The sequence below is a fragment of the Schistocerca cancellata genome, chromosome 7 (assembly GCF_023864275.1).
Source record: "Schistocerca cancellata isolate TAMUIC-IGC-003103 chromosome 7, iqSchCanc2.1, whole genome shotgun sequence".
NCBI classification, from domain to species: Eukaryota; Metazoa; Arthropoda; class Insecta; order Orthoptera; family Acrididae; genus Schistocerca; species Schistocerca cancellata.
In genome coordinates, this window is record NC_064632.1 from 553,571,724 (window position 1) to 553,641,247 (window position 69,524).

Here is a 69,524-nt window from a genome sequence, read left to right on the forward strand (position 1 = left end):
TCTGAGCACTATGGGACTTAACACATGAGGTCATCAGTCCCCTAGACTTAGAACTACGTCAACCTAACTAACCTTAGGACATCACACACATCCATGCCCGAGGCAGGATTCGAACCTGCGACCGTAGCAGCCGCGTGGTTCCGGACTGAAACGCCTAGAGCCGCTCGGTCGCAGCGGCCGGCACACTGCGTGAAATTCAGAAAACTTTGCAAAGAAAATTAGGGGTCGCTGTGATTTTGCGGCTGGTGCGTATTACATAATATACTAATAATTAAATCTTACCACAGTAACGTTAACGCGAACGTCTGTTTTAATAAAAGCAAAATGTGAAACTTCCCAGTGGATTCAAACCCTATGCCGGACTGGGACTCGAAGCCGGAACTTTGCCTTCACATACAGAGAAGTTAATGTCTGAGCACTGACGAAGGAGCTGTGAGGGATGGTCGTGATGTGCCTGCGTAGCTCTTTCGGCAGCATTGGCTAGTTTCCAGAATGAGATTCTCACACCTTTGCAGAGGCCCCGAGTTCGAGTCTCGGTCCGGCACACAGTTTTAACCCGCCAGGAAGTTTCATACCAGCGCGCACTCCGCTGCAGAGTTTAACATTGGCTAGGTTCTCTTTTTCGAGATTTAATCTACCAGGAAGTTTCACTTGTTGTGACAAAAGCTTATGCTTCTTTAATGAAGCATATGATTCCTGTCTGTGCGGTCATTTAAAGTAATCCCAAGAAAATGTCGACAGAGGCCGAAATCTGCTGACTGTCTGAGGCATATAGAGCTATGTTAAATAATTACAACCTCGTAAAGGAATCATTACGGCACTTAATCTAATACAAGTTGTGAACTGCGAATCTTCAGTCCCTGTCTTAGGACTCATTGATAGACATGGGATCTAATATAGCAGTCTTGTGACCTCCGAGCTCCGGCAATCTGTGACGGATGAAGTAACTCAGTCGGAACAGACCCTGTAAGAACGTGATTGGTGCTGCCGGCAGCCTAAGTTACACCGTGCAACAAATTTTCTTTGAAAACTTAAAAAATACTTAAATTTAGGGTTAATTTATTTTAACTTAATACGGTAAAAAGTAGGCATTAAGAGGAATACTTAGCTTCACGAACATGTGTCCTGTTCCAAACCATGACCATACATACTTATTCAAGTAGCGATATACTGTAGAAACATTTGGTATACGAAATCTGTTAATAATTATAAATCCTTAGGGTGAAAAATCACTCGAAAGATATGAACTCACTAACGCTGGTGAAATTCAATAATCAACAACTAACAAAATTATGAAATTAATTGAAAAGAAACTAAAAAAATATTCTGACAGTCTTTAACAGTTTCTTGTAATAATTATTCAGCTTACATAATTAACACATTAATTTATAATGAATAATGACAATTACAATATATACCGTAAATAATATTTCGTACTATAAACACTTTTACTATCGTCATTGTTTGGACCTGCCATTTTGAAGCATTCTTTACCAGTCTCGCGTTTCCGCTTGGCTTATCGCTTGTAAGTTACATATGGAGCAATCCTATCAACAGTCGATAAGTAACCAGCCAAAAATACCACGAATTCACTTCCCTACACACATCATTTCCATGACAGTAATGTCCTGATGAAATTGCTCGTTACGTTCGTCAGAAATAACTCCACAATTTTTAGGGAGGGAATCGAGTTGCGTATGAAGGAAGCGTATTTTCAGAACCAGGTGACAAGGAGGATTTTCACAACATGACAACAATTCACCCACAATAACTCTGTACTCTCTTGGCTTCTAAACAAAATCTTAACAAACGTTGTTAAAAATTTTACTGACAGCCTTTTCATCGCCATGAAATTACATCAAATTTCCTCTCTCTGAAAAGATTTCTCATCTGTGTGCCAACGAAGACACCATCTTGGATTCACTCAACCGTGGGAATTTTTCCCGTCGAAAGTACAACGACTTTAAGGTCATCACGACTCTGCCATTTGATTTCAGTATACTTCATGACTTCACATAAGCATTTGGTTTTTATACAAGACTCTTCCATGTGAACAGCATATCCTGTTGGAACTGAGAAAACTTCATTGCTAGTAAGCAAAAGTACAACTTCTTAACTGTGCAAAGAAGAGTCAATGAATAGTCTCCACTCCTTAGGATTATCCCAGTAATTGAAATAAAGATTTTTATATTAATACCTGCAAAAATGGTGTCATTTTTTCGCTATTCCGATAAACTGAACCATTCTCTTTTCATGGTAGGACATAATATTTCTACAGGCACGATGTTAGAGGTTTAGTTTCATTTTTTGGAAAATCCAAATATCTCTTACGAGATCACTTAGCTGATTGCCGATTACTCGGGATCACTTATCGTAAGATGCATAAGTTTTTAAATATTGACCGTCTGAAGCTCTAGGCCCAACAGCATGGGGGTACGTCGACGATGTTCTACGCCCTGTTTTCTTGCCCTTCAGGGCAATCCATCCTGAGTTTTCATTTCAGCATAATAACGCCTGCTCGCACACGGCAAAAGTTTCTACTGCTTGTCTTTGTGCTTGTCAAACTCTACGTTGGCCAGCAAGAACGTTTGGAGCATCATAGACAGGGCCCTCCAACCATCTCGGGATTTTGACCATCTAACCGCTAACGGGTGAATTTAATAGAACTTGGACAATATCATTCAGGAGCACAATTAACAACACTTATCAACAAATACGAAGCCGAATAACTGCTTTCGTAAGGACTAAATGTGGACCAACGCGTTATTGAATTGCTCAGTTTGTGAATCTCTTACTCTTTGTAATGGTCGCCTGGTCATAGATATTGCTAATTGCTATAATCGCACTATTTCACTCCCATTTACGGAGCTTGTTAGCACTTGATGTTAGGTTGGCGCCATTAAAATCATTGTGTTGTAGTAATCGCTGCTACTTGCTGGATCGCTGCTGTCTCTCGATGCTGATGCTGGCTCTACATCTGGTTGTCTAGGGTTAAAAACATGAGGTCCCGTGTTTTTTATGTGCTTTTGATGATAAAGAACGAGCGAAACCAACAAATATGTAAACTTCAAATATTTATTACTCTGGTGGCCATCTTAATTCCACTGTCCACCAAAGACCATGACTCAACACAAAGTAGTACTTCCTTTACATGTTCTTTGCATTGTTTATCCACCTCAAACAGTAAAACACAAACACACTGTACCAAAGTGACATTCCGACTGCTTCCCGACCGTTCTTGCTGCTTGTATTTATAACATTGTCAAAGAACTACTAAAAAGAGATATAGTTTACAAGTCACATGTACATCTGTTATCATAATTTGTGCAGAAAAGTTATTAATTTGCATCGAGTGACATAATTTAACATGTTATTAAAAAGACAGACAGATTTGTTGACTTGACAGAATAATTCTTTGTTACAAAAAGGCCGTTTTTTAGAACTTTGTCAATTGACTTCTCTAATTTGCGTAAATAAGTAAATAACATGAATTATTAAGAATTACATTGGTTTTCGTCTAAAATAGGATTGCTTACGTGAATACTGAGTGAAAACGCTCCTAGTGAACAAATAGGTTTCACTGGGTGATTTTTATTTAAGGAGATCCAAAATACCTAAGTTGGCCACTATTTTTCGTACTTCATATTAATTATTTAAGATGAACTTAGTGTTTTTACAGGATGACATTTGTTGTATCAGTGATCAAGTGATATAAACTTTTGTGTGGGTCAGTTTCTCAGTATAATTTAATGGGTTGACTGTTTATGCAGACATGTTATGCAATCATTGTTAACATACACAATAACTTTTCTATAATCATAAATACTCATTAAACTGGTTGAATTTGGAGGGTATCGCATACTTCGGTAAAGTAAAGCCTTTAATATGTTCCGTTACATCTTGAATCACTAATCCAATTTTTATGTGAAATTTCAGTCATTTGTTTGTCTGTACATGTACATCTACCGATTTCCGTCCCATTCGGATAATTCCTTCATGGTGCGTCACGTTTTTATTTTATTTTATTCCATTTGAGTGTATAAAGCACACAGGGATCACCTTTGGACATATGAATGTACCTACTGATGAAAATGCTCCCTCTTGAAATCTTTGCCTCGTCCGCATATAATATCAGAGTAGGAAAACGGTAGTTTCCTTCAAATTGCTGTGACAACTTTTATGAAAATTGCATTTTCACCACAATCAGCGATGACAATCGCAACAAATACAGTCGAAATTCACTAAACAACTCGCTACGATCACGTTTAATGCTCGCGCTAGCTACGGCATTCACAGCAAAGCGCACTGAACATACTGAACAGTCATTGGCTGTCCGAGCGTACGTGACGTAGGTGCGCAGAACAAGCCTAAACTCGACCGCCATCGTTCTCGATTCTGAAGTATAGTAGCCATTGAAGACGGACAAAACAACACGATATTTTTAGCCCTTGGAAACGGACAAAACAACACTTTCTTTTTTGTGTGGCAAGGACCCTTGGGATGGAACGGTCGTCTGTTAGCTGGCGCCACTTCGGCGACTTGCGGGTGGACGGGCATGAAGCAATGATGGGGACAACACGACATCCAGTCCCCGAGCAGAGAAAAACTACTACGCGGCCGAGAATCGAACCTGGGTATTCTGCCACGCTGACAACTCAGCTGTGGAGGCGAACACACGAAAAACAGACTTCTTTAACTTCAGTTTTCAGCCTTTAGCACTGCCAATTCCTAATGCGCAAATAGATGTATGATCCTCGATTGCAACACGATTTTTTGTGCAGAGGTTCTAAAAGTTAGAACCACCAAGAGAATATGGCTCGGAGCACTATGGGACTTAACTTCTGAGGTCATCAGTCCCCTAGAACTTATAACTACTTAAACCTAACTAACCTAAGGACATCACACACATCCATGCCGGAGGCAGGATTCGAACCTGCGACCGAAGCGGTAGCGCGGTTCCAGACTGTAGCGCCTAGAACCGCTCGGCCACTTCGTCCGGCCCACCAAGAGAGTACTGGTCACTTTCGGAGAAAAGCAGCCAACGGTGGAGGGACTAAGTTTTTCTTTTTACTTCGCTGTTTAATTTACTATTATGATGTTATGAATACTAAAACTGAAGAAGGCGATTTCTATGTTTATCACAGAAAAAACAGGAATAAAAAACCGAAAACTGTTTTTTTTTCAGAAACTCGTTATTTCAAGCGGTTTCAACATTTAAACTGGGGTTTAAAAAACGTGTGTAACCAAAAACAGGTTGTTTCAGCAATAATCGCCATCCCTGACGAGGGCCCAGGAAGTCACTTTTCGAACGGTATTGTCTTCAGGCACAAAGAGTGCTAGTGTCAGCCAATTAGTAGCCCCATACTTCCCTCCACACTACTCTAGATTTCAACGTTATTTTTGGAGTAACTGCAGCTTTGAAAACGTAACAACTTTTCCCAGATGATCTGGTGGGAGACAGATCACCTTCGCCTGTATGTTTCCAATATTTTATTTATTATTTACAGCAAAAAGAACAAACACAATTCAAATGCAGGGCTGTGATTCGTTGATTTTGTTTCCAGCTGGGTACCATCGTTTTAGGTGAACAAGGTGATGTGTTGGCAGATGTGCCAACACCTTGTAGTTAGAGGAGGCCGAAATGCACGCTATAATCTAACGCAGACTGGCGTGAGGTCTGGAACAGGATACGTAATGAATGCTATAAAGAAAAGTACGTAGCTGCTGTAATACTTAACTATAATCCATCATTTGTATACAGCATTCTTGATGATACAAGTGAGACTCTCTCTAGAAATGGTTAATGGCGCCTTGCTAGGTCGTAGCCATGGACTTAGCTGAAGGCTATTCTAACTGTCTCTCGGCAAATGAGAGAAAGGCTTCGTCAGTGTAGTCGCTAGCAAAGTCGTCGTACAACTGGGGTGAGTGCTAGTACGTCTCTCTAGACCTGCCGTGTGGTGGCGCTCGGTCTGCAATTACTGACAGTGGCGACACGCGGGTCCGACATGTACTAATGGACCGCGGCCGATTTAAAGCTACCACCTAGCAAGTGTGGTGTCTGGCGGTGACACCACATAAGGCAGCGCGGGCCATTGCACCACGGGAAGCCGCCGGCTTTTATTGGAGCCACGCTGCCAGTGGAATTTCGCCGCGTCCTCTTCTTTCCGCCTTTTTAAAGAAGGCTATTGAGCCCGTCCACCCACGCCAAGTCTCACCGGGCGCTTGCTATCGGTCTCCGTCTGCAAACTGATTTTCTTGTTATCATAGCTCCTCACATTAAACTAGCTGTTTCCTTTTTTTTACTTAATCCGTTCCATACAAGGCTCACAAACTGACGTACTTAGGGACCTCGTGAGATTAACATCCAAGTCACAGACACTAATGAACACGTCAGAGGATGACAATGAGCGGAGTGCAGGTATAACACCAGCTTTGTAAGGACGGCGCTGTTGGCTGGGGAACCTGTGGTGTTGTTCAACCTCCAGCACGATAAGCACTTTATACATAGGTTATGTCAGTCGTGTGTTACGTGTATCTGTTGAACTTAGATCTCTGCAGTGGGTCTGTGTACCGTGTGGTGTGATGTTTGTGTCATATCACGACGAAAGAAGGGAGAGGATGACACGTAGCGCGGTCACGTGGTCTGTTACTTTCGAATAGTACCAAGCAGCAGCCGGGCTTATTGTTCCCATCAACAGTGCCACTACATGAGACACTATGGAGAGATCTCCATCCATATTCCATATCATTGTTGTGTAGTGGAGAAGACAAGATGAAAGCAACGGTGTTCGCGGATGACTTGATGATCTGGGGAAACAGGGAGGAAGACATTCAGGAACAGCTAGATGCTTGGGAAGGAGCTACGAGGGGCGTTTGAAAAGTCCGTGCAAAAGTAAAAACTACTTACGTGTTTGGGGTAAACCTTTTTTATTTTTCGACATAGTCTCCTTTTAGACTTACACACTTCGTCCAACGTTGTTCTAATTTGTTGATCCCTTCCGAATAATAGGAATTGTCCAAGTCTGCAAATAGTTGCTCCAATCACCTCCTCGTCTGAATAAAATCTTTGTCCCGCCAGACATTTCTTCAAATTGGGGAACAAATAGTAGTCCGAGGGAGCCAAGTCTGGAATATAGGGGGAATGTGAAACGAGTTGGAATCCTATTTCCATTAATTTTGCGACTACAACTGCTGAGGTGTGTGCTGGTGCGTTGTCGTGATTGGAAAAAGGACCTTTTTGCGGTCCAATCGCCGGCGTTTTTCTTGCAGCTCGTTTTCCAAACCGTCCAATAATGATGAATAATATTCGCCTGTAACAGTTTTACTCTTTTCCAGATAGTCGATGAGGATTATCCCTTGCGAATCGCCATAACCTTTCTGGCCGAAGGAATCGTCTTCGCCTTTTTTGGTGCCGATTCTCCTTTGGTAACCCATTGTTTAGATTGTTGTTTGGTCTCAGGAGTATAGTAATGTATCCATGTTTCATACAAAGTGATGAAACGACGCTTAAAGTCCTGCGGATTCTTCCTGGACAGCTGCAAACCATCCTTGTAACACTTTACACGATTCCGTTTTTGGTCAAGCGTGAGCAATCGCGGGACCCATCTTGCGGATAGCTTTCTCATGTCCAAATATTTATGCAAAATCTTATGTACCCGTTCATTCGACATGCCCACAGCACTAGCAATCTCACGCATCTTAACTCTTCTCTTCTGTCATTCATCACATATCATTGATTTTATGAATGACTTCTGGAGTCGAAACCTTCACAGGGCGTCCAGAACGTTCAGCATCACTTGTGCCCATATGGCCACTCCGAAAATTTGGAAACCACTTATAAACTGTTCTAATCGAAGGTGCAGAGCCACCGTAATGTTTATCAAGCTTCTCTTTAGTCTCCTGAGGCGTTTTGCCTTTCATTAAATAATGTTTAATCACCACACGAAATTCTTTTTCGTCCATTTTTTGACAATCACTCGACTTCCTTGATTCACACGAATGCCAAACACAAAGAAATAGACCAATATGGCTGAAAACTTGGTGAGCGTTCTTTCCAAAGATGCTACTAACGAAACATGACCTCAATACGAGCCCGTGGTGTCATCTCTCGGACTTTGCACGGACTTTTCAAACGCTCCTCGCATGACACAATATGGAATGAAATCTGACGTGAACAAATGTGAGATTCTGGTTACAACTAGAAAGAAAGATAGAACAACAAGCGGAACAACGACTGGAGGTGAGCAACCGAAGAAGGCGGAAAGTGTCAAGTACTGCGAAAGTCTGACAGAGGAAAATGGAAGAAATGAGAAAGAGATCAGTGAACGTGCCAAATGTTGGGAGCCTGTTTTGGAACAAAGACTGCGCTCAGAAAAGCAAAGAAGTTGCTTCATCTCTGCAGTGACCTATTCACCTGAAACATGGGTAATGAAGAACAGAGATGTAAGCAGATTACCGGCATATGAAATGAAGTTGCTCAGAAGCAGGACGGGGGTAACAAGGAGAGACAGGAAAGGGTAAATGAAATAGTGAAAGACGATCCCTTGCAGAGCAGGATAGAAACATCAAGGCTAAGATGATATGGGTACTTAAAGAGAATGGAAAACAGGAGGACTCCCAAGAAGGTACATGAAATGAGGATGCTGGGGAAACGACCAAGAGGAAGACCAAGGGACAGATGGCTGAAAACTGTGGAGGAGTGAGTTGGGAAAAGAGAAGAGGACTGGGCCAAAGTGAACACAAAGTGAAACAGGACTAGATGGCGAGGCATGTGTTCAGAACAGATCCAACCTGGTGCTGGAAACTGTTCAAGATCATGATGATGATGACATTGGCGTGAAGTCTGCTGTTCCACCTCTTCTCCCGTTGCTGTTCAAATACCAGTGATGCTAGCTTATTGCACTACCGATATTCGGCCCGGCCACACCCCAAGTGCAGCGCAACGAAATAGTCGTGCGTTATCAACGTCAGCTACCGAGGCAGTTCAAATGGTTCAAATAGCTCTGAGCACTATGGGACTCAACTGCTGTGGTCATAAGTCCCCTAGAACTTAGAACTACTTAAACCTAACTAACCTAAGGACATCACACACATCCATGCCCGAGGCAGGATTCGAACCTGCGACCGTAGCGGTCGTGCGGTTCCAGACTGTAGCGCCTTTAACCGCTCGGCCACTTCGGCCGGCCGAGGCAGTTAATTTTACAAGTCTATAATGGACATGTGCTATAATAAAGAAGAAAGAAGCCGAAAACTAACTGTAACGAACAGACATAAAATCCGCCAAAACTACGGAAATCACTTGATCGAAGTTGAATAAACATCATACAAAATTATTAAGGCTTTCGTGGCCACTGACTGAAACCGACCACGTAATAAAATTCGCCGACGCGGAAGTTCTGGCCGTAGAGAAGCTCTATCACACGCGTTTGTTCAGAGAACCTGTAGAAATACAAAAACACGCGAACAGTTTCAACAAGAAAGAGGAAAGTCTTAAGGTAAACGGATCCTGGCTCCTCGTACTGCAGCGAACGACCGTCGCAGGTAGCAAGAGGAGAACCGCACCGGATATGACCGCGGAGAACCCCTCGGACGTTGGCGCGCCAGGTACATATTGTCTGCGGTCGCGAGCTCCGCTCCAGTTCACCGCCGGCAATGGAGGGTGAAGCTTTGACAATGCCAGCCACTCGTGCTGGCGAAACGTCAGTAAAATCATTAGATAAACGTCGGCCGAAGAACCCGAGACAGGAGCCGATAGGCAGTTTGTCATCATATAAAATTGCCAAACTTGGAGGATAGTTTCAGGGAGCACAGGGACATTCCCGGGCGGTATAGGATGAAAACCCAACGAAAATTCTCAAGGACACCCAGCATATGGGTGTTCGAACGTAAGAGTTCATGGTAACGGTAGTGAATTATCTAGTGAGACTACGTAGATTGGGATGTCGCGAGACAAATGGAAAGAGTAACGTGGGCATTTTGAAGACATAAATTATAGGGTCAATGTGAGAAAATACTGCAACAGAAAAGAAGGGTGTGCGAAGCTAATTAACAAGAGTCTATTCATAAAGAATTTTGCAATAATATCTGAAAGCGTTGGATGCAGTGCCGCACCAAATAAAAAATATTGAAATAAAAAGAAAACTTCGCTTAAAATGGAAAGCTTAAAACAATGATTTCGCAACGAAATTTAGAACGCTTAAAGAAGCACAAACGAGATATCGCTGCGTCTTTAAACAGTGAAACCGTGGATAACTACTCAAGCATAAGGCAAATACAACCACAATGGTATCCATAAATCAAGGGATAAAAAACAGTATCTCAAAAAGCTTTATCTAGAATGTAAATAAACATAGATAAAGTGAGGAACGCATGATACGACATGAATAAAATAAGTAAACATGGCTCTATGTCAGGGTTTCCAAAGCTGTGTTCCTCGGGACACTGGTGTTCCGTAGCATGTGAATAAGTGCTCCGCGAAACACTATTAATAACATGGCGTTGATTTTTTCAATATTTTGGAACATACTAATATATTTTAAATTTTGTTGTGATTACTTTGTTATTAGTTACGATTTCAAATTGAAGTAATCAATGGACAAAACAAGTTTACATCATTCTTAAAAATTTTATTAACCTTCAAAATAAAGAAGGTGTTATCAAAGTTCTAGGATTCTCAAAGTGTTCAGTCAGAGGAAAAGTTTGAGAACGTCTGCACTAGATAATGATTTGTGTTCAATCCCTGGTCTCGTTTGAAACGCAAGAAACGGTATATCAATGTGACTTAGCACAAGTGTCTACGATGTGCAAAATTCGCTGAAACTACAAAAATCGCTGGGTCACAGTGGAACAAAAATACGTGTAGGAAAATTTCCAGGTAGCGCTGCGACATTTGTGGGCGAAAATTCACAAGGAGACAGCGCAGCAGCACAACACCTTCAATGATGTGTCTTGATATTATTTGTGGTGTACGTGATCTGCATGGGACATGACGCCCACTAAGATTCCAACGCTGCTCTCAACGCCAGTAGGGAAGTCTCAACCTTACGGCATAAGGTTTACATAGCGGGGTCGATTGCGTCCGCCATCCACAACCAGCATTAACCGTCCTGCATTGACCGACCATTTGCAAGAACTACGGAATTCCATTCCAAAAAGTGAGATCCGGCACCCGTACAACGCAACCCGTGCACGTTTTCACGCTTACATTCAATATTCTTGTGGCTACACCGGTTATTAATGTACCAGTACTTCACACTTGCAATGGCTTATCTCACGCTTACATTAACATGTGATCTTGCAGAGTTAAACACTTAAATATGTTACCTAGACAAATGTATTCGCGAAGTTTCATTACTCTACATCTACATCTACATCCATACTCCGCAAGCCACGGTGTGTGGCGGAGGGTACCCTGAGTACCTCTATCGGTTCTCCCTTCTATTACAGTCTCGTATTGTTCGTGGAAAGAAGGATCGTCTGTATGCTTCTGTATGGGCTCTAATCTCTCTGATTTTACCCTCATGGTCTCTTCGCGAGATATACGTATGAGGGAGCAATATACTGCTGGGCTCTTCGGTGAAGGTATGTTCTCGAAACTTTAACAAAAGCCCGTACCGAGCTACTGAGCGTCTCTCCTGTAGAGTCTTCCACTGAAGTTTATCTATCATCTCCGTAACGCTTTCGCGATTACTAAATGATCCTGTAACGAAGCCCGCTGCTCTCCGTCTGCTCTTCTGTCAACCCTATCTGGTACGGATCCCACACCACTGAGCAGTATTCAAGCAGTGGGCGAACGAGTGTACTGTAACCTACTTCCTTTGTTTTCGAATTGCATATCCTTAGGATTCTTCCAATGAATCTCAGTCTGGCATCTGCTTTACCGACGGTCAACTTTATATGATCATTCCATTTTAAATCACTCCTAATGCGTACTCCCAGATAATTTATGGAATTAACTGCTTCCAGTTGCTGACCTGCTATTTTGTAGCTAAATGATAAGCGATCTATCTTTCTATGTATTCGCAGCACATTACACTTGTCTACATTGAGATTCAATTGCCATTCCCTGCACCATGCGTCAATTCGCTGCAGATCCTCCTGCATTTCAGTACAATTTTCCATTGTTACAACCTCTCGATACACCACAGCATCATCTGCAAAAAGCCTCAGTGAACTTCCGATGTCATCCACCAGGTCATTTATGTATATTGTGAACAGCAACGGTCCCATGACACTCCCCTGTGGCACACCTGAAATCACACTTACTTCAGAAGACTTCTCTCCATTGAGAATTATTCTACATTAATTGCTTTTTGGTGCTCCCATGTTTTTCTGTCGGTGTAAAAATCCTGTTGATATACAGGTAATTTTACTTTTGTCGAGAACAGTCGCCGTTCAGTGGTGTTGGCTACTTTCTTGTTGGTCTTAACTGCTCATTTACTGTTGGTTGAATGCTACAAATGGCTCTGAGCACTATGGGACGTAACATCTTAGGTCATCAGTCCCCTAGAACTTAGAACAACTTAAACCTAACTAACCTAAGGACATCACACACATCCATGCCCGAGGCAGGATTCGAACCTGCGACCGTAGCAGTCCCGCGGTTCCGGACTGAAGCGCCTAGAACGGCACGGCCACCGCGGCCGGCTACTGTTGGTTGAGTTCGTCGTTTTAGTTGGTCGCTGACTGTGATATTGATGACACAAAAGTTGTCTCCTACATAAGTCATTCCGTACGTGCTGTACTAGGTATGTACTGCCCGCCCCGGTAGCCGCGCGGTCTAAAGCGCTGCTTCCCGAGCGGGAAGGCGTGTCGGTCCCCGGCACGAATCCGCCCGGCGGATTAGTGTCGTGGTCCGGTGTGCCGGCCAGTCTGTGGATGGTTTTTAAGGCCCTTTTCCATCTGCCTCGGCGAATGCGGGCTGGTCCCTTATTCCGCCTCAGTTACACTATGTCGGCGATTGTTGCACAAACAGTCTCCACGTACGCGTACACCACAATTTAATTACTCTACCATGCAAACATTTGGGGTTACACTCGTTTGGTATGAGTCGTTCCCAGGGGGAGGGGGAGGGGGGGGGGGCGTCCACTGGGGGCCGAACCACACAGTAACACTGGGTTCGGTGTGGGGCGGCGGCCGGCCAGAGTGGCCGGGCGGTTCTAGGCGCTAGAGTCTGGAGCCGAGCGACTGCTACGGTCGCAGGTTCGAATCCTGCCTCGGGCATGGATGTATGTGATGTCCTTAGGTTAGTTAGGTTTAATTAGTTCTAAGTTCTAGGCGACTGATGACCTCAGAAGTTAAGTCGCATAGTGCTCAGAGCCATTTTGTGGGGCGGCGGTGGGGTGGGTGGACTGCTGTGGCATGTTGTGGGGTTGTGAGCCAGGTTGTGAGCTACTGAGGGCTATGTCGGGACGAAGCCTCTCTCTCGTTTCTAGGTCCCCCGTTTAGTACACAATACACAAGTTTATACTGGTGTCAGAACAATATTAGTGATCCCGTACTGTGCGAACAATTTCAACAATGTAAAATTTTAAATGTTCCCGGCGAATCAACTGTTCAAAGAGATTTCGGGATTGCAGCTGGTCGTCGTAGACTTCATTCCACGATATTTCGGCTGGACAACTGCCAGCCATCTTCAGGTGAGCCGAACGAGGACTAACGAAGGCGTGTTCCGCACCGTTTTATACAGTGCGCTGATGGTACTGCGGCGTATGCGTTGCTGTCGCGGAGACAGAAGGACCACACCGCCGAGCGGCAGCTGCCCTCGCTGGTGGAACTGCAGGACTCAGCTGCCGCCCGTATTGTCGCTGGCCACAGCTATCGAAGCCCTCTGGCGTCTTCGTCTCGAGCAAATTTCGGAGATGACGGGATTCCACGCGTTATTCCGTTGGTAACCACTGTCACGGTTCATTAGATTTTCCGCGATGCGTATTTCAACGGATTCCTTGATAATGGAGTCCCAAAAGGTTGTTGCTGTGGCCAAAATCGAAGTTTTGTCGTACTCCATTGAATGTACATTGGAAATACGATGTTCCGCAACTGCAGACTTACTGGGCTGCAGTAGGCGAGTGCAACGTTGATTTTCCGTACAACGCTCTTCCACTGTACCACTGTACGCGTTGTCTGTCCTATATAGGCCACACCACATTTTATAAATTCCCGCCTTCTGCAGCAACAAATCATCATTCACCGATCCCAGCAGATCTTAAATCTTAGAAGGTGGACGAAAAACCACTTTCACATGAAAATTATTGAGAATCCTCGCTATTTTGAATGAGATATTTCCAACGAAGGGAAGAAAAGCTACAGACTTGGCTGGCGCGTTCTCCTCTTTATCCACTTCCCGGTTCCTGGCTTTAGTTGAGAAGGCCCTGTTAATTTGCCAGGTTGAGTATCCATTGTCTCTGAGCACCGTCCTTAAACGTGCAAGTTCCTTAGGCAAATTCTCTGCATCCGACATCGTATGTGCCCCGTACACACACTCATGGTTTGGGATGGGTGGTGGCAACTTGAAGAATGCAAGTACAAATCAGTGTGAGTGGGCTTACGGTAAACAGAATGTCCCACCGTGCCGTCACTCTTCCGTTTAACCAAAACATCCAGGAACGGAAGGTAACCATCTTTCTCTAGTTCCGTAGTAAATCGAATATTCTCATGGATGGAGTTAATATGATGAAAAAAACTCCATTAACTTTTCTTCTCTGTGAGGCCACACTAAGAAAGTATCATCGACGTATCTCCAAAAAACAGGTGCTTTACAAACCGCTGATTCAAGTGCTGTTTCCTCAAAAGCCTCCATAAAAAAAGTTAGCCACCAGAGGAGACAGGGGGCTGCCCATGGCGACACCGTCAGACTGTTCAGAATATTCCTGGTTAAACATAAAATAGGTTGAGGAAAGAGCATGTCGAAACAAAGCAGTGATGTCCGATTCAAACTGTTGACTGATTAGCGTCAAGGAATCCGCAAGAGGTACTTTAGTGACAAGGGAAACTACATCAGAAGTCACTAGAAGATCCGAACTACTTAAGTGGAGAGCCCCAGGCTGTTGATAAAATCAGCAGAGTTCTGTATATGATGTGAACATTTGCCAACCAATGGTCTCAGCAAAGAAGCTAGATGTTTGGCTAAAGCATATGTCGGTGCGTCAGTATTACTCACTATAGGCCGTAAAGGAAGACCTTCTTTATGTACTTTAGGAAGACCATACAGTGTCGTGGTACGCTGCCATGTGGTCTTAGTCACCTGATGGTCTCCAGAGCTAAGGAGGAGGAGTTTAAAAGTGCACACGTCTTCCGTTGCACACGTGATGTTGGGTCTTGATCAATCTTCTTGTACGTAGTGCCACTAAGTAGACTATACACCTTCTCCAAATACAACCTACGAGGTAACAAAACAGTAGAATTACCTTTATCAGCCTTCAGCACCGGATCTTCTCGAAGGTTCCGTAGTGTAGCCCTTTCTTCAGCGGTTATATTACTGCGTTGGGGAGGAACTTTCAGGAGAACCCGACCAGTTTCCCTTCTTATTTCTTCAGCAGCGTCCATAGGAAGTCGACGTACAGCTTGTTCAGCACCACTTACGAAACTTATAAGAGGTACTGCACTTGGTGTAGGTGCATATCTCCGAAATTTGCTGGAGACGAAGACGCCAGAAGACTTCGATAGCTGCGGCCAGCGACAATACCGACGGCAGCTGAGTACTGCAGTTCCACCAGCGAGGGCGCTGCCGCTGGGCGGTGAGGCCCTTCTGTCTCCGCAATTGCAACGCATGCGCGGCAGTACCATCAGCGCGCTATATAAGCTGGAGCGGAGAACGTCTTCGTCCTGTTCCTCCAACATCTCCGCATCCTTTACATTGTCCGCAGGTTTGATCCCACCCACCCTCTGGTTTCCTCCTTCCTCTCCACCCCACGCCCGTTGCCACGCCTCTATCGCTGTATCCCTCCCTCTCTCCACCTCCACACCCTCCATCTCCTTCATCAGGGCAATTTCCAACGCCTCCCCCTCCCGGATGACGAACTTCGCCGTGACATCTACCCTTCCTTCCAACTATAACCTGGCCTTGTTCCCCCCCCCCCTCCCCAGGGCTCCCTTTTTTTCCTCTTCCCTCCTTCTCCCAGAGCGGATTTTCCTCCTTCCCCCCCCCCTCTCCCCCTGAGACCCTGCACCCCATACTTACCTCTTTCCTTCCCACGTCCCTCCCTACCTGACCCTCTTCAGCGCGCTCCCCGCTCATCTCACCCATCTCTTCCCCTCCCTCCCTTCTTCCAGTTTCCCTCATCTCCTTGCGCCTGGCAGATCCTCTGTCTTGATCGTCGTCAGTGTGCCACATCAGTGTTGTGTTTAGTGCTGTTTCTCCTGTGCGTCAAGAGGTGTGATTTTAATTGTGTACTGCCTTGAGGTTCGCCATCAGTGTTTGTTATGTGCTACACCATCCGTCGATACCTTTTATTCTCCAGTCATACTGTGCCTTGTGTTCTTTTAATTGTCGCAGTGTGTGGCTTTTTGTGTGTGCCACTTTTAAGCAGTTTTAACAGTTTTTTATCTCCATTTTACGGTCACCCCGTTTTTTGTCTATTGCCTTCCATGATGATCCCCCTTTTTTATATCTATGTTCACCATATTCTCTCCTTTGTATATTTTTAAATGTCTTCTATTGTTTGTTCTATGTCTTTCGGCTGAAGAGCAGCGCATATGCTGCTGGCAGCCCGCCCCGATGGGAAATTGAAATACAATAAAGGAAAAAAAAAAAAGTCTTCGTCAGTCCTCGTTCGGCTCGCCTGAAGATGGCTGGCAGTTGTCCAGCCGAAATATCGTGCAATGAAGTTTACGACGACCGGCTGCAATCCCGAAATCTCTTTGAGCAATTTCAACAATGATATAAAGACTCATTACTCCAATGGAAAACAATGGACTTGATATTCCGCTACGATTTCGGTAATGGCTTTAATGTAGTAGCGTTATCACCTACACTGCATGACATCCTCAACGCCACATTCTGTCTGAAAAACATGTCCAACAAGCTATTTCAGCTACTTGCAGTCATGAAATTGCGACGTGTCTATGGCTCAATATCTGCATGTCCAATTATGGAGGAGTTAAAAGTCCATCGACTTGAAGATGATACTAAAATTATTCCTTTAATAACACTATACAACGTCCTTTGTGCTGATAGCTTATATCAGAAAGAAAACCGAAACCTAGCTCTAGTGTTAGCTTTACAAGGCTTTTCACCAATAAACAAAAATAACAGATATTTATTACCAACGTACTTGTATAACATTTGACGAGAATGAAATAAAACTGTAATAACATACTCACTCATGTCTTATCAGTTCCGCTACTTCGGGTAATATTATATATTAGTGCTTATAATCAGACTGTATCTTTTGTCCTGAAGAGATTTTTATGCAACTTGTTGTTTTACGAGGGTTGCCCAGAAGGTAACGCACCGTATTTTTTTCTGGCAGTTCTCTATTGGCCATCATGAGACTTACACAAACAAGGGAATGGTGTTTTATTTGCATACCCTATTTTTCCACGTAATCTCCATCCCGTTCTATGGCCTTCCTCCAGCGCGAAACAAGTGCGCGCATGCGCTGTCGGTACCAGTCCTTGTCCTGGTGGGGAGGCAGTGCGTCACTGTGTGAATCACCTCCTCATCGTCCTCAAAATGTCTTCCACGAATGGCATCCTTTAATGGCCCAAACAAGTGGAAGTCCGAATGGCTAGGTCAGGTGTGACAGCCGTGGATGGTCTCCCCGACCGCTGCAAATCGTGGAGCTCCGCCGAACCACCTTCTGGATGACCTCACCCTCAGTGCTCAGCGACTAACTGTACTTCAGTCTACGGCAGATGCTCCATAGACTTTGCACAAGCGTTTGTGAATATTCCCCACAGTCTCTTCCTCTGCAGTGAGAAATTCAATAACGGCACTTTGCTTGTAACGTAAATCAACTACAGAGGCCATTTTGAAACTGTCCTGCAGCTACGCTATCAGTCGGAAGTGATGCAAACTCTTCGCTCTCACTCGGAGACTTCAAATAACATAACGTTTCACATTCGTAGCATTGTTTTCAGATGAGAAAAAAAATGCGGTGCATTATTTTCCGGGAAACCCTCGTATTTTATGTTTCTGATTAGTGTGGAAAATGATTGTGTGATACTTTTCAAACGCACAGTGAAAAAAAAAAAAAAAAACCTGAGATTGTGTTAAGAGTGCCGACGACAATTTTTGCTACAACTGCAGGCTAATCACAGATATTTAGAATGTTAAATCTGAGTCAGGCAGTAGTAGTCGGCCGAGATACAAGCAGCAATAGGGAAGTAACCGATTTTGTGACTTTTACGAATTCCTAGCCAGGAGCGAAATTTATAATATAATCTGTGTGCTTCAATAGTATAGTTTCTTGAGTTTCTTCTTCTTAATTTAATGTCTAATAGTCACAGTTCTCTCGCTTTCGTTTGCGCTGGAAAGTTAAACCGATTTCGTGACATATTACAAGTTCCTAATGAGGGGCTAATTATGTGGTTTCAAGTGAGTGCTTCGGTAGTTAGGTTTTTGAATCTCTGCGTATTATTCTGCTTTACTACACACAGTTCGTGCGTTTTCGTCAGTGTCTACAGTAGAGTTGCGCAGTACGTGCCGATAGTCCGTTTATCTTCATAGTTCAGTTTTCCACGGGCTTTATTGTGGACAGGGACTACGATTGTCGTGTTCAGTTACACAGTTGAGGCCGCAGAGGATGAGCACCACTGTTGTGGGCACGTCCGAATCCTCCGATTGGTCCTCACCGGTGGCCAACCCAGTTAGTGCTCGCACTGAGGCTGACCCCTCACCTGTGGTCGAGTGGGTGGTCGCTCCGGGGCGCAGCAGGCGGCGAAAGACTTCCCAAGCGGCCGCAAGTAAGGCCTCCCCAGTTTGTCTGACAGACAGGTACCAGGTGCTGTCTGTGGCTGGCACTGTCGCTGAGTCAGATGCTGTCGCCTGTCCTGTTTCAGAGGAAACCACTCAGCCAGCAAGATCCGGACGATCTCAGCAAGTGGGATTATTGATAGTTGGGAGCACCAAGGTTAGGAGCGTTATGGCGCCCCTTACGGACAGGGCTGCCAAGAAGGGAAAGAAAACCAATATGCACTCTGTGTGCATGCCAGGTGGAGTCATTCCAGTTGTGGAATGGGTCTTCCCTGATGCCATGAAGAGCACAGGATGCAGCGAACTGCAGGTGGTAGCTCACGTCGGTACCAATGACGTGTGTCACTTTGGATCAGAAGAGATTCTGTCTGGTTTCGAGCGGCTAACAGAAGTGGTAAAGGCTGCCAGTCTGGCTTACAAGATGAAAGCAGAGCTGACCATTTGCAGCATAGCCGACAGGACCGACTGCGGACCTCTGATACAGACCCGAGTGGAGGGTCTGAATCAAAGGCTCAGACGGTTCTGCGACCGTGTAGGCTGCAGATTCCTCCACTTGCGCCAAAGGGTGGTTGGGTTTCTGGTTCCGCTGAATAGATCAGGAGTCCACTATACGCAGAGGGCTGTGTGGCGTGGACTCGACGGTTTTTTAGGTTAGATGGCTCGGGAAAACACAAGAAGGGCTTCAGTCACAAAGGGTGCAGGCCGAACACAGGAAGAACGTAGATACAGGAACTATCGGTATAACAGTTGTAAATTGTCGTGGCTGTGTTGGGAAAGTACCAGAACTCCAAGCACTAATAGAAAGCATTGATGCTCTAACCGTTATAGGCACTGAAAGCTGGCTAAAGCCGGAGATAAGCTCAGCGGAAATTTTTTCGAAGAACATAATGGTGTTCCGAAAGCACAGGCTAAACACGGTTGGCGGTGGCGTGTTTGTTGCTGTTCGAAGTAGCTTATCTTGTTGCGAAATTGAAGTAGATACTTCCTGTGAGTTGGTATGGGCAGAGGTCATTGTTGGCAACTGGAATAAAATATAAACTTGATTCTTTTACCGACCTCCCAGTTCAGATGACACAGTTGTTGAAAGGTTCAAAGAAAACATGAATTTGATTCCAAACACGTACCCGACTCATACGATTATAGCTGGTGGTGACTTTAATTTACCCTCGATATGTTGGCGAAAATACATGTTTAATTCTGGAGGTACGCATAAAACATCATCCGAAATTGTGCTAGTGGCATTCTCTGAAAATTATTTCGAGTAATTAGTTCACGAGCCCACGCAAATAGTAAACGATTGTGAAAACACACTTGACCTCTTAGCAACAAATAATCCTGAGTTAATAACGAGTATAAAAACCGATGCAGTGATTAATGAACACAGGGTTGTCGTAGCGAGAATGAATATTGCAACCCCCAAATCCTCCAAAAATAAACTAAAAATATACCTATTCAGAAAAGCAGATATAATTTCACTTAACGCCTTCCTGACAGACCATTTCCACTCCTTACAAATTAATAATATAAGTGTAGATCAGATGTGGCTTGAATTCTAAGACATAGTATCGGCAGCAATTGAGAGATTTATACCAAATGAATTAACAAACGACGGAGCTGATACTCCTTGGTACACAAAACGGGTCAGAACACTGTTGCAGAAACAACGAAACAAACACGCCAAATTCAAACAGACGCAAAATCCTCAAGATTGGCGATCTTTTAAAGAAGCTCGAAATATAGCGCGGACTTCAATGCGAGGTGCTTATAACAGTTTCCACAACGACACTCTGTCTCGAAACCTGGCAGAAAATGCAATGAAATTCTGGTCGTATGTGAAGTATGCTAGCGGCAAGAAACAGTCAATGCCTTCTCTGTGCGGTAGCAATGGAGGTACTATGGAAGACAGTGCTGCCAAAGCAGAGTTACTAAACACAGCCTTCCGAAATGGCTTTAGAATAGAAGACGAAGTAACTATTCCAGAATTCGAATCAAAAACATGAGTAACGTAGAAGTAAATATCCTTGGAGTAGTGAAGCAACTTAAATCACTTAATAAAAGCAAATCTTCGGGTCCAGACTGTATACCAATTAAGTTCCTTTCAGAGTATGCTGATGCATTAGCTTCACACTTAACAATCATATACAACCGTTCGCTCGACGAAAGATCCGCACTGAAAGACTGGAAAGTTGCATAGGTCACACCACTATTCAAGAAAGGTAGTAGGACTAATCCACTTAACTACAGGCCCATATCGTTAACGTTGATATGCAGCAGTATTATGGAACTTATATTGTGTTCGAACATTATGAATTAACTCGAAGAAAACGGTCTATTAACACACAGTCAATATAGGTTTAGAAAACATCGTTCTTGTGCAACACAACTAACTCTTCATACGCACGAAGTATTGAGTGCTATTGACAAGGGATTTCAGATCAATTCCGTACGTCTGGATTTCCGGAAGGCTTTTGACAGTGTACCAGACAAGCGGCTTACAGTGAAATAGCGTGCTTATGGAATATCGTCTCAGCTATGTGACTGGATTTGTGATTTCCCGCCAATAAGGTCACAGTTCGTTGTAATTGACGGAAAGTCGTCGAGTAAAACAGAAATGATTTCTGGCGTTTCCGAAGGTAGTGTTATAGGCCCTTTTCTGTACCTTATCTATATAAACGATTTCAGAGGCAATCTGAGCAGCCGTATTAGGTTGTTTGCAGATGATGTTGTCATTTATCGACTAATAAAGTCATCAGAAGATCACAACAAATTGCAAAACGATTTAGAAAACATATCTGAATGGTGCGAAAATTGGCAACTGACCCTAAAAACGAAAAGTGGGAGGTCATCCACACGAATTCTAAAAGGAATTCGTTGAACTTCAGTTACACGATAAACCAGAATAATGTAAAATCCGTAAATTCAACTAAATACCTAGGAATTACAATTACGAACAACTGAAATTGGAAAGAACACATAGAAAATGTTGTGGGGAAGGCTAACCAAAGACTGCGTTTCATTGGCAGGACACTTAGAAAATGTGACAGACCTACTAAGGAGACTGCCTACACTACGCCTGTCCGTCCTCTTTTAGAATACTGCTGCACATGCCGCGAGGGGTAGCCGTGCGGTCTGAGGCGCCTTGTCACGGTCCGCGCGGCTTACGCCGTCGGAGGTCCGAGTCCTCCCTCGGGCGTGGGTGTGTTTGTCGTTCTTAGCGTAAGTTAAAATGGTTCAAATGGCTCTGAGCACTATGCGACTTAACTTCTGAGGTCATCAGTCGCCTAGAACTTAGAACTACTTAAACCTAACTAACCTAAGGACATCACAGACATCCATGCCCGAGGCAGGATTCGAACCTGCGACCGTAGCGGTCATTCGGTTCCAGACTGTAGCGCCTAGAACCGCACGGCCACTCTGGCCGGCTAGCGTAAGTCAGTTTACGTTAAATTAAGTAGTGTGTAAGCTTAGGGACCGATGACCTCAGCAGTTTGGTTCCATAAGACCTTAACACAAATTTCCAATTTTTTTTTCGAATACTGCTGCGCGGTTTGGAATCCTTACCAGATAGGACTGACGGAGTACATCGAAAAAGTTCAAAGAAGGGCAGTATGTTTTGTATTATCGCGAAATTACGAAGAGAGTGTCACTGAAATGATACAGAATTTGTGCTGGACATCATTAAAAGAAAGACATTTTTCGTTGCGACGGAATCTTCTCACGCAATTTCGATCACCAAATTTCTTCTACGAATACGAAAATATTTTGTTGACACCGACCTACATAGGGATAAACGATCGCCACGATAAAATAAGAGAAATCAGAGCTCGTACGGAAATATATAGGTGTTCGTTATTTCCCCGTGCTATACGAGATTGGAATAATAGAGAATTGTAAAGGTGGTTCGATGAACCCTCTGCCAGGCACTTAAATGTGATTTGTAGAGCATCCATGTAGATGTAGATGTAGAAACTACATACAGTTTGCGAACACTTGTGTCATTAATCAACGAAGTGGGATTAACGCAAAGAGGCGTTCAGCGTCTTTTGCATTTTGTATGGTATGGAGCGAGACCATTGATCAAATAGTAAATTATTATTTCCGCTCGGTTCCCCCTATTAAGCATGGACTATCAAAGAAAAACAAGCTAGTAGTGATCTACTGAAAAAGTCTGTCCGTCATTCTTCCCACGGAGAAGGGCTATGTGTGCCTGAAGCATCCACAGAATATAACCTACAGTTTGAAGAAAGTGCGAGCGGTTGTTATCTTGCTGAAATGTAAGTCCAGGATGGCTTGCCATGAAGGCCATCAAAACGGGGTGTAGAATATAGTCGATGTAGCGCTATGCTGAAATGGTGCCGCGGATGACAACCAAAGGAGATCTCTTACGAAAAGAAATGGTACCGCAGACCTTCACTCTGGTTGTCTGTCCGTATGGCAAGTTGCCGGCAGGTTGATATCCAACCACTGTCCAGGGCGTCTCCAGACGTGTCTTCGGCGTGGATTCTCATTGACTGGTGTAGAGTTGTCTTCATGAGGCCTGATGGCCTGCGAAGACCGGTCTGGAGATGCCCTAGACAACAGTGGGATACCAACCTGAGAGTCGTCCGCCATATGGTCTAACAACCAGCTGTGATGGTCTGCGGTGCCATTTGTTTTCATTCCAGGACCCCTTTGGTTGTCAGGCGTGACACTCTTACAGCACAGCGGTACAGCGGAACGTCAACGATATTCTACTTCCCGTTTCGTTGCCCTTCTTTGCGAGCTGTCGCTGTCCGCCCCGATAGCTGAATGGTCAGCGTGACGGACTGCCGTCCTAAGGGGCCCGCGTTCGATTCCTACATCTACACCTACATCTACATTTATACTCCGCAAGCCACCCAACGGTGTGTGGCGGAGGGCACTTTACGTGCCACTGTCATTACCTCCCTTTCCTGTTCCAGTCGCGTATGGTTCGCGGGAAGAACGACTGTCTGAAAGCCTCCGTGCGCGCTCTAATCTCTCTAATTTTACATTCGTGATCTGCTCGGGAGGTATAAGTAGGGGGAAGCAATATATTCGATACCTCATCCAGAAACGCACCCTCTCGAAACCTGGCGAGCAAGCTACACCGCGATGCAGAGCGCCTCTCTTGCAGAGTCTGCCACTTGAGTTTGTTAAACATCTCCGTAACGCTATCACGGTTACCAAATAACCCTGTGACGAAACGCGCCGCTCTTCTTTGGATCTTCTCTATCTCCTCCGTCAACCCGATCTGGTACGGATCCCACACTGATGAGCAATACTCAAGTATAGGTCGAACGAGTGTTTTGTAAGCCACCTCCTTTGTTGATGGACTACATTTTCTAAGGACTCTCCCAATGAATCTCAACCTGGTACCCGCCTTACCAACAATTGATTTTATATGATCATTCCACTTCAAATCGTTCCGCACGCATACTCCCAGATATTCCCGGCTGGGTCGGGGATTTTCTCTGCTCAGGGACTGGGTGTTGTGTTGTCTTCATCATCATCCGGCGCGCAGGTCGCCCAATGTGGCGTCGAATGTAGTAAGACCTGCACCAAGGCGGCCGGACCTGCCCCGCAAGGGGCCTCCCGGCCAATGACGCCAAACACTCACTTCCAGTTCCATTGCGAGAATCCTGGGCTTACATTTGCGCAGTACAATCCCCGCCCGCAAGCGGCGAGAGTTTCTACAGCTTGTCTTCGTGCTTGCCGAGCCCTACGTTGCCTAACAGTGTCTCTGGATCTCTCCCCAACTGAGTACGTCTTGAGGATTATGGGCAGGGCTCTCCAACCATCTTGGGATTTCGACGAACTAACGCGCTAATTGAACAGTATTTGATACGATATCCAACAACTCTATCAATCGATGCCAAGCCGACTAACTACCTGCATAAGGGCCAGAGGTGGACCAACGCATTATTGACTTACTTGGTTTGTGAAGCTGTTTCTCTTGAATAAACCATCCAATTTTTCTGTACATGTAGATCGCATCTACCGATTTCCGTCGCAATCGGGTAATTCCTTCGCGGTGTGCCTTTTCGTTCTTGTCTTAGAGTGTATTAAAGTAATAGGAGTGCAAATTAACGCGTGATTAATACATTTTGACAGTTTTTGAAACATTTCACTTCCACACAAGAATAAACTGCTCAAGATAAAAGCATCTCAAACTACGAATTCCTTGAGCCAGCAACGAGCGAGGTACCTACAGAGGTAGGTACACTCGACTCCCATTCAGCTATGCAGATTTAGGTCTTCCGTGTTCCTAAATCGCTACACACAAATACTGGATGGTTATATGATAAGTACACGGACGATTTGTTCGTTCATCTTCAACTTCTCCCTGCTTGGCGCCCGTCTATGGTTACCACGTCGTCGACGAGACGTTAAATCCCAATTTTCCTTTCGTTCTTGAGACAACAAACCTCCTAGGACGTCATCTTAATTTTTATCGGTCCAAAAATGGTCCAAATGGCTCTGAGCACTATGGTTCTTAACTTCTGTGGTCATCAGTCCCCTCAAACTTAGAACCACTTAAACCTAACTAACCTAAGGACATCACACACATCCATGCCCGAGGCAGGATTCGAACCTGCGTCCGTAGCGCTCGCGCGGTTCCAGACTGTAGCGCCTAGAACCGCTCGGCCACAATATTTATCGGTGATAGGCCATATCCAACCTGCATTTAAAACCACTAAACTCTCTGCACGTACAGGATATTGTTCTTTTCTGTGTTGCACAACTGTGCGTAACTATTAGTGAGTTTCACAGAGGGCAGAAAAGTCTGCGAGATGGCAGGGGGCGGGGGTGAGGTAAACGCTGAGCACACACAGATACATCGTCATATCATCAACAGACGAGCTCTGCTCCTCACCTCTAAGAACGTCGGAATGACAAGGTATCAGGAGAAACTCGCATAACGGTTGTAAAGTTGGGTGTCTGCGTTAAAAACAGCAAGTTTGAGATAAGAGCCGTCAGAAGCGGTGCGCCCAAATCCTCCTGCGTAATTTTTAACAACTGACGTCGCTCAGCTATTGTGTTCCGTGTACCGTATCAGAGGACAATGACTCCTGTCAGAAGCCGCTATATCGGTTCCCTCTGATACCAGGCACTGGTGCGTAGCCGGTAGCGACGACAGTAAACAGGAGATTCCAGAGGCGAGGCAACAAACGCTGGTGATTAGGGAAAGGTGCCCGGTGGAATCACACCGAAAGCGGTGCGCGGATGAGGCAGGTTCCCCGATTGCTACATAAGCGCTCGCACACTGTCGGAAAACGCCACCTCACCAGAACTCGGTTAACCAGTGCGGCCGTGCACCATTCGTGGTGGTGAGCGATCGGGTACATGAGGACACCGAGACACAGAATACCACGTTTCATTTGGAAGAGAGGTTAGTGCCGATCGCGAAAGAACCAGCTTTTGCTTCATATTAACAGCGCCATGTGGTCAGCATCAAACCAAGATGGTCACGTGATGTTGGTAAGACGCTGTTATTTACATCTTGTGCTGGCACCAAAGCTTATGAACACTGAAATGGCGCCACATGCAGCCTGCACTTCTCAGATACACTTAACACACAGCTCTCACGCTTCGAAAAGGTAAGGCGCCATTCTGCTCAAAGGACAGATAAACCTTCCGATTAGGCTGCTGAACCTACCCTTCGAGTTATCTTACGCAACCGTCCGAACACGAGATTAAACCCCACAACCATCATTCTGCCCTATTCTCGTAATGTGAACGTAGCACTGAAATCTGGTCCTCTCACATTTTGCCTCTCACTCTAAATCCTCGAATGAAATGCACTCCGGTGCGATTGCTGCATCGGACAACCTTCTCCCACTCGTATCCTGTAGCAGCTCACGAAGTTTTCTGACGTCTTCAAACATCTACAACATCCACAATTTATCTCCTGTAAACTCCAGTTCCGACACTTACTTTGTATCCCCTTTCATTGGCACTCCTAACCTCTGCTGCTTCTGTATCAACACATCCCACATCCATTTGATCTCGAAAAATTCCGCATCCTTTCCCAGGGAAATTTCAAACCGGATTACAGATTAATCGCTTGTCGCATCTTACTTCACCGGCTCCCATCCCAAAATAAAGAGCCAGCCGTGGTGGCCGTGCGGTTCTAGGCGCTTCAGTCTGTAATCGCGGGACCGCTACGGTCGCAGGTTCGAATCCTACCTCGGGTATGGATGTGTGTGATGTCCTTAGGTTAGTTAGGTTCAAGTAGTTCTAAGTTCTAGCGGACTGATGACCTCACATGTTAAGTCCCATAGTGCTCAGAGCTATTTGAACCATTTGAACCAAAATAAAGCCTCCAATTCACACTCTCCCTGCCTAACCTCAGTCTTCCTCGTCTAAATACTACAAACCAACTCTTACTCCCTTTCCCTGTGCCACCCTACATCCATTTTCTTATTACATACTCTCCAGTACCTCCCTATTTTCAGTTACCATCATCATGTCAGTAATAATTAACCCGATTTAAGAAGCTGAGCATTCATAACTGACAACAAACAGAGAATTGTCAGTGACGCGAACTATACTTTGTTAATCATAAGAATAAACCTGATCTAAACATTATGCCATGTGTTCTTCCGCGTTTGCTTGAATCTCATTGGACTGCATTTCACGTGGAGAAGAAACCAAGCTGTGACCAGTACAGTTAAGTACGATCATAATGATACGTTTTACGTAGTGTTACACGTACACAGACTGAGCTACAACGCGGGTCAACAGCTTTACCGGCGCATTAAACTTGGGACAGCACTGGCCAGCCAGCGGTCCATCTAACCTGTAATGATGTCAGCACTTGCAGTTAGGACGTAAAAACAGCCGAGCGAAGAAACAATATAGCTTCAGATGTCATTTAATTTTTAAAGAGAATGAAGTAATGTTCGGCAAAACATCAGCACCACAGCGCGCTTCTTAGGTGAGCAGACGGAAAGTATAAAATGCTCTCGCTCTCACCTGACGTAGTATTCTAATTACAAACAAGAGTGATGAAAATTTCTAACTCAATCACAGCGCAATTTTTTCTGAGTGAGCTGTGTGTGATAAAAAAGCATACTGCATAGATTTCACTCTACTGTTAAATACTGAGGCCACTGAAGGTGTTAATTGCAGTCAGTCGTCTGGTAATCTCTTAGCTCCTTCCTTATCCGAATCGCAGAAATACATTTCAGCTCTGGACGTGTCACCTGCTACGTAGATAACGAGCCTGTCAACAATAGAATCCACGAAGCCAATCAAGCGCCGCTTTTTCTCCTTTTATGACTAGGCGTTCTATATCACGCCAGCGTTCGTCAGTGACGCGTGGAAAAGCTGCGTGCGTTAGTTTCAGTACGTCTGGAAGCCTAACATTCTTGTTATTTCTCGGGATAAATCCCTTAACTTGGCTCCAGATCAATTCTGTTGGGTTCATACTGCAGTGGTACAGTGGCAAACGTAAAAATGCAGCATTTGTATGGCGCGCTCGATGCTGTGAAAACGATTGTTTTTCATGTTTCTTCGACAGTTATCTACATCTGTGGTATAAAACGATGGACATAAAGCAAACAAAGAGTATTTGGTTCTCATTTATGTCTTAAAAAATTAAAATGTTATGTTTCCTTAATTTAAGCAACTTTTATTAACAGTCTTTCATAAAACATTGATAATTAATAATTTTTATTTGAAATGAAAACTGGAATTTTACATGCAATATGTAATTAGAAACAACAGGACGTGCATTATTCATAAAAAATGACGATGAACTTTACAATTACGAGATGTAGATTTTTCAAATTGAACGAGAGAAAATAAATCAATGACTCGGACGAGATATGAGCTAGCGATCAATGAACTGTAGTAAATAATAAGTCAATTACTCTACCGAACCCGCTTCATATCCAGTGGGTTTCGGTGGCTTTCAGGAGTGCTAGTTCTGCAAGTTTCGCAGGAGAGCTTCTGTAAATTTTGGAAGGTAGGAGACGAGATACTGGCAGAAATAAAGCTGTGACGGCCGGGCGTGAGTCGTGCTTCGGTAGCTCAGATGGTAGAGCACTTGCCCGCGAAAGGCAAAGGTCCCGAGGGTCGGGCACACAGTTTTAATCTGCCTAGAAGTTTCATATCAGCGCACACTCCGCTGCAGAGTGAAAATCTCATTCTGGAAACATCCCCCAGGCTGTGGCTAAGCCATGTCTCCGCAGTATCCTTTCTTTCAGGAGTGCTAGTTCTGCAAGTTTCGCAGGATAGGTTCTGTAAAGTTTGGAAGGTAGGAGACGAGATACTGGCAGAAGTAAAGCTGTGAGGGCCGGGCGTGAGTCGTGCTTCGGTAGCTCAGTTGGTAGAGCACTTGCCCGCGAAAGGCAAAGATCCCGAGTTCGAGTCTCAGTCGGGCACACAGTTTTAATCTGCCAGGAAGTTTCATATCAGCGCACACTCCGCTGCAGACAGAAAATCTCATTCTGAATCTAATTTAGTCCCTCGGAAAGCTTCAAAGCCGATTATCCCTGTAAATTTATGAAAAACACCAAGAACAACCTATTTCTCGGCAGTTTGTGACCGTGTTCCACACGCGTCTTTCAATACGGAACAGGAAGCAGCCTCAGCCATTTTCATACTGCGCATTTAACAGCACGACAATCACAGCACAACAGTGCATAGGCTGTGACTGTACACAGTTTTGTAAATATAAACTGCGTAGTTAAAGCGTGATTAAGAAAAACGTTGATGGCTGTTAATACATTTGTATATTTTAAAGTTTCATTTAACATAACTTAGTAATAATATAACTAATGCGTAGATAGGACCTACTTCCAAGAGCGTAACAACACCAGTGTACGTGTGCTACGACTTCTGACCAATCATCACGTTTGTATTTGTTTTTCATCAGGTTTATTCTTATGATGAACGGAGTTATAGTGCCTGGCTGGATCGAATAGTACTGTTCTGAAACATAGCGCCAAATGACGTGTCTGACTTGTTGATGTCATTCTTTTTATATTTTACATTGCAGCTTTCTGATGCAACGCTCCCTTAAGCGATCGGATGAAGTGCGAGATTACCCGGCAGCGCGTTGTATCAACTTGGTCTGTGAGATTATCTGACAGCAGTTTCTAGGTAGTGAAGTCTGACATGCGTGGAGACATGTTCCGAGTCGTACCGTGAAAAGCCAACTGGCATGGAAGAAGCTCGTCGGACCGTTCGCAAAACAGGTTGATGGCTCTAGTCGTTAGCGTGCGTCAGCGTGAATGTCATTTTCTGGTAATATTACGCTGCGTGGCTAACTGTAGCTGGGACTGACACTTTGTTGCCCAGTGGCATATTCTCTTACACCTTAGTTAATTTATTTCCAGTTATTCTGTTCATAGGCACACGAAATGTCTCAGTCACAATGCCATGTGACAGACATTTCGGGTCCCTATACCAGAATATTTAAAAATACACTGAAGCGCCAAAGAAACTGGTACAGGCATGCGTATTCAAATACAGGGATATGTAAACAGGCAGAATACAGCGCCGTGGTCGGCAACGCCTATATCAGACAAGTTTCGGGGGCAGTTGTTAGATCGGTTACTGCTGCTACAATGGCAGGTTATGAAGATTTAAATAAGTTTGAACGTGGTGTTATAGTCGGCGCACGAGCGATGAAGTGAGGATTTTCCCGTAAGACCATTTCAAGAGTGTATCGTGAACATCAGGAATCCGGTAAAACATCAAATCCCCCACATCGCTGCGGCCGGAAAAAAGATCCAGCAAGAACGGGACCAAAGACGACTGAAGAGAATCGTTCAACGTGACAGATGTGCAACCCTTCCGCAAATTGCTGCAGATTTCAGTGCCCGACCATCAACAACTGTCAGCGTGCGAACCATTCGACGAAGCATCATCGATATGAGCTTTCGGAGCTGACGGCCTACTCGTGTACCCTTGATGTCTGCACGACACAGAGCTTTATGCCTCGACTGGGCCCGTCAACACCGACATTGGACCGTTGATAACTGGAAACATATTGCCTGGTCGGACGAGTCTCGTTTCAAATTGTATCGAGCGGATGGACGTGTACGGGTATGGAGACCCTGCATGTCACTAGGGACTCTCCAAGCTGGTGGAGGCTCTGTAATGGTGTGGAGATGGTGCAGTTGAGGTGATATGGGACCCCTAATACGTTTAAATACGACTCTGAGAGGTGACACGTATGTAAGCATCCTATCTGATTACTTACATCCATTCTTGTCCATTCTGGATTCCGACGGACTTGGGTAATTCCAGCAGGACAATGCAACACCCTACACGTTCAGAATTGCTGCAGAGTGGCTCCAGGAATACTCTTCTAAGTTCAAACACTTCCACTGCCCACCAAACTCCCCAGAAGTGAACATTATTGAGCATAGCTTGGATTCCTTGCTGCTTGCTGTTCAGAAGAGATCTCCACCCCCTCGTACTCTTACGGATTTACGGACTGTCTTGCAGGATTCATGGTGTAAATTATCTCCAGCACTACTTCAGACATTAGTCGAGTCCACGCCACACCGTGCTGCGGCACTTCTGCGTGCTCGCTGGGGCCCTGCACGATATGAGGCAGCTGTACCAGTTTCTTTGCTTCTTCAGTACGTATTACGGAAGGAGTATGACGACACTGATTATACTTTCGTTCCAAATTAAAATAAGGGTAATGTGGCAAACTAGTCCGTTTTGAAGTGAATGTTATTACAAGAAAAGTGTTTTAGTATCCGTTAAGATTAATTAATTTAAAGAAATCCGCTTCAATTGTACCAATTATTTATTAAAACCACGAGCAGTTTCGGGATTTTAAAATCTCGTCCTCAGGTGTATAAAATTGTTGTATTTGCGTAACGCATCATGCGGTCGGGCAGCTGCATGTATGAACGCCAAACACGACTGACAAGAGCCAAGCAGTCACTCGGCGGAGTGTGATAACTGTGAACTGCAACTAAATGTGGAATAAAGCAATGTTCTTCAGTAAATTTGAAGGGCCAGTAGCTTTTCATTGCAGTAGTAACGAGTCACCTATGCATCTAGCTGGAGACGATGTAGTATGAATTAGGATGTGGTATATTTATGGGGACATGAACTAATAGACGGGATGTAGGTGTCGGGAGATAAGCAGGACTAGAGTTATATAGGGGGGGGGGGGGGGGGAGGAGCCTCCGAAATGGGCCATTGAGGTAGTTTATGGCTGATCTGCTGGGTAGAGCTCTGAGGTTTCTGTGGGGAAAGATGTGGCTTGTTTAGACGTGAAAGGAAGGTGATAGTTCAATTTGCTCATGATAGGCGAGACAAAAGGTGTTTGGACTCAATTTATCAGGGACGTAGGGCACGGATACGGAGGGCATGCGTGAATGGCGTTGTGAAACGGATAATCAGAAGCGGACAGATGAAACGATAACGGCTTTGTGTGCTTGAGCGAGAACCTGGGAATTTGCAGCTTGTTCAGTAAACAGGAGGTTCAAGATTTTATGCGAAATCTTTCATTTTTCTCACTTGTTTCAGACTGTGAAGCGTTTGAGCGTCTACATAAACCTTAGTTACAAATCGCAAAACATAAAATTCCAGAGGGCGCAGCATTTCGGAACAGTAGCTTATGATGGCACCATAAGTGTGGTTTGAGGAAGGATCTTACAGTCTTTGTTGAACGGCGCCTTCAAAGGGATAATACTAACCGTGGACCCGGTATCCCGTAAGTTAGACGCGCCACAGGATCGAAGTAAATGGTCAGGAAGCTGAATCTTTTTTGGCTGTGTAACAATTTGGCTAACACGTGGTTCCCGAGCTGGCCATTGTTGAGCGCCGACAGTCCTGTACAACCAGGCCATACTTCCTTGACCACTGTGCGGCGAGGCAGTTGAGCGTTGTATGTGTCAGGGAACGGGGATCTTGGCTTAACTTCGCGCATCGCGATGAGCGTTAAACTGTCTGGTGGTTTGCGACAAGGTCCTCGACACAGATGAACGGAGAAACATTCATTAGCGGGAAAACACTGGGGGTCTACCACACATCGCCATCTACATGTACATGCTAGAGATGGGCAAAACTGTTCTTTTCAGAGATTGGATCAGAACTGTTCACTACCTGAAATGAATTAGCTCTTTTTCATGACTCACCACTCATTTACAATAGAAAATAAATGGAAGGCACATTGCCCTTTAAACTTGGTTTATTCCAGTACTATACCTGTATTTTGATCTTATTTGATCCTATTTTGAAGTAACACAGATAATGAGTAAGAATTTTGTATTGTTTATTGAAATTTCCACGATATGACAAGTTTTTTGATTATTGATTTATTTTGTACTATCGTGGTTTTTGGGTGATTGGAAAATGTTGTAACTTGAGATTTACATTAACAATATATTTGGCTATAATGTATTAAAATTCCATTAACCTCATACAAATAGATCGCAAGCCATATATTTTTAAAGTGAACGTTTACTTCCGAAGACGCCTAAAATCGCAAAATCCGTACCAGAATAAAAAAAAAAAATTTGACTGTAAAACGAAAGTGCTGCATATAGCCTTACGCAGAATAAAACAAGGAAAATATTGGTGTATCACATTTTGCAATACGTTTATCGGTTCGCTCGTAATTAAAGCGTAAATTCGAGTGTCCATAATAAAAATCCTATAGTAAGAGGAGTCATCAGGAACCTAATCTAATCAGTTTAAACAAATAAAAATAAAATAAAAACAATTGATGTATACATAACATAATAATGTAATATACATAGCGGTATTACTACGAAGAACAATATCCAGTAGGGACGAACTCCGATGCAGAGGCGCTGAGTCGAGCAGGTCGAGCCGCAATCTGTATTACTGCGTGAGCTGAGGCCGCAGAGACCAGAGTGACACATGAGTCGCTTTGCTCAACGCTCTGGCTAGAGTCGAGACGGTGGGGTGAGTGTTGAGTGGGCGAGTTCCGAGGGCGGGGGGAGCGGTGAACTCACCCGCTCCGAGACAAATCGTCCGTTCCCTTGCGAGCAGGTTGTTGCAAGTAGTTCCTATGTTATCCGCTAGGTGGCTCTCTGTCCTGTTGCTCGCATCAACTGCCCAGAGGGCAGGACGTGCGACTGAAACGATCGCCGACAGAGTGCGATGCCAAGTTAAGCTGCGCCAGACACTCACTGCATGCAGCAGAGGACGCACAGAGACGGCACGGCATATGTGAAACACAAAATCCGATGGGGCACTGCACAATGCAGGCAGCCAAGGCAGAAGCAGGGCAGAGGCCGGCGCTGGCTGTGTTGTGTGGCGTGCACTGTGCTCTGACCAGTAGAGGCGCTGCTGATATGCTCCATCTCTCTCTCTCTCTCTCTCTCTCTCTCTCTCTCTCTCTGCTGTGGGAAACGTTTGGAGCTACCGTTCTTTTTTTCTGAATCACTGATTGTTCACTCCTTTGAAAGATTCAACTCTATGAATTAGTTCAAGAGCGGTTCCCCCATCTCTAGTACATACATCCTCCGCAAACTGCCTTACGGTGCTTGGCGGAGGGTACACTGTACCACTACTTGTCGTTTCCTTTCCTGTTCCCCTCGCAAACAGAGGGAGAGGAAAACGACTGTCTGTATGCTTCCGCATGAGCCCTAATTGCTCGTGTCTTATCTTCAAGATCACTAAGCGAAATATATGTTGGAGACAGTACAATCGTCCTGCAGACGGTTTCAAATGTCGATTCTCTGAATTTTCTCAATAGCGTTCGTCGAGAAGAACGCCGGCCTCCTCCAGGGATTCCCACTGGAGTTCGCGAAGCGCCTCAGCATTACTTGCGTGTTGTTCGGACCCATCGGTAACAAATCTAGCAGCACGCCTCTGACTTGATTCGATGTCTTCCTTTAATCCGGCCTGGCACGCATCCCAAACACTTGAGCAGTACTCAAGGACAGGTCGCACTAGCTTCCTATATGCGGTCTCTTTTACAGATGAAGCACACTTTCCCAAATTTCTCCCAATATATCGAAGTCGACCATTCACCTTCCCTACCACAATCCTCACATGCTCGTTCCATTTCATATCGCTTTGCGACGCTACTCCCAGATATTTAAAAGACATGACGCTGTCAAGCAGGACACTACTCCCGAACATTGCGGTTTTTTTTTCTACTCATCCGCATTAGCTTACATTTTTCTACATTCAGAGCTAGTTGTCATTCATCACGCCAACTGGAAATTTGGTCTAAGTCATCTTATATCCTTCTACAGTCACTCAATTTCGACACCTTCCCACACACCACAACGTCATCAGCAAACAACCACAGATTGCTGCAAACCCTGCGTGCCATGCCATTTATGTACTGTATATAGAAAATAACATTTGTCCTATCACACTTCCCTGTGGCACTCCAGACGATACCCATGTCTCTAATGAACTCTCACCGTCGCGGAAAAAATACTGTGTTTTATTACTTAAGAAGTCTTCAAGCCACTCACAATTCTGGGAACCTATTCCACATGATAGTTCCTTCGTTAACTGTCTGGAGCGGGGCACCGTGTCAAAACCTTTTCGGAAATCTACATATGGAATCCGCCCATTGCCCTCAATTCCATAATTCGGAGCATGTCCTGTGAGAAAACGACAAGCTGAGTTCCACACGAACTATTCTTTCTAAAACCGTGCTCATTCGTGGTCATAAGATTCTCGGTCTCAAGGAAATTTATTTTTTTCTGAGAATATCTTCCAGAATTCTGAAGCAAACCGACATTAGACTTATTGATCCGTAATTTTGCGGATTCGTTCTTGTACACTTCTTATCGTACTATCAGTTTAATAAGTCACGGCTGCAAAATACTAACACGAATTCTTTACAGACGAATGGAAAAACTAGTAGAAGCCGACCTCGGGGAAGATCAGTTTGGATTCCGTAGAAATATTGGAATATGTGAGCCAATACTGACCCTACGAATTATCTTAGAAGCTAGATTAAGGAAAGGCAAACCTACGTTTCTAGCATTTGTAGACTTAGAGAAAGCTTTTGACAATGTTGACTACAATACTCTCTTTGAAATTCTGAAGCTGGCAGTGGTAAAATACAGGGAGCGAAAGGCTATTTACAATTTATACAGAAACCGGATGACAGTTATAAGAGTCGAGGGACACGAGAGAAAAGCAGTGGTTGAGAAGGGAGTGAAACAGGGCTGTAGCCTCTCCCCGATGCTATTCAATCTGTATATTGAGCAAGCAGTGAAGGAAACAAAAGAAAAATTCGGAGTAGGTATTAAAATCCATGGAGAAGAAATAAAAACTTTGAGGTTCGCCGATGACACTGTATTACTATCAGAGACAGCAAAGGACTTGGAAGAGCAGTTGAACGGAATGAATAGTGTCTTGAAAGGAGGATATAAGATGAACATCAACAAAAGCAAAACGAGGATAATGGAATGTAGTCGAATTAAATCGGGTGATGCTGAGGGAATTAGATTAGGAAATGAGACACTTATAGTAAATTTTGCAAAAACAGACATAATGTCTGATTGGGATACCAGCAATCAGTGATTTTATAATGTTACTTTATAATCAGTCTTGATTCCAAAATTTTTTATTCATGTGACCGGTTTCGGTTCATTCAGAACCATCTTTAGATCTGATATTTCAGTTACAGGAGTAACCCGTCCAAATCCAGCAAATTTCACATGCTGCGTCACATCAGCATGTGAAATTTGCTGGATTTGGACGGGTTACTCCTGTAACTGAAATATCAGATCTGAAGATGGTTCTGTATGAACCGAAACCGGTCATATGAATAAAAAATTTTGCAATCAAGACTGATTATAAGTAACATAGTAAAGGAGCAAAATAACTGATGATGGTCGAAGTAGAGAGGATATAAAATGTAGACAGGCAATGGCAAGGAAAGCGTTTCTAAAGACGAGAAATTTGTTAACATCGAGTATAGATTTAAGTGTCAGGAAGTCGTTTGTGAAAGTATTTGTATGGAGTGTAGCCATGTATGGAAGTGAAACATGGACGATAAATAGTTTGGACAAGAAGAGAATAGAAGCTTTCTAAATGTGGTGCTACAGAAGAATGCTGAAGATTAGATGGGTAGATCACATAACTAATGAGGAGGTATTGAATAGAGTTGGGGAGAAAAAGGAGTTTGTGGCACAACTTGACTAGAAGAAGGGATCGGTTGGTAGGACATGTTCTGAGACATCAAGGGATCACCAATTTAGTATTGGAGGGCAGCGTGGAAGGTAAAAATCGTAGAGGGAGACCAAGAGATGAATACACTAAGCAGATTCAGAGGGATGTAGGCTGCAGTAGGTACTGGGAGATGAAGAAGCTTGCACAGGATAGAGAAGCATGTAGAGCTACATCAAACCAGTCTCAGGACTGAAGACCACAACAACAACAACACTTCTTATGCACATGAGTCACCCGCGCTTGTTTCAGTCTCTTGGGACTTCGCGTTGGGCGAGAGATTCGTGATAAATGCAAGCTAAGTAAGGGGCGAATGCAGCAGAGTACTCTCTGTAAAATCGAAATGGGATTCCATCTGGTCCTGGGGACGCTAGTTGTATTAGGCTTGTACAGATAAGATAGAGCTCTATTCGATCGATCGTTATTTCCATGACTGCTCGTGGGAATATACCATCAGTCGAGCCCCCTCCTCCACAGCCCGCCAACAAAAGCAACCATTGTAAGCAGTTTGGGTAATAAAGATCCCCAATCAACTAAAGAAGAGTGTAAGCGTAGCCGTCTTGACTAGTTATCGTCGAAATTACGAGATTCGATCGTAAATGGACGCTACGAGGGTGTCAAGTATGTATTTTTCGTAGTTAAGTGCAAGAAAGTAGTTTCGAAAAGATTTCATCTTCCTGATGGCCTTCAAGGTTTAACCAACTTCTTAATATCGTTAAAGAGCAATAGATCATTATAAGCAGAAACAGCGGCGTAATATCATGCTAAAGTGTAGCTCACTCTTGATTTCAGTGAAGACGTAACATGGAGTGACAATGTGCAACGAGGTACTACAAGGGATTCATGAGAAAGGAAAGGAGAAAAGCGCGAATGAAGTTCATAGTATACCGTAGCGTGTGAGCGTTAAATCTGAATGAAACGGGCCCATTTAGTTTGGCATTACATTTGCCAATCACGCTGGACACTGCATTAAAGCTGGATTTTTTACATTAATATTCATTCCAAACCTCATCAGCTGTGTCAGGTGCCAGAAATGCACGCGTTTCATTATGAACCTAATGGTCTTGCAACATCTCGAAAATAATGATGACGTATCATGCTGGCAGAACGAATCTAAATGCATCTAACTAGTACGTAAATTTCTCGGATGGAAACCTAGTGTGTAATGAGGAATTCCCCGTCTCCCTGGTTGATAAGAAGATCCAGGAGCTGAAGATGATTAAATGCATGTCTTATGCTAAGAAAGAGGGCGTGCAAGTCCTTTAAACCCCTTAAATTTACAACGTCCTTTACGGTCGTATTCAAGAAAAGCACTGAAAAAGAAGTTTATCATCTCAGACTCGGGCCACAGATGGTAACACAAACAAACGTTCATGCAAGTGTACTTGCAGAAGTAGATTTACTGATGAGCCTGCTGTTACTCCAAGGCAGATCCAACGATCAGCAAATCTCCAGCGTCTGAAGTTGAGACACAAGTACTCGTAGAAGAGAACCAACCAAAGAATGATGTGTCTCAGCTTGAGTCAGTGCCATCGTAAAATGGAAGGAGACAAAAGCGAATCGACGGAAAAAAATGCTATTCCAGCTGATAAGAATCCTGTGATTTACACTCAGGTCTTCTGAGTTGGATGTTCCAAATTGTGTAGGAGAAAGTGGCAGAAAGAAACCCATAAGATGGCTATTTTTTGGTGATGTTATTGGAGGTGCTAACATTTGTAAAGGAAAATGATATATTTGTGGTTAGAAAAACAGGTGTTAGGCAACAGTATGTGTGTCTGCGATGGCAGCACTGTAGAATCGTATTATCTTCGACATCAATAGTGAAAAGCTTGAGGTGTGCAGCAGACGGGGTTCGTAATGCATGGACGCACTTTTGGAACTATGTGAGCTGCAGATTTATTACGAGGACGAATGATGACTCAAAACAAGGGTTGGATAGCATACGGGCATAAAAAAAGTTTTGAAATGAAGAACAAGGTATTATTTGATGAGATAAAAGGTTTATTCTTTTATTTTTTTAGACTTGTATTGTTGGTCCACTTCACCCCTTTCACAGTCGAGTTTTTGATACTTCTTCTATTGATTGATCTTCTGAGTTAATTTACAGTGTCGTGGAAATTATTAGATTAAATGAATTTTCATATTAGAGTCTATAATTGTTTTCTTTGATAAGTTCCTTCCTAATTAAAATTTCAGAACTTAAAGGCTGAGTCATGTACACTCCTGGAAATTGAAATAAGAACACCGTGAATTCATTGTCCCAGGAAGGGGAAACTTTATTGACACATTCCTGGGGTCAGATACATTACATGATCACACTGACAGAACCACAGGCACATAGACACAGGCAACAGAGCATGCACAATGTCGGCACTAGTACAGTGTATATCCACCTTTCGCAGCAATGCAGGCTGCTATTCTCCCATGGAGGCGATCGTAGAGATGCTGGATGTAGTCCTGTGGAACGGCTTGCCATGCCATTTCCACCAGGCGCCTCAGTTGGACCAGCGTTCGTGCTGGACGTGCAGACCGCGTGAGACGACGCTTCATCCAGTCCCAAACATGCTCAATGGGGGACAGATCCGGAGATCTTGCTGGCCAGGGTAGTTGACTTACACCTTCTAGAGCACGTTGGGTGGCACGGGATACATGCGGACGTGCATTGTCCTGTTGGAACAGCAAGTTCCCTTGCCGGTCTAGGAATGGTAACACGATGGGTTCGATGACGGTTTGGATGTACCGTGCACTATTCAGTGTCCCCTCAACGATCACCAGTGGTGTACGGCCAGTGTAGGAGATCGCTCCCCACACCATGATGCCGGGTGTTGGCCCTGTGTGCCTCGGTCGTATGCAGTCCTGATTGTGGCGCTCACCTGCACGGCGCCAAACACGCATACGACCATCATTGGCACCAAGGCAGAAGCGACTCTCATCGCTGAAGACGACACGTCTCCATTCGTCCCTCCATTCACGCCTGTCGCGACACCACTGGAGGCGGGCTGCACGATGTTGGAGCGTGAGCGGAAGACGGCCTAACGGTGTGCGGGACCGTAGCCCAGCTTCATGGAGACGGTTGCGAATGGTCCTCGCCGATACCCCAGGAGCTACAGTGTCCCTAATTTGCTGGGAAGTGGCGGTGCGGTCCCCTACGGCACTGCGTAGGATCCTACGGTCTTGGCGTGCATCCGTGCGTCGCTGCGGTCCGGTCCCAGGTCGACGGGCACGTGCACCTTCCGCCGACCACTGGCGACAACATCGATGTACTGTGGAGACCTCACGCCCCACGTGTTGAGCAATTCGGCGGTACGTCCACCCGGCCTCCCGCATGCCCACTATACGCCCTCGCTCAAAGTCCGTCAACTGCACATACGGTTCACGTCCACGCTGTCGCGGCATGCTACCAGTGTTAAAGACTGCGATGGAGCTCCGTATGCCACGGCAAACTGGCTGACACTGACGGCGGCGGTGCACAAATGCTGCGCAGCTAGCGCCATTCGACGGCCAACACCGCGGTTCCTGGTGTGTCCGCTGTGCCGTGCGTGTGATCATTGCTTGTACAGCCCTCTCGCAGTGTCCGGAGCAAGTATGGTGGGTCTGATACACCAGTGTCAATGTGTTCTTTTTTCCATTTCCAGGAGTGTATTTCCCTGGACCAACTGTAGCTAATTTTTAGCAGTTTTTGTTTTTTGTTTTTTAGCTTTGCGGAGTCTTGCGGTATTGCTGTTTCTGCCAGTTCTTCATTTGGCGGGTGAGATTCACATTACGTGATAGTTTCGTTTCCTTTGCGCAAAGTAGGTTCTGTCAGTTTCTTTACTTTACCAAGGCTGTATCTCAGTGTAGGAATTGTCGTGTTTTAGGTTACTTTCTTATACAGGTCGAAGTTACGGTTCCGTTCTTTTATACGGCTACGTCTTTTTTAACAGTTCGCAGGGACCAAGTCTACTGAGTGTGAAGTTATTGGGTTGCTTATTTATTTGCTTACGAATGAGATCAGTTTTCACATATACAGGATTCCTTTCATTTTCTTGTAAGTAATGTGGCTTTGAGATCAGTAGCACATTTAGGTTGTCAGTTCATATTCTCAGGTTTGTGTTTAAGGTAACATACACTCATGTAAAGACTACTCACTTACAAATCTCGGTTGGTTGGTTGGTTTTTGGGGAAGGAAACCAGACAGCGTGGTCATCGGTCTCATCGGATTAGGGAAGGATTGGGAAGGAAGGCGGCCGTGCCCTTTTAGAGGAACCATCCCGGCATTTGCCTGGAGTGATTTAGGGACATCACGGAAAACCTAAATCAGGATGGCCGGACGCGGGATTGAACCGTCGTCCTCCCGAATGCGAGTCCAGTGTCTAACCACTGCGCCACCCCGCTCGCTTACAAATCTCAGCGAATCCTGAATGGTTTCAGAACACACATTTAGGAATTGGAACTGTTAGAACAGGGATGACCTTGTGACTGTGCGTCACCAAGAGATGCAGTACATTTTAAACCAGATCACGCCCCTGAGTTCTGGCGATACTACCTGTTCCGAAGGGATAGTGTAAATGGTTAGAGGGCGAAATGCATTCGTCATTTATGTGAATTACATTTAACACACAACCCCTGCTCATCTCACAACAAATATTCAGACAGTTGCTGTATAAAGTGCACATTCGATTTAAGGATACAATGTAAAGCTGTGAATTCTCCCAATCCTTCCTGTTTGTAGGATACCTTAATACACACGGTGTGTTGTGGAGCTCTACATTAATGTATTTTAGTGGTTAAATTGTTGCCATTTCTGATTAGGTGTAGTGTATATACACAATAACGAAAACTCTTACTGTTCATCCATTACCTTCGTCATTTTCACAAATACATCGACAAAAAATATGTCTATTATAGGCACACAATTGTAAATGGGGTAAATAACGAGTGAATCGTCAAATCGTGCCCAGAAAATTTTCGTACAGTGTTGTGTTATCAATACTAATGCTTTTTATATTATTTGAAACTGTGCAATATACACTGAAGAGCCAAAGAAACTGGTACACCAGCCTAATATCGTGTAGGACACCTGCGAGCACACAGAGGTGCCGCAACACAACATGGCACTGACTCGACTAATGACTGAAGTAGTGCTGGCAGGAACTGACACCATTAATCCTGCAGGGCTGTCCATAAATCCATAAGAATACGGGGGGCTGAAGCTCTCTTCCGAACAGCACGTTGTAAGGCATCCCAGATATGCTCAATAATGTTCATGTCTGGGGAGTTTGGTGGCCAGCGGCAGCGTATAAACTCAGAAGAGTGTTCCTGGAACCACTCTGTATTAATTCTGTACGTGCAGAGTGTTGCATTGTCCTGTTGGAATTGCCCAAGACTGTCGGGATGCGCAATGGACCTCAATGGATGAAGGTGATCACACAGGATGCTTACGTACGTGTCACCTGTTAGAGTCGTATCTAGACGTATCAGGGGTCCCGTATCACTCCAACTGCATACACCCCACACTATTACAGAGCCTCCACCAGCTTGAACAGTCCCCTGCTGACATGCGGGGTCCATGGATTCATGAGGTTGTCTTCATCCGCTCGATACAATTTGAAACGAGACTCGTCCGACCAGGCAACTTGTTTCCAGTCATCAACAGTCCAATTTCAGTGTTGACGGGCCCAGGTGAAGCATGAAGCTTTGTGTCGTGCAGTCATCAAGGGTAGATGAGTGGGCCTTCGGCTCCGAAAGCCCATATCGATTATGTCTCGTTGAATGATTCACACGCTGACACTTGTTGTTCTCCCAGTATTGAAATCTGCAGCAATTTGCGGAAGAGTTGCACTTCTGTCGCGATGAACGATTCTCTTCAGTCGTCGTTGGTCCCGTACTAGCAGGATTGTATCCGACCGCAACGATGTCGGAGATCTGGTTTTTTACCGGGTTCTTGATATTCACGGCACACTGTGAAATGGTCGTACGGAAAATTCCCACTTCATCGTTACCGCGCAGATGCTGTGTCCCATCGCTCGTGCGCCGACTATCAATCTTGATAACCTGTCATTGTAGCAGCAGTAACGGACATAACTGCGCCAGACCCTTGTTGTACTATATAGGCGTTGCCGGCCGCAGCGCCGTATTCTGCCTGTTTACCTATCTTTGTATTTGAATACGCATGTCTGTACCAGTTTCTTTGGCGATACAGTCTAATACCAAGACGCTGGTAAGACAAATACGAATAAAAAAGCAATAGTTTTCAGTGAAACACATGATCCCAATTTTCATGTTTTTGTTTTCGATGTGGAAAAAATTTCACTTAACTGTGTTAATTTGTGGCCGCGTGTCACCACATGTAGGAATGTAACAGTTCTAAATCAGTATGTTCGATCTCTGCTCGGTCAAATTATTTTGTCTTTCGCTTAGGAAGACCTTGACACCTGGCAATGTTTTGTGGATATTGGGATGTGAAGTTGCGCCTTTATTTTGTTTGCTCGTTATATAGAGGAATCCCCTTCAACTAGCCAGTAAGTCATTTCTTTTACTTACGATACATCAATGCCGTGTAAAGCTCTGCAGGTTTCCAATCAGTTTTAGAGTTGATAACTTTGTTATTTGTTTGTTACAAATATCCGTCGTAATAGCATTGGAATAACAATGGCGCCCGTACTCGTTTGACGAACGCTGGCGGCAAGCTACGGAGAGTGAAATGTGATTGCTTAACTGCTTACGTCCTCGAAGGTATCGAAAGAAGCAGCATTAAAACCTGTACCCAGTGACTCAGACTGAGCTGATCCACGTTTGCTGAAACAGCTTCAGCTGAATACCAGGAAGACTGCTATGTCGCTATCAAGACGCACTGCTCCACCTGCTGTGCTCAGACGGGGCGGTGTTGCTAAGGCGTCAGATACCAACAGATAGGGTACGGCATGCTGGGTTTTACAGGAACAATGTACACATCGTAAGGGTTGTAATGCATCGGGCAGACGATGGGCAGCGAGCCAAAGAAGACTGGCGGCGTGATTCATACCTGCCGAAAAGGAATTGGACGGAACGAAACATCAAATCATTGCGCAGTTCATTTGAAATGGTGGCTTTTGCACAAGCTGTCAACGGAACCAATCGTGGGCTGGAGAGGTCCGTCAACGTCAAGGTATCTCGGGAAGAAAGTCTTTGCGTTGACTATGGTGTCGTCGTCTACAACATCGGAAGCTGACGTAATGCCGTTCACTCATCTTATAAAAGTTTTGTTTCTTCTCAGTCTTATTTTATTATTTTGCTGTATTCTCGTGACATACTGCAAATGTCCCTCGATGACTTGAATATTTTTACCATCCACTTGTAAACTACGGTAGTTTAAAAGAAAAACACCTTTTGCACCCGGACGTTTTCACCGTATTTACAAAGCATCTTTAGTGGGTATCCTCAAATATTACACTATTTTTTCGTTTGCACATATAGGTTATCGTTTACACGTACAGGTTATATATTTAAAACAGTTAATTGAGGTTTTTATAATAAAATGGAATCGTACTTAAAGAACAGCGTTTAATAAGTCAGCATTTGTAAGCCTTTCTCTCTTGTGGCAAAGTGGTTGAATGCTTGCTGTTTTCCTGTAGGTCACTCGTATAGCACCGTAACTGCCTTTCTCCGTGTCGCAGCTCTATTGACGAGATAAATACAGTTTTTTAACCTTTTTTTTAGTGCTTGGAGTGAAAAAAAGCTCTACATTAGATTAACTTCTGGTTGTTCAGTCATGTTACAAGTTATTTCTTTGCACTACTGCAATTTCAGGTGTGTGATCACGTCGAAGTCTAAAAGTTTTCTGTCTGTACACACGTCGTCGCCGTATCCGTACGTTAGGTCGTTTAACGTTGGTAACATCTGTAACATGAATTACACTGAATCACCTGCACAGAGTGTACACAACAAGCGATGTGGTGTGATTTATGTTAAAGGTGTTACCAACCTTAAAAGACCCAACTTACGGGTACGACGGTGACGTGTATACATGTCAGAAGATTTTTAGAGGTGTATCCCATAGCAAAGTATTTGTGGTGTCTGTAGCATCGTACAGAGTCATATACACAGCGCATTGCATTGTACACTGTCGGCAATAAAAAAAATCGCAAAACCAAGAAGGAGTTGATGAGTACCTAGCAGAACATGAAAGTACTGTGGTGCATATGTTAGTCCTATACTTGAGCCATATTTGTAATTTTTCCTTTAAGAACAGGCAGTTTCCTGAACGATTGAATACTCAGTAGTAAAGCCACTTTATTAAAAGGGTTAAAGGGATAATGTAGACTATTTTAGACCTATTTCTATGCCATCAGTGTTTGATAAAGTTATTGAAAATTCTTTGTATGTAAGGATAATTTTCCTATTCAGTTTTAGACTATATTCTCTTTTCTCTTAGAGGTACTGGATGGATTAAAGAAAAGCTTTCGAACGCTAGACATCTTTTTTGATTTAACTAAGGCGTTTCTGTTGATCACGACATATTACTCCAGATGGTCATTATCCACAGTGTTGAGAATGGCTGAATGGCTATGATGTGGGGTCTGAGTGGACCACAGTCAAGGGGGGGGGGGGGGGGGGTGCCCCAGGAATCAGTGCTGGGGCCACTCCTGTTCCTTATTTATATAAATGATATGCCCTCCAGTACTACAAGTGATTCTAAAATATTTCTGTTCGCTGATGACACTAGGTTGGTAGTAAAGGACGGTGTGTGCGACACTGGTACTGTATCAAAAAGTGTAATTTATGACATAAATTCATGGCTTGCAGAAAATCAATTAATGCTAAATCAGAGTAAAAATCAGTTTTTACAGTTTCTAACACACAATTCAACAAAACCCGATGTTTTAATTTCACAGAATGGGCATATGATTAGTGGAACTGAACAGTCCAAATTTCTAGGAGTTAATATAGATAGTAAGCTGTCGTGGAAAGCCCACATTCAGGATCTTGTTGAAAGACTTAATGCTGCCATTTTACTGTTCGAACGGTATATGAAGTAAGTGATAGTTCGGCACGAAAATTAGTCTACTTTGTTTATTTTCATTCGCTTGTGACGTATGGTATTATATTTTGTGGTAACTCTTCCCATTCTCAAAGGATATTTTTGGCTCAGGAACGGGCGGTTCGGGCAATAAGTGGTGTGAGTTCGCAAAACTCTTGTCGACCCCTGTTCTCTAGTCTGGGTATTCTGACATTGGCCTCTCAATATGTATATACAGTATTCTTTAGAGTCGTTTCTTGTTAACAATATCAGCTCAGTCGCAAGAATTAGCAGCTTTCAATCAGTCCAATGTGCATTTAGATCGCGCTTGCTTGACTCTTGTGCAGAAAGGTGTGCAGTATACTGCTGCATCCATTTTCAATAAGATACCACAAGAATTTAAAAATCTTAGCAGTAATCCACGATCCTTTAAAATCGAAGCTGAAGGGTTTCCTCATGGGTCCCTCCTTTTATTCTGTCGAGAAGTTCCTTGAAAAATTAAGCTGATTGTTGTGTTGTTGACTGTGTTTACATAAACTTATGGCTTGTCTTTTTTGTGTTCATAAATATTGTAGTTTATCTGTTATTACTTTTATGTTGTAATTTCATGTACTGACATGTATCGTGACCTTTGAGATTTGCTATTCACTTTGGTCCTACAGAACTAGACGTGTAAAATAAAACAAAAATAAGAGTTGTGCGGCATAACGAAAATTGCTAGATGCGTTTCTGCATCTGAAAGATGATATTTATTCAGATATCGCACCAGTCGCACAAGAGAGGTGCTAGGAGGGTCAATAAGAGAATGCAAATCGGCTCTGCTTTAAATACACAATATAACAGTCGTGAGCGTTTATTATCTTTGAGCTTGGACGTGGTGGGTTCATGTTAGGCAAGAGTCCCTTTACGCTTACGAAGACGCCATTATCAACACCTCCCTGAGTTTGAACGAGGTTGAGTAATAGGGCTACGAGAAGCTGTATCTTCCTTTTGCGATACTGCAGGAAGTCTTGGCAGGAATGTTTATGACTGCTGGCAGCCGTGGTCACGAGAATGTACAGCCGCATGAAGACCGGGCTTCGAACAGTCACGTGACATTATCGATAGGGAAGACCATCGTATTCGGCGCGTGGCTCTGGCATACCGCACTGCACCTGCTGCAGCAATTTAAGCAGCAGTTGGCGCCACATAGCCCGCTATTCACTTAAACATTATACAATTAGCTGGGTATAAGCGTAAAATATCTTGTGACACACTCCATGCTGAGTTTTCCTCATTTCAGCCGGGCTTCATACCATCTCGTTGAACGAGAACTGACTAACACCACTTTATTTCTTTTAATGTAGTATATCTATAGAGCATATTTGTAATTGCACAGCATAAACGTAAGGAATGGGACAATAGAATAAAGAAACAATTACAACACGCGTGCGGAAGTATTATTAGTAATAATAATGTTAATAATAATATAATAATAATAACATAATAACATTAATAATAATAACTAATAATAATAATTGACTGCAGATGGCAGCTCTGCGTACATTACATGCGTGTGTTCTGGCTAGATTCTCGTGTTTGTGCTCACGTACCGCTGTTACGCAACTTGAATCCCTAGGACATGATTGACATTCTCGTCGAACTGTTGAATGGCAATTGTGTACGTCCAACAACGGAAATAACTGAAAACGAGAGAAAGTGTGCAGCATTCTTACTGGACATAACTGATCAATGAAATACGTTAAACATCATAGAAGAGGAAACATTAGATATCGACGAGCGCATACCAAGTGGTGCGGAATCGTTCGTTTGTGACGTAGTGAATGGGCTAAAGTCGACGTCTTCGATATCGTCGCCAGAAGAGTCCTCGAGCGATGGAAATGGTGAAATGCCACAGAAGGAGAAAACGGAAATGCTCAAGTATTGGCCTAACGTCAAAAATCAGCCGAAGTCAACCCAAACATTTGCACATCGCACGATGTCTACAGTGATAAACAGATTTCGCACTAGCTGCCTGCGCGGTATAGGAAACGGCTGAGGGAAAGCGGAGAGTTAATGTCTGAAGGAGACCTTCAAACACTGCCGCCAGGTAGGTCGATGTGTTCACGATGTAGACATCAAACTGTGGGCGAAAACAACAGCGAGACAGTTAAATTTCCCAAGATTTGACGCCAGTGACAGTTGGGTCTTGCGCCGGAAGCGTAAAAATACACTACTGGCCATTAAAATTGCTACATCAAGAAGAAATGCAGATGATAAACGGGTATTCAGTGAACAAATATGTTATACTAGAACTGACATGTGCTTACATTTTCACGCAGTTTGGGTGCATAGATCCTCAGACATCAGTACCCAGAGCTACCAACTCTGGCCGTAATAACGGCCTTCATACGTCTGGGCATAGAGTCAAACAGAGCTTGGATGGCGTGTACAAGTACAGCTGCCCATGCAGCTTCAACACGATACCACAGTTCATCAAGAGTAGAGACTGGCGTATTGTGACGAACCAGTTGCTCGGCCACCTTTGACCAGACGTTTTCAATTGGTGAGAGATCGAGATAATGTGCTGGGCAGGGCAGCAGTCGAACATTTTCTGTATCCAGAAAGGCCCGTACAGGACCTGCAACATGCGGTCGTGCATTATCCTGCTGAAATGTAGGGTTTCGCAGGGATCGAATGAAGGACGGGCGCTGATAACCTCGCTGTTGTGCGCCCTAAAACACCAATCATCATCATCATCGAATGAAGGGTAGAGCACGGGTCGTAACACATCTGAAATGTAACGCCCACTGTTCAAAGTGCCGTCAATGCGAACAAGGCGTGACCGAGACATGTAACCAATGGCATCCCATACCATCACGCCGGGTGATACGCCAGTATGGCGAAGACGAATACATGCTTCCAACGTGCGTGCACCGCGATGTCGCAAAAAACGGATGCGACCATCATGATGCTGTAAATAGAACTTGGATTCATCCGAAAAAAATGACGTTGAGTATACCATCGCAGGCGCTCCTGTCTGTGATGCAGCGTCAAGGGTAACCGCAGCCATGGTCTCTTAGCTGATAATCCATGCTGCTGCAAACGTCGTCGAACTGTTCGTGCAGATGGTTGTTGTCTTGCAAACGTCCCCATCTGTTGACTCAGGGATCGAGATGTGGCTGCACGATCCGTTACAGCCATGCGGATAAGATGCCTGTCATCTCGACTGCTAGTGATTCGAGGCCGTTGGGGTCCAGCACGGCGTTCCGTATTACCCTCCTGAACCCACCGATTCCATATTCTGCTAACAGTCATTGGATCTTGACCAACGCGAGCAGCTATGTCGCGATACGATAAACCGCAATCGCGATAGACTACACTCCGACCTTTATCAAAGTCGGAACCATGATGGTATGCATTTCTCCTCCTTACACGAGGCATCAACAACGTTTCACCAGGCAACGCCGGTCAACTGCTGTTTGTGTATGAGAAATCGGTTGGAAACTTTCCTCATGTCAGGAAGTTGTAAGTGTCGCCACCGGCGCCAACCTTGTGTGAATGCTCTGAAAAGCTAATCATTTGCATATCACAGTATCTTCTTCGTGTCGGTTAAATTTCGCGTCTGTAGCACGTCATCTTCGCGGTGTAGCAATTTTAATGGCCAATAGTGTATTATTAGTAATAATAATAATGTTAATAATAATAACAACATAATAACATTAATAATAATAATAATAATTACAATAATAATAATAACTGACTGCAAATGGCAGCGCTGCGTACATTAGATGCCCGTGTTGTCGCTAGATTCTCATGTTTGTGCTCACGTTCCGCTGTTGTGCGACTTGAATCCCTAGAACATGATTGACATTCTCGTCGAACTGTTGCGTAGCTATTATTGTGTACCTTCAATAACGAAAATAACTGAAGACGATAGAAAGTATGCAGCATTCATATTGGGAATAACTGATCAATGGAATACGTCGAACATCATAGAAGAAGAAACATAAGGTATCAACGAGTGCATACCAAGTGGTGCGGAATCGTTCGTTTGTGACTAAGTGAATGGGCTAGTGTCGACGTCTGCGTTGTCATCGGCAGAAGAGTCCTCTAGCGATGGAAATGGTGAAGGAGAAAAGGGTAATGATTTATTCAAGACACGAGAAAAAAAAGTATTGGCTTAACTTCAAAAATCAGCCAAAGTCACATCGCACGATGTCTGCAGTGAAAAACATATTTCGCACTAGCTGTCCTGCTCGGTATAGGAAACGGCAGAGGGAAAGCGGAGAGTTAATGTCTGTGAAGGAGACGTACAAGCATATTGCAGTGCGTGTGATGGAGACCTTCAAACACTGCCGCCAGGTAGGTCGATGTGTTCACGATGTAGACATCAAACTGTGGGCGAAAACAACAGCGAGACAGTTAAATTTCCCAAGATTTGACTCCAGTAACAGTTGGGTCTTGGCCGGAAGCGTAAAAACAATATTGTAAGCCGTAAGATCAAATCTTTTGCAACAGTGAAAATGTACCACACGAGAAACAACATCCAAAGAACGGTACAGGACTGGCAACAACAAATCGTGGGCTTATGACAGCCAACACAGACGCAAATATCTACAACGCCGACGAAAGTGGATTCAACAAGGAGATGTGTGTGGGCCGCACTCTTGCAACTAGAGGTTCTTAACATACACTCCTGGAAATGGAAAAAAGAACACATTGACACCGGTGTGTCAGACCCACCATACTTGCTCCGGACACTGCGAGAGGGCTGTACAAGCAATGATCACACGCACGGCACAGCGGACACACCAGGAACCGCGGTGTTGGCCGTCGAATGGCGCTAGCTGCGCAGCATTTGTGCACCGCCGCCGTCAGTGTCAGCCAGTTTGCCGTGGCATACGGAGCTCCATCGCAGTCTTTAACACTGGTAGCATGCCGCGACAGCGTGGACGTGAACCGTATGTGCAGTTGACGGACTTTGAGCGAGGGCGTATAGTGGGCATGCGGGAGGCCGGGTGGACGTACCGCCGAATTGCTCAACACGTGGGGCGTGAGGTCTCCACAGTACATCGATGTTGTCGCCAGTGGTCGGCGGAAGGTGCACGTGCCCGTCGACCTGGGACCGGACCGCAGCGACGCACGGATGCACGCCAAGACCGTAGGATCCTACGCAGTGCCGTAGGGGACCGCACCGCCACTTCCCAGCAAATTGGGGACACTGTTGCTCCTGGGGTATCGGCGAGGACCATTCGCAACCGTCTCTATGAAGCTGGGCTACGGTCCCGCACACCGTTAGGCCGTCTTCCGCTCACGCCCCAACATCGTGCAGCCCGCCTCCACTGGTGTCGCGGCAGGCGTGAATGGAGGGACGAATGGAGACGTGTCGTCTTCAGCGATGAGAGTCGCTTCTGCCTTGGTGCCAATGATGGTCGTATGCGTGTTTGGCGCCGTGCAGGTGAGCGCCACAATCAGGACTGCATACGACCGAGGCACACAGGGCCAACACCCGGCATCATGGTGTGGGGAGCGATCTCCTACACTGGCCGTACACCACTGGTGATCGTCGAGGGGACACTGAATAGTGCACGGTACATCCAAACCGTCATCGAACCCATCGTTCTACCATTCCTAGACCGGCAAGGGAACTTGCTGTTCCAACAGGACAATGCACGTCCGCATGTATCCCGTGCCACCCAACGTGCTCTAGATGGTGTAAGTCAACTACCCTGGCCAGCAAGATCTCCGGATCTGTCCCCCATTGAGCATGTTTGGGACTGGATGAAGCGTCGTCTCACGCGGTCTGCACGTCCAGCACGAACGCTGGTCCAACTGAGGCGCCAGGTGGAAATGGCATGGCAAGCCGTTCCACAGGACTACATCCAGCATCTCTACGATCGTCTCCATGGGAGAATAGCAGCCTGCATTGCTGCGAAAGGTGGATATACACTGTACTAGTGCCGACATTGTGCATGCTCTGTTGCCTGTGTCTATGTGCCTGTGGTTCTGTCAGTGAGATCATGTGATGTATCTGACCCCAGGAATGTGTCAATAAAGTTTCCCCTTCCTGGGACAATGAATTCACGGTGTTCTTATTTCAATTTCCAGGAGTGTAGTTTTATTATTTGCATTATTATTAATACTTCCGCACGTGTGATGCAATTGGTTCTTTATTCCATTGTCCCGTTCTTTACGTTCATTCTGTGAAATTACAAATGTACTCAATAGATTTACGATTTTAAAAGAAATAGAGCGAAATCAGACTGCCAAGAGGACATTGCTGTAAACTCCAAACAGCCCTTTACATGTCATAAACACACTGTCCCGTGTAATACTTTCGCACATAATACAGCATATACAGTCTGGAACCGCGCGACTGCTACGGTCGCAGGTTCGAATCCTGCCTCGGGCATGGATGTGTGTGATATCCTTAGGTTAGTTAGGTTTAAGTAGTTCTAAGTTCTAGGGGACTTATGACCTCAGCAGTTGAGTCCCATAGTGCTCAGAGCCATTTGAACCATTTTAATACAGCATAAACAAATTAATTACGTTATCGGAATTTTAACCTGGGACCCACGGGAACTATGCGTATTAATGACTCACAGACATGCTTTTGATGTGCTCTGGTAGTTCTGGTGTTACTTTCAAGTAACGTTTACGTCTGTTCCGCTGGGCGACAACACACAGTACAAGCCAGATCGGTGTTTTGGTTATTATTCTATCGACATGCAACGTTCGGTACAAATCTGAGTATCTGACATCCGGAGGTTTGGGTGTAAGGACGCTCAGCAAAGACTCCAGATGAAGTCCTACGAACACAGTCTCCTACCGTGTCTTCCACTCCAAACACAAAGCGTTCACAAAAATCTTGAACCTCAGCAGTATGTATCTGCTATTCTATCGGTAACTGGAACTGTACTCTCTGTGCCGCTCGAGGTAGACCCGCGGTTTAAGGCGCCTTGCCACGGTTCGCGCGACTCCCCCTGTCGGAGGTTCGAGTCCTCCGTCTAGCGTGGGTGTGTGTGTGTTCTCCTTAGCGTAAGTTAGTTTAAGTTAGCTTAAGTAGTGTGTAAGCCTAGGGACTGATGGCCTCAGCAGTATGATCCCATAAGAACTTGCCACAAATTTCCAAATTTTTTGTACTGTCAGTCAACTAGACCGTTTAATTGATTTTGATAGTTGTACACGCTATCTCTCACTGCATCTCCATAAAAACTCATTGACACTCATGTGGCAACAACTCCTTTCTTCCCAAAACCAAAAGGAAACAATCGCTGTGTTTCTCAGACTGCGTTTTGTGCATTTATTATTTTTAAGTATTATGATATTTTGACTACGTAGGCTTTCCCGGCGTAATAAGTCTTGAAAGTCTCTTCGGGTTTGCTGCCGGATCCTAAAATCAACTTGACTCGATATTTCGGAGATCCAACTGTTCGCCATCTTCAGGAAACGCTGCTTCTGCTGATGAGTCCCGCTGAGAACTGACGCAAGATTGCAATTCGACGTCCTATATACGCCACCGTTCAGTACACGGCGCATGCGCCGCCCATCACGGTTTCTGGCTTCCAATTCCGTGTCAATGTGGGAAAGCTTACGTTGGCCGTTCTATTCGCACAGTGAATGACAGGTGTGTGGAACATCGCCGTCACACGAGGCTACAACAGCCGGAAAAATCGGCCGTAGCAGAACACTGCCTAAATGAGGGACACAAAATGAAATTTGAGGAAACTGTTGTAATTGCCAACATTTCCGGTTTTTGGAATAGTGTGTATAAAGAGGCGATTGAAATTAGGTTGGCTGATAATTTAATCAACAGGGACAATGGGTTTCCTCTTAGCAAAACGTGGAATCCTGTATTATCTCGCATCAAAACTGAACGTTCTTCGATGCGGCCTTGATTGCGATATATCGTTGCCAGCAGTGTTTCACTAAGGGCGGCGCCACCTCCCTGTTATGGAAGCCAGAAACCGTGATGGGCGGCGCATGCGCCGTGTACTGAACGGTGGCGTATATAGGACGTCGAATTGCAATCTTGCGTCAGTTCTCAGCGGGACTCATCAGCAGAAGCAGCATTTCCTGAAGATGGCGAACAGTTGGATCGCCGAAATATCGAGTCAAGTTGATTTTAGGATCCGGCAGCAAACCCGAAGAGACTTTCAAGATTATGATATTTTATCATTATTATGCTTTCTATGTTGTTATGTATGTGCAGATGCTAAACCAAGCAATCTTAACCCAAGAAAGCAACATAAACATGTGCTTCCATGGCAGATGGCAATGACGAATGTTTGTTTCACATACAACTCGAAACCCCACATCTACTTGCAGTAATCGCCCCTGGATATCTGAGGACAGATAAATTCCGAAACACTTCATATGAGCAATAAAGTCATTCCTTGCCTGACGTATTACTTTTACCATTCCGACCCAGTCACCCTGAATGCACAACTATTGATTATTATAACAGTGGTCGTTTGCCCCCCTGCATGATTTGTCACTTTTATATTATTGAAATTAAAACATTCTCGAAAATTTGGGAATCTCCGGAACCGATGTCTTGCCAGTATCAGTGTCTATATCAGGCAAAAATCGTTTAGATACTCGATTCCCGGGATAGATGAAATGTCTGTACACATAATGAAACTGTTACGGAACCCCCACTGCCCGAGTCCTACACGGAGCTGGCCAGTTTTTCTTATTTGACTGAGAATTATTTAAGTTTAAAAATGTTGTAAAAAGTGTAGAAATGAATCCTGTTACAATGGCTCCTAAACAAGTGACGAGATATGGTAATTCCATCAGACCAAAAACAACGACCATAAAATACACAAAACCACCATCTGCTAACATTACCTTGTGATCCACTACTTAGTGTTAATACTGCTGACACACTAATCTGATGAAAAAGGCCTAAATGGCGAAATTTTAGGAAACGCATTATGACTAAAGCACCGCATACATTATCTAAGCAATAAAAAGATTAACACGTTAAAAAACAACAACAAAGCAAGGAAATCAATTTCTAGCCCTAACATAGGAAGAGAAACCAAAGGAGTGTCTCTGTGTTCAAACAAAAAAATTAATGTGGACATAACAAGCACATATGAACGTCTTCGTCATAATCATCCCCTAGACCCTCATATTTGTTGAAGTACCACTGAAGACTCAAACAACACTATATCCGCTTTGTTTCAGTGCAACTCTGTTATCATATTCACAGTCAGAATTGCACACGGAACTTGTAAAGTTGCCATGACACTTGGCGTTTCTTCCCCCCTTTCTTGCCCCACTACTTCTCTGTGATTTTTTTAGAAGATGAGTCAGGTTCAGGACCAGCACTCCGTGTAGTTAGGAATACGGTATGCACCTTGTGCAGACTGTGATTTTCTGCGAGTGCTCCTAGCTGGGAATGGTTCACACGCGAGGATGAACAGTATTTGCTCTTCCTCTGAGGTCCGACTAAGTTCAGTAACTGGTTTATCGGTGACTGAAGACTATGGTCTCTGTTGGAATAGTATCTCTGTTAAAAAGAGGTATTCCGGTGTTAAACTCATTACGGCATAACAAGGTTTAGTTGACAATCTTTTCCACCATTTTAGTTCCATAATAAAAACATATTTACTTGTTACGTACTTCACCACTTCGATGAACTATTTTATTTAATCACCTGTTTTGTCTATGTTTATTCTGTATATATTTGAGTGGTGTCTGTTCTGCTGGACATATCGAACAGAATATACAACAATGTAAAATATTCATTTCTGTAAGAGCGCGACGAGTCCTTGACGTTTGTTTCAGTGAGAATGCACTAATGCCGTCCGAACTCCTACGTGAATCTGTAGTTTGCGAGTAGGGGGTTAACGGAAGAGGGACGCTGCATGGCAACGTGCGATAACTTCGAACTTTGAGTCTGTCATGGACGGTGTCCAGACGGCTGAAGTAGCGGCAGCCATGTAGGTTTAAGTTCGGTTTTGTTTCAATCGTTGGGAGTAGCAAGCTGTAAGATTTCAAAAATAAATAAATAAATTTTTACCAAAGTTTATTACTTTTTTTAAAGACTCTACCACTTTTTTCAGGAAAATTGGACACAGTCAGCTACAGGCTGGGTAGAGACAAAGTGTGCAGGGGTCGAATCCCGGGGCCTGGCCAGGATGCCTCCCCCGCATATCAGTGCGCTGGTCCCTCACAAGGTAGCGACCGGTTTTTTTCTAAGTTTGTTTTTTTTATTATCATCATCATCATCATCATCATCATTTAAGACTGATTATGCCTTTCAGCGTTCAGTCTGGAGCATAGCCCCCCTTATACAGTTCCTCCATGATCCCCTATTCAGTGCTAACATTGGTGCCTCTTCTGATGTTAATAGGTCTCTACCCAGCCTGTAGCTGACTGTGTCCAATTTTCCTGAAAAAGTGGTAGAGTCTTTAAAAAAAGTAATAAACTTTGGTAAAAAAAGTTGCATACATGTCCCGTACTGCATCCGCTAGCGTATGCGCTTGACTTGTAGAAAGTCGTAGGTTCGAAACAGGTGAAATGCAACTAATTTGTTTATTTCTTAGTCTAATCAATAGACTCCGATTATATTTTTGATCACTTAATTGGTATAAAGATTTTTTTTTTACTTCCAATACTTTGCTGCGTCACTTACATCCTCGTACTGACTTTTTTTCTTTCTGTCATTCTTTTTTTGTTTGGAAAATGGCTGTGTCGCCTACAATTTTCTACCAAGTGTCAACCTGGACTGCTAATCGGTTGGTAGTGCGCCAGCTCGTGTAACTCTATTTCATATAAATATATTTATTACGGTAACTCTCGTCAAGAAAGAGGACAAATTGCAGAAAAATGCGAAAATAAAACATGAGCAGGCTACTTGTGCTATCTTCTGCATAGCTCGGAAAGTTTAACTCACGGAGACTAAAACAGTAACAGGCCGTTGTACTATCACAGCTTAGGGGTACTACGGAATTAGGCGTATTACCCTACGATCCTGCAAGGTCGAAAGACCTATATGTATCCTCTCGGGAGCTAGTTGTGTATGACCGTTAGGATCTTGCAAAGATTAAGTCGCCCGCCCACTGAATCCATCGATTCCGTGTCTGCTTGTAATTCGTGGGATCGTGACCAAGACACACAGTAATATTCTGGCACGATAAACTGCAGTTCCGATAACCCACGATCCTGCTGCTGTGGAATTGTGATATGTGCGTGTCGTTATTTCTCCCTCTTATGCGGGGCTTATACGATTTTCACCCAAGCAAATGACACTCAAATGCGATTTGTGAAGGAGAAACCCACTGAGTGATCTTTCCTTACGTACAGAATGTATCTGTCTACTTTGTGTGCTCTCGCTGAAATGCTAATCATTTGCTTATGCAAGCACGTACTACAGGACATGCCGTTTATTTTATGCCGCCTTCGTGGTGTTGTTATCTTAACGGCTAGTAGTGTTTATTTAATCTCATAAAACATACCTGAAATGTAAAAGCTTGGAGTCGCAATCGAACGAGTGCTATGGAAACCACAGTGAAACTTAAAAATCTTTTGCTTGCAACAGTTAGGTACACCACCCAGCTACACTACTGGCCATTAAAATTGCTTCACCAAGTTACATTTTCACGCAATTTGGGTGCATAGATTGTCAGAAATCAGTACCCAGAACAACTACCTCTGGCCGTAATAACGGCCTTGATACGCCTGGGCATTGAGTCAAACAGAGCTTGGATGGCGTGTACAGGTACAGCTGCGACACGATACCACAGTTCATCGAGAGTAGAGACTGGCGTATTGTGACGAGCCAATTGCTCGGCCACCATTGACCAGACGTTTTCAATTGGTGAGAGATCTGGAGAATGTGCTGGCCAGGGCAGCAGTCGAACATTTTCTGTGTCTAGAAAGGCCCGTACAGGACCTGCAACATGTGGTCGTGCATTATCCTTCTGAAATGTAGATTTTCGCAGGGATCGAATGAAGGGTAGAGCCACGGGTCGTAACACATCTGAAATGTAACGTCCACTGTTCAAAGTGCCGTCAATGCGAACAAGAAGTGACCGAGATGTGTAACCAATGGCACTCCATACCATCACGCCGGGTGACACGCCAGTATGGCGATGACGAATACACGCTTCCAATATGCGTTCACCGCAATGTCGCCAAACACGGATGCGACTATCATGATGCTGTAAATAGAACCTGGATTCATCCGAAAAAAATGACGTTTTGCCATTCGCGCACCCATGTTCGTCGTTGAGTACACCATCGCAGGCGCTCCTGTCTGTGATGCAGCGTCAAGGGTAACCGCAGCCATGGTCTCCGAGCTGTTAGTTCATGCTGCAGCAAACGTCCTCGAACTGCTCGTGCAGATGGTTGTTGTCTTGCAAACGTCCCCATCTGTTGACTCAGGGATCGAGACGTGGCTGCACGATCCGTTACAGCCATGCGGATAAGATGCCTGTCATCTCTACTGTTAGTGATACGAGGCCGTTGGGATCCAGCACGGCGTTCCGTATTACCCTCCAGAACCCACCGATTCCATATTCTGCTAATAGTCATTGGATCTCGACCAACGCGAGCAGCAATGTCGCGATACGATAAACCGCAATCGCCATAGGCTACAATACGACCTTTATGAAAGTCGGAAACGTGATGGTACGCCTTTCTCCTCCTTACACGAGGCATCACAACAACGTTTCACCAGGCAACGCCGGTCAGCTGCTGTTTGTGTATGAAAAATCGGTTCGAAACTTTCCTCATGTCATCACGTTGTAGGTGTCGCCACCGGCGCCAACCCTATGTGAATGCTCTGAAAAGCTAATCATTTGCATATCACAGCATCTTGTTCCTGTCGGTTAAATTTCGCGTCCGTGGCACTTCAACTTCGTGGTGTAGCAATTTTAATGGCCAGTAGTGTACATAGTCGCTGCTCCGACTTAGACATTTGTCGTAGAATTGTACCAACTGTCCTATATCCTTGTCATAGAAGGCAGCCACCTGTGCTTTCCGCCATTCTCTGTGCTGGTCTGCGCCCCATTTTCTGTGCCAAAATGTTGTCTCTATAACCAGAGGTTCATGCGAGCCAAGACTGGGCTGTATGGTGGGTGATCAAACACTTCCCGTCGAAAACACTACAGAAGCATCTTCATTGCCCCTGCAGGGAGCGGTCGACAATTGTCACGATTAAGGGAAGTATGACAGTTACGTTATGTGGGCTGCATGAAATCAGGCGTAATCTATCGACGGGCACTCATACATGTCTGGAGACACTGTTTTCTAGGCATATTTATGTATTCCACTGTGCGCGAAAAACCAAAAAGAGCGACTTGATGCGATGACAGGTAAACCAGACACGCTGTCCAACACATCTGTGCTAAGCTTCATTGTATTTTCACTGGCATTTGCATTTCGCGACGAATCGGATCCAAATTAATTTATGAAAGAGCAGATCACGATGAATTAATATATATTTTGTTTCTTCTGCTGCAGGCGATGACTACCAACGCTGAGAACGTCCTTCCTGAGTGGCTGGACAAGAATTTTGCAGAAAACTCACTGAAGGAGTCCAGCACTTTCGAAGACTTCAGCGTCATATCGGTGGACGTCCAACGAGCGACAGCTCCGGGTGACAACTACGTGAGCGAAATCTATCGCATGTCAGTGCAACAGCAGCACAAAATCAAACATTACAAGAGGTACGTGTCGTTAATAATAAAATGCCTTCCAAGTAGCGAAGTGATGAAGAAAATGGCGCAGGAAATGCAAGCCTTCGAGCAGGAGACTCTCATGTTCTGCGAGACCATTCCGGCGATGTCGCAAATCCTGGAGAAGGCAGCCCCCGGTAAATACACGCAGCTGTCAGCAAAGTGTTTCGCCGCTGGGCAGGAGCCAGTGAGCTATGTAGTTCTCGAGGACTTGAAGGCCAGAGGGTTCGCGCTGGCGAACAGGTCCAAAGGACTAGACCTTGCACACGCCAGACTCGTGGTTAGAAAACTGGCAGAATTCCACGCGTCTTCTGTTGCTCTTTACGAGCAGAACCCAGCAGCGATGGACAACTACAAGATCTTCCGACTGTTCGAAGGACCCATTGCCTGGCGTATACGGTCCTTCTTGACACAAGGCTGCAAATTACTTGCAGATCAAGTGGAGACGTTAGAGGAATCGTACTCAAAGTACGCACCCAAACTGCGAGCTCTCTCAGAAACCATATTTCCACGCCTGGTGGAGATGTCCAACCGAGAGGGAAAGTTCCGCGTGCTAGCTCACGCTGACACCTGGGTTAACAACATCATGTTCCAGTACTCTGGCGGAGCCGTCCAGGACGCGGTTCTACTCGACTTCCAGGTGTCAGCGTACAGTTCGCCTTCGATCGACTTACAATATTTTACTCACACGAGTCTCACGGAACAAGTGTACGCCGACCACTTCACAGACCTTCTAAAGGAGTACCACGACCACTTAATCGAGGTGATGCACGATACTCGTGTCAGTGCAGACAAACAGATGTCCTTCGAGGAGCTTCTGGAAGACATGGAGGCGCATGCGCTGTTCGCAGTTTTCGCATCGGCGGCGGTGCTACCAATTGTGCGCGTCGACGGGGAATCCCAATTTGACGTGGAGGCCTCTATGAATGGAACTGTATCTGATAAAAACAGGAAAGCCTTTGCGGGTGCGTCGTACATGAGAGCTATGAAACAGATACTCCCAGAATTTGAAAAGAAAGGCATATTATAAGCTTGGTAACTGTCCACTGTTATTCAAAACAAATACAAGTATTTTACACGATTAAAAATATTAAGTAAGATAAGGTAGAGAGATCTGAATTTCTACACCTTTTATTCCTAGTATCAGTAATTCCTCTCCCAAACACCCAACTTTAATAAAATTTCAGGCCTCCTATCACCAAACTTTCGTCCACAATGACAACACTGAACATTATTACCGTAAGTATATAAACATGTGTTTTCAACAAACATTGTCAGAACATATGTAAGTTTTTGTATCTTTGTTACTATTCTATTAATAGCTGAAAATGACCAACTTCGCTTACTCTGTTTCTTCAGTTCATTTTTTCTGAATTTCTAAAGAAATGTGAAATTAACCGTCTAATTCGTATACCATCTAACTTAATGGAAGTGTAGTCTAATAAATTATGAACTGCATTTGGTGTTCTGATTTCGGGTACAAAGACAAATAAGTTTTGTGGTTGGCGACTCGAGAACACGCTACTTATAACTGTCCGTGCTGGAAACATGACTCCTTTAAATTCACTCTGCAATGTTGTAACGTTTGTCTTTGTGCTTTATTGCTAGCCATACTGTTCGCTGTCTTGACGGAAACTGAATCCTTCTAAGGCTGATCGACAAGTTAGCTGAAATAAGTGGAATTAGTGGCAGGAATACTGACTTTCCTATTTTTTACTCTGGTTAATAATTTACACTTATAAAATGTTGTACGAGGGCAAACTGGTAACGTTGAGCGTATTTAGGAATTCCGTTGGGAAGTTCACACTTCCGTCTAGTTTCAGAATAAAAAGAGTCTTGGTTGCGAAGTTATTTAATATCAATAACTCTTTTCATCCTTTTCAGGCATCATCAGATTGTGTAAAAGTAGTTGGATATGAAATCCGTCCGTCATAAAGCCATTTTGTTGTTGTGGTCTTCAAAAGACTGGTTTGATGCAGCTTTCCATGCTACCAATCCTGAGCAAGACTCTTCATCTCCGAGTAACTACTGCAACCTACATCCCTCAGAATCTGCTTACTATATTCACCTCTTGGTCTCCCTCTACGATTTTTACCTCCCACACTTTCCTCCAGTACTAAACTGGTGATCCCTTGATGTCTCATAATGTGTCCTACCAACCGATCCCTTCTTCTAGTCAAGTTATATCAAAAATTTCTCTTCTCCGCACTTCTATTCAGCACCTCCTCATTAGTTACATGATCTACCCATCTAATCTTCAGCACTCTTCCTTAGCACCACATCTCAAATGCTTCTATTCTCTTCTTGTCTAAACTGTTTATTGTCCATGATTCATTTCCATACATGGCTACACTCGATACAAATGCTTTCAGAAGGGACTTCCTGACACTTAGATCTACACTCGATGTTAACAAATTTATCCTCTTCAGAAATGCTTTTCTATCCATTACCAGTCTACATTTTATATCCTACCTACTTCGACCATCATCAGTTATTTTGTTTCCCAAATAGCAAAACTCATTTACTACATTAAGTGTCTCATTCACCGGATTTAATTCGACTACATTCCATTATCCTCGATTTGCTTTTGTCTATGTTCATCTTATTTACAAAATGGAAAATGGACGTAAAAGTAACTGGACATCTAATCCATCTATCCGTAGTAAAAACACATGACATTCTACAGGTTTTTATGACGGGTGGATGGATTAGATACTCAGTTACTTTTGCGTCCATTTTCATTTTATGTGGCTTTATGACGGATAGGTTACATATCCGGCTACTTTCACAGAATCTGAGTGAAACGAACTATTGATTTGCTATTTATATTAAATGAAGTCGCAAGCGAGACTGTTTTTATTTTGTAATAATTCGAAACCGGTTGCTGTAGCACCTTGCCACAGTAGAATAGAAAAGTTTTACTTCCGTCTTCGTTTACCATAGTATCAATGGATTTAAATATGTTTTCCATGCCTTGGTATCATTTTCTGAATTCACTTATTTGTTGACTAAACTGCGTTATTTTTTGTTGCTAAAACTGTTCGCTCTCACAACCATTCCTTGTTGTTCCTTTGTCTTTACTAAGCTGCGCAACACACCGTTTAAGACGATTTTGGCGGAGTACGGATCAGTGCAATATTTGCCGTTTCCCAGTTGTATTCTAGAACGTTGCAGAATATTGTGGAACATTCAAAAACATTCGTTAAGAATCGCGAATATTCTTAAAAATTCGAGAATATTATAGAACCGCTTCGAACTTCTTCCCATAAAAAATATATTGATGCCAAAGGGACAGGGGATGTTCTGATGACCAACATGATGATCAAGCACCTGCCGAAATATCAGTGACTAGCGGTGGGTGATTTCTGGAGGCAAATCTGTGACGGGTTTTCTTAGAAATAAAATGGGTGGTTTCCCTCGTCTTCCCCTGTAGGTTGGGAATATATAAAGGACTAAGAACTACGTAGATGTGGTTAGGGTCAGTGGTAAGGTCATGGTTCATCCTGGATTAGCTCGCATAGGCAGAGTCGCTAAATCTCTGAAACAGGACTATACTTCACTCGGATTTTGAAAGAGTTTCCATACGCTTGCAATAGGGGAGCAATGGGGACAGACCGTTAAGAAGATCATGTGATGGATCTCCAACTTTCAACTGTGTAACACGATTACTGATGATGATGGTTCTCGAGGTATTGTCAACTTCTCCCACGAACACTGTTATATTTTTATATGAATACTGATTACAGGACTATGAACAGTCACTTAAAGCAATGACACCCATTTAATATCGGAAAGTATGAGCACAGAAGGTTTAAGAATGGATATAAAACTAATCGTAGGACAGGTAGGCCCTATACTGGAAGAATCCTCAAGAACTATCTAGTAGTCCACCCGTAAGTGAGGTAAGCTTACAAAGTCATCTTTCGACCGATACTAGTTTGTTGCTCGACAGCCCGTCAATAGAGAGGACTGACAGCAGAAACAGAGAATATACAGAGAAGAGGAGAGCGTTTCACCACAGGTTTGATTAGTGAGAATGAAAGGTTCATGGAGATCCTCATGTAACTCCAGAGGCACACACTACAAGGAAGACTTTGCGCGTCACGGTGTCATTTACTGTTGAAATTTCGATAACGTACTGTCGTAACCGGACCTGGGTCACCATATACTTACTTTAGAAGCTCACTCTCAGACCAGAGGTGCCAAAGGATCTTGAGGTAATCCGTTTCTTGGTACACAAGCGGCTGCGTACAGGAGTGAAACGGCGGCAGGGTCAAACCGAGATTTTACAGATCTCTGTGGTTGGAGACAGAATGACTAGGGTGTTAGGCTAAGGAGGAAGATGCGGTGGTGGTAAGGGAAATGAGACTCTGGGCAGTCTTACTGGTGTGCTTTTTATTACCTCATCGTGTGTTAGTAAGAAACTTGCAGAAGAACACAGACTCTGGTTTTTATAAATACATAATTAAGGCTTGCTAGGTTCTTCAGTCAGTTACGAGAAAAAAAGCCCACTGCCGGCCTATAACTTCATTAATATTTGGGTATACACAGTAACGTGTAGTAGTACAGACCACGATCAATGGAGAGGCCAGTGTATTTTCTAAATGATCACTTAGGTTCAAGTGCTCTTCAAAATGTGACATACAGACGTAGATAAATATTTTCTAAATGATCACTTAGGTTCAAGTGCTCTTCAAAATGTGACATACAGACGTAGATAAATGCAGACAAATGTACGATGGAAACCAATAATCTATACGCAAAGGTACGTACTGGGAAGCTTTTGCAAGTCCTTCTTAGTAAATAAAGTTAGCTCACTTAAATAGCATCTGCCGTACGCTCATTCATCCGAGGCGGCTGTCGCTGGATTTCAATTCGATGGAACTCGAGAACTCAGGAGAACTCTCCGAACTCTGCTTCATGGTGTTTGTGGCCCTCTATATATGGCTTTTAAGGCTTTTTACTTACAGATAATACGTGATTGTCTCGCTTTTTAGCTCCAATTCGCAGGTGGTTTGTTCTCTTTTCTTTTTTACTCCTGACGGATTTGATGCGACCCGCCACGAATCCCTCTCCTGTGGCAGCCTCTTCATCTTGCACTTGCAACCTACGTCCTCAATTATTTCCTAGATATATTCCAGTCTCCGGCTTCCTCTACAGTTTCTACTCTCTACAGCTCCCTGTAGTAGCATGGAAGTCATTCCCTCATGTCTTAACAGATGTCCTATCATAGTGTCCCTTCTCTTTGTCAGTGTTTTCCACACATTCCTTTCCTGTCCGATTCTTCGCAGAACCTCCTCATTCCTTACCTTATCAGTCCACGTAATTTTCAACATTCGTCCGTAGCACCACATCTCAAATGCTTCGATTTATTCTGTTTCGGTTTTCCCACAGTCCATGTTTCAACACCACACACTGCTGTGCTCCAAACGTATATTCTCAAAAATTTCTTCCTCAAATTAAGGCCTATGTTTGATACTAGCAGACTTCTCTTGGCCAGGAATGTCCTTTTTGCCAGTGCTAGTCTGCTTTTGATGTCCTCCTTGCTCCGTCCGTCATTGGTTACTTTGCTGCCTAAGTAACAGAATTCCTTAATGAGATTTTCACTCTGCAGCGGAGTGTGCGCTGATATGAAACTTCCTGGCAGATTAAAACTGTGTGCCCGACCGAGACTCAAACTCGGGACCTTTGCCTTTCGCGGGCAAGTGCTCTACCAACTGAGCTACCGAAGCACTTCTGTAAAGTTTGGAAGGTAGGAGACGAGGTACTGGCAGAAATAAAGCTGTGAGTACCAGGCGTGAGTCGTGCTTCGGTAGCTCAGTTGGTAGAGCACTTGCTCGCGAAAGGCAAAGGTCCCGAGTTCGAGTCTCGGTCGGGCACACAGTTTTAATCTGCCAGGAAGTTTCAGAATTCCTTAAGTTCATCTACTTCGAGATCATCAATCCTGATGTTAAGTTTCTCGCTGTACTCATTTCTGCTGCTACTGATTACTTTCGTGTTTCTTCGATTTACTCTCAATCCATATTCTGTAATCATATAATTCTTCTTCACTTTCACTCAGGAAAGCAATGTCATCAGCAAATCTTATCACTGATATCCTTTCACCTTTAATATTAATTCCACTCCTGAACCTTTCTTTTATTTCTATCATTGCTTCTCCGATGTACAGATTGAAAACTACATCCCTGTCTTACACCATTTTTAATCCGAGCATTTCGTTGTTGGTCGTTCACTCTTATTATTCCCTCTTGGCTCTTGTAGATGTATATTACCCGTCTCTCCCTATAGCTTAACCCTGTTTTTCTCAGAATTTCGAACATCTTGCACCTTTTCACATTGTCTAACACTTTTTCCAGATCGATAAATCTTACGAACATGTCATGATATTTCGTCAGTCTTGCTTCTATTATCAACCTCAACGTCAGAATTGCCTCTCTGGTACCTTTATCTTTCCTGAAGCCAAACTGATCGTCATCTAACACATGCTCAATTTTCTTTTTCAGTCTTACGTATACTATAATTGTCAGCCAACTTGGATGCATGAGCTGTTAAGGTGATTGTGCGATAATTCTCGCACTTGTCAGCTCTTGCAGTCTGTGGAAGTGGCTGAATGATATTTCTCTGAAAGTCATATGGTAGTTCCATACTCACACATTCTACACACCAACGTGAATAGTCGTTTGTTGTCTCTTCCCCCAATGATTTTAGAAATTCTGATGGAATGTTATCTATCCCTTCTGCCTTATTTGATCTGAAGTCCTTCAAAGCTCTTTTAAATTCTGATTCTAATACTGGGTCCCCTATCTCTTCTAAATCCACTCCTGGTTCTTCTTCAATCACATCAGACAAATCTTCCCCCTCACATAGGCCTTCAATGTATTCTTTCCACCTATCCGCTCTCTCCTCTGCATTTAACAGTGGAATTCCCCTTGCGCTCTTAATGTTACCACCCTTGCTTCTAAGTTCACCGAAGGCCGTTTTGAGTTTCTTATATGCTGAGTCAGACCTTTCAAAAAAAATGGTTCAAATGGCTCTGAGCACTATGGGACTTAACTGCTACGGTCATCAGTCCCCTAGAACTTAGAACTACTTAAACCTAACTAACCTAAGGACAGCACACAACACCCAGCCATCACGAGGCAGAGAAAATCCCTGATCCCGCCGGGAATCGAACCCGGGAACCCGGGCGTGGGAAGCGAGAACGCTACCGCACGACCACGAGATGCGGGCATCAGACCTTTCGACAATCATTTCTTTTTCGATTTCTTCACATTTGTCATGCAACCATTTCGTCTTAGCTTCCCTGCACTTCTTATTTGTTTCATTCCTCAGCGACTTGCATTTCTGTATTCCTGAATTTCTCTGAACATTTTTGTACTTTTTTCTTTCATCGATCAACTGAAGTATTTCTTCTGTTACCCATGGTTTCTTCGCAGTTACCGTCTTTGTACCTATGTTTTTCTTTCCAGCTTGTGTGATTGCCCTTTTTAGAGATGTCCATTCCTCTTCAACTGAACTGCCTACTGAACTATTCCTCGTTGCCCTATATACAGCCTTAGAGAACTTCAAGCATGTCTCGTCATTCCTTAGGACTTCCGCATTCCACTTCTTTGCGTATTGATTCTTTCTGACCTATCTCTTCAGCCTACTCTTCATCGCTAGTAAGTTGTGACCTGATTCTGTATCTGCTCCTGGGTAAGCCTTACAATCCAGTATCTGATTTCGGAATCTCTGTCTGACCATGATGTAATCTAACTGAAATCTTCCCGTATCACCCGGCTTTTTCCAAGTATACCTTATTCTCTTGCAATTCTTGAACAGAGTATTCGGTATTACCAGCTGTGATTTATTGTCGAACTCCGTTACTCTTTCTCCTCTCCCATTCCTTGTCCCACGCCCATATTCCCCTGAAACTTTTTCTTCTATTCCTTCTCCGACAACTGCATTCCAGTCTCCGATGACCATTAAATTTTCATCTCCTTTTACGTACTGCATTACCTTTTCAGTATCTTCATATACTTTCTCTACCTCTTCATCTTCAGCCTGCGACGTCGGTATGTGTACCTGTATTATCGTTGTCAGTGGTGGTTTGCTGTTGATTCTTATCAGAATTACCCTATCAGTGAACAGTTCACAGTAACTCACCCTCTGCCCTACCTTCCTATTCATAACGAATCCTACTCCTGTTATACCATTTCCTGCTGCTGTTGATATTGCCCCATACTCATCTGACCAGAAATCCTTGTCTTATTTCCATTTCACTTCACTGACCTCTGCTATACTTGATTATTCAATCTTTTTCTCATGGTCACTTCCCGCTTGGCAGTCCCCTCCCAGAGATCCTAAAGGGGACTACTCCAGAATCTTTTGCCAATGGAGAAATGGCTCTGAGCACTATGGGACTTAACTTCTGAGGTCATCAGTCCCCTAGAACTTAGAACTACTTAAACCTAACTAACCTAAGGACATCACACACGCCCATGCCCGAGGCAGGATTCGAACCTGCGACCGTAGCGGTCGCGCGATTCCAGACTGTAGCGCCTAGAACCGCTCGGCCACCGCGGCCGGCAATGGAGAAATCATCATGACACTGTTTCAATTACAGACAACATATCCTGTGGATGAACGTTATGTGTCTTTAATGCAGTGGTTTCCATTGCCTTCTACATCTTCATGCCGTTGATCATTGCTGATTCTTCCGTCTTTAGGGACAGTTTCCCACCCTAAGAACAAGAGAGTGCCCTGAACCTCTGTCCACTCCTCCCCCCTCTTTGATAAGGCCGTTGGTACAATGGGGGTGACTTCTTATACCGGAAGTCTTCGGCCGCCAATGCTGATTATTAATCGAAATTTAAGCGGTAGCGGGTTTCGAAGCCGGAACCGATGACGTTTTGATTACTTATCAAAGACGTTCCTCTATATCGTAGTTAGTAAGCGTAAAACCAAGCACATGTGTGCGACCTCTTAATGCATTGACTAAAGCGGCTTGTACTGTGCACCTCTACCTAATTTACAAGGCTTACAGCTAATATCCACACTTGAATGATATTTCTGGTTTTCTTTTCTGGCAACATTTCATGTACCGTCATTGCAGTTCGTTTCTATGTGTATCTCACACAAGTCTATGAATGTAAATTTTGAATTAGGGAGCTCACACAGGTCGCGCGGGATTAGCCGAGCGGTCTAAGGCACTGCAAAAAAAAATAATAATGGCTCTGAGCAGTATGGGACTTAACATCTGAGGTCATCATTCCCCTAGAACTTAGAACTACTTAAACCTAACTAACCAAAGAATATCACACATCTCTGCCCGAGGCAGGATTCGAACCTGCGACCGTAGCGGTCGCGCGGTTCCAGACTGAAGCGCCTAGAACCGCTTGGCCACACCGGCCGGCAAGGCGCTGCAGTCATGGACTGTGCGGCTGGTCCCGGCGGAGGTTTGAGTCCTCCCTCGGGCATGGGTGTGTGTGTTTGTGCTTAGGATAATTTGGGTTAAGTAGTGTGTAAGCTTAGGGACTGACGACCTTAGCAGTTAAGTCCCATAAGATTTCACACACATTTGAACATTTTTGGAGCTCACAGATAGAGGTACCACCAATAATTTTCCCGCGCACCATTAGTGGTCTGAAACGGGAAAACAGGGGAATAATAGTGATACACAGAATACACTCCACCACTCACCACAGGGTGGCTTGCGGAATTTATATGTAGATGCAGAGTAGGTGTTGGTAACAGTTGAAGATGAATCAGTCTGATTCAAGTCTATCTCGTATTTTTAACCAAGGCGACACTGGCCTGGAACCGCGCGACC

At 44.2% G+C, this 69,524-nt stretch overlaps 1 protein-coding gene across 1 annotated transcript; it reads left to right on the forward strand.

Annotated features, from left to right (window-relative positions):
• The first annotated feature begins 26,207 nt into the window (after window positions 1–26,207).
• LOC126092897 (uncharacterized) lies at window positions 26,208–60,743 on the forward strand. The gene is made up of 2 exons (XM_049908627.1): window positions 26,208–26,303; window positions 59,499–60,743. The coding sequence occupies exon 2, from the start codon at window positions 59,502–59,504 to the stop codon at window positions 60,741–60,743; it is 1,242 nt and encodes a 413-aa protein (XP_049764584.1). The 5' UTR covers window positions 26,208–26,303; window positions 59,499–59,501.
• Window positions 60,744–69,524: the final 8,781 nt, after the last annotated feature.

Bases quoted from the DNA above. Each gene is read 5' to 3' on its own strand.
- LOC126092897 (XM_049908627.1), top strand. From the start codon at position 59,502: ATGACTACCAACGCTGAGAACGTCCTTCCTGAGTGGCTGGACAAGAAT.